Source organism: Oncorhynchus keta, chromosome 25, assembly GCF_023373465.1.
Source record: "Oncorhynchus keta strain PuntledgeMale-10-30-2019 chromosome 25, Oket_V2, whole genome shotgun sequence".
In the NCBI taxonomy this organism is placed as follows: domain Eukaryota; kingdom Metazoa; phylum Chordata; class Actinopteri; order Salmoniformes; family Salmonidae; genus Oncorhynchus; species Oncorhynchus keta.
In genome coordinates this window covers 5,555,657-5,616,604 of record NC_068445.1, presented here as the reverse complement: position 1 = coordinate 5,616,604, position 60,948 = coordinate 5,555,657, and the positions used below count along the sequence as shown (strand labels likewise).

General features: G+C 43.0%; 1 protein-coding gene across 2 annotated transcripts; it reads left to right on the top strand.

Annotated features, from left to right (window-relative positions):
• The first annotated feature begins 3,500 nt into the window (after positions 1-3,500).
• Positions 3,501-44,898, top strand: LOC118358032 (transmembrane protein 161B). Of its 2 annotated transcripts, XM_035735404.2 has the most exons (12): positions 3,501-3,724; positions 31,834-31,937; positions 32,983-33,066; positions 35,021-35,118; positions 35,308-35,464; positions 37,386-37,537; positions 37,939-37,999; positions 38,142-38,282; positions 39,907-40,020; positions 40,412-40,586; positions 40,709-40,805; positions 40,918-44,898. In XM_035735404.2, exons 1-12 carry the CDS (start codon positions 3,722-3,724, stop codon positions 41,199-41,201), a joined length of 1,470 nt encoding a protein of 489 aa, XP_035591297.1. In that variant the 5' UTR covers positions 3,501-3,721; the 3' UTR covers positions 41,202-44,898. The 2 variants fall into 2 exon arrangements, with proteins under 2 accessions (XP_035591297.1, XP_052334500.1); XM_052478540.1 differs by lacking the exons at positions 3,501-3,724; positions 31,834-31,937; positions 32,983-33,066; positions 35,021-35,118 and having other exon boundaries at positions 35,334-35,474.
• Positions 44,899-60,948: the final 16,050 nt, after the last annotated feature.

The window sequence follows — 60,948 nt, the reverse complement described above, 5'->3', positions numbered from 1 at the left end:
GGGGTTGGACTTTCTTAGGAGCACAGGCTGCCAGTTAGACCTAATGGGGGCACACTGAGCTTCCAGGGATGGCCGGAATTCACCCTAATGTCACATTCACTCAACCCAAGCAACACTTTACCACAACAGTTAAAGACTCATGGCCTTCATGGCCCCCGTGCTCGCCCCCTCTGACCTCACCTTGCCTTTTAACCTGGACACAGACACAAACAATGTGGGCATGGGTGGGGTGCTGGCCCAGGTGGGGCCAGAGGGGGAGAGAGTGAAGGCGTAGTTCAACAAAACATTTGACAAACATAAGCGAGGCTACTGTGTCACCCGGCGGGAGCTCTTGGCTGTTGTGGCTTCCGTCAAACACTTCAGGTACTACCTGGGTGGCCTGCCCTTTACTGTAAGGACTGAACACTCTGCTCTCCAGTGGCCCATGTCTTTCAGAGAGGTAGAGGGGCAGGTGTCACGCTGGTTGGAGGAGCTTCAGCGGTATGACTTCATAGTGGTGCACAGGGCAGGGGCACGCAACTCCAACTCCGACGCCATGTCCCATCGGCCCAGTTCTGCAGATGGCTGCCTCCACTGTGAGCGGAGAGAGGGACGGGAGAGAGAGCTGTATGCAGAGGAGGGGTCTGTGCCACCGTGTGTCGGGCGAACAGGCCTGTCTGTTGTGAGCTGCAGACTGTCGATGTGACTGAATGGGGGCAGCAGCAGAGACGGGACACAGACCTACAGCCAGTGCTACAGTGGGTAGAAGCGCAGGTGAGGCCACCATGGGAAGAGGTGATAGCGCTCTCACTCACGACCAAAGGGTTGTGGTTAAAGTTTGAGAGACTGCGGCTGGCTGATGGCAGAGGAGAGGTGGCAGGTGGTGGTCCCAAAAGCATTGCGGGAGGCTGCGTTCCAGAGTACTCATTGGGGTGGTGGGGACTGGACACTGCGCTGCCTCCGTCAGGGCTTTTACTGGGGGCAGCACAAGAGGGATATGGAGGAATTTTGCCACCGCTGTGACAACTGCACAGCGAGAACGGGACCCCCAGGCCGTTTTCATGCTCAGCTCCAACAGTTCCCAGTTGGGGCTCCCATGGAGAGGGTGGGAGTGGATGTAGTTGGGCCGTTCCCCACCACAGACAGTGGAAACCGCTGGGTGCTCACGGCCATGGACTATTTCACAAAATGGCCCGAGGCCTATGCTCTGCCTGGCAGCGGGGATGTTCAGCAGGTTTGGAGCTGCAGAGTCCATCCACAGCGACCAAGGCAGAAAATTTGAGTCCTGTGTGTTCGCCACCATGTGTGAGAGGCTGGGTATGCACAAGACCCAGGCTGGGTATGCACAAGATACTCCTCTCCATCCTCAAAGTGATGGCCATGTGTAGCGCTTCAACAAAATGCTTGGACAGCAGCTGGCCATCGTCTCTTCCAAACACCAGCGTGACTGGGACAAGCACCTGTCTATGGTCCTCATGGCATGCCGCTTCGCTGTCCAAGACTCCACTTCCTGCACGCCTGCCCTCCTCATGCTGGGGAGAGAGATCCGCACCCATGTGGAGATGCCGTTTGGTCGGCCCCTGGATAGCCCTCATGTTCCCCCGTGGCCGGAGTATGCCCGGAGACTCCAGTACCGCCTGGAGACAGCCCACACCTTCACCAGAGAGCAGCTGGTGAATGCAGGTGTGAGGCAGAATAGGAACTATGACGTGCACACCCGGGGAAGGCACTTTGTGTCTGGGGAGCTGGTCTGGGTCTACAGCCCCCTAAGGAAAAAAGGCAGATGCCCCAATTTGGACAGTCACTGGGTGGGACCCTGCAGCGTCCTGGAGAGGGTTGTTTATCGGGTGCAGCTTCCTCCCAGGGGGAGAAAGGTGGCACTGCACCGGACAGGTTAGCCCCATACAGAGGGGCCTCTGCTCCCCAAACCCCAGGGCCCCCCAAAATTCCCCACTCTGGCAATGATATTCTCCAGGCACCCACCCCCAGGTGCCGCTGACAAGGTTCCAGACAGCCCACTCCCCCTGTCTCCCTCCCTGTGTCACCACGTGGTTCCCCGGAGCCACGGACTGTATTCCCCGTTCCCACTTCCTTGTCACCCATATCCCTTCCTTCATCCCCTGGGTCCCAGAGGGGAAGCCCCCTGCCACGGATGGAGCCCCCTGTTTCACATCTGGACACTCCGTGACCATCATGGCCACACAGGCAAAGGAGACCTCCGGGTCGCTTCAGAGACTTTGTTTGTTCCCCCGGGGATGAGGGACTTTGTGGTCGGGGGGGCTGTGTAGCGACCTGCACAGAGAGTGGTGTTATGTGTTCGGCTATTAGTGGGTTGAGTTGTGCTTACCAGTGTTCGCAGGGTTCGACATGCCAAACAACCTGCTATCTGCCAATCACGGGAATGCCTGGAATGTTCTGATGCAGGGCATCCTGGTGGTTGGCGGAGTGGCGTGGAGGGGGGTTGGGCAGGGGAATGGAGGATTGGAAGTTAAGACCAGGTTTAGCCATTGTTCTTTCTCTTACGTCTGGCCTTCACAAACGACGGTCACGGTTGTCTTGTGGGGTATCTTTCATTTATTTGGCATGGGCTATTGCCAAACAGTAGCCTGTGTAAAGTTGGGTTAATAAACCTTCAATTCGTAAACTCAATCCTCTGAACAATTGTTCCTTTATGATCTAGTCAGGTCATTGCATTGGTGTCAGAAGTGATCGTAACTTTCATCCACGATAGTGCGTGTGCTTGGCCAGTGAGCGCGTTCATGTAAGACGTAGAGTTGCAAGCTAGCGCGAGGATGCACTCTTTGAAAGGAGGGAGTAGTGTAGCGACCCCGGGTTTACCTTGGGCTAGAAGGTCGAGGATTCGAGACCTGCTCCATGCCTGTTTTAATTACAATAACATGCAAAACATGCAAAAAAAAACCACAACATTATTTATGTTTAGCTAAACAGGTGTATTTTCAATTTTATTTTTGCATGTTGTTATTTTGGCGTCACATAACAGAATGACGGGTCGCCACTGCACTTACTACAGAATCATTTATGTTTTATTTTCTTCCTTTTTTATTGAAATGGTGCATCACGTCAAATTAGGCCATAGGCTTCACTAAAGTAGTACAACCCACTGTAGCGCATGAGGCTATTTCAAATTCGCAATAGGCAAATACTAGAAAATATTCACCTGCCAAATAAAACATTTCTAAAACACTGCACATTCTTCTTTAGTTTTAACATTCAGATCTTGCTGGGTTTCTCATCCATTGACAGACTGGTGAAAATAAAAGTCACGTGTACCTTCAGCCGTTCTAGGGGTCCTTAGGTACATTTATTGTGTTCTAAACTGCCTAAATAAAATCCACATATTACAATAGAAAGTATGCCATATTTCATTGTCCGTAAATATGGGTTTACATTAAAGATATCCGTATCAAATGCAATACGCCAGGCTTTTGTTTAAAAGAAAGTAACGCCCCCATAAGTCACACTGTAAACAGGCATATTCAGAGACGCCTATATACCCAGAGTCTTAGCGTGACCTCTACTGCAGTTGAAAACATTTGGGAACCGAGCTTGAATGAATTGGTCATTGAAATATAATTGCAGCAGTTTGATTTATAAATTAATTAATCTTAAATATCACCAACTTCAGAAAGGCTTATGTGCTCCGCGCCGCTCGATTTCCGACTCGGGGAGCTTAGTGTGACAGTTGTCGGCGTTAAGTCCATTTCAGCACAACTGCATCAACATGGTGAGTATTCTATGCCACGGCAAGCTTACCATTAACACCAGTTAGCCGTTAGCTTGATATCAGAGAGCAACCAGCTAACTAGCTGGATAATATTACACATCTGCTGCAGCACTAGCTCTCAATGCAGAACTGTCTAATACATACTAAAGTTTCACAACCAGATGTAATATTGCATGTTTAGTTCCAAGTCATGCATTCGGTTCCTGCGCTAGCGACCTGACGATATCTAGATAGCTGACGTTAGGTTAGCAAGCTAGCTAGCTAACGGCAGGTAGCTATCGAACCTCAGACACCTGTGCAGTGAACTCCAATTAGTTACTATTACTCGATAGCAAATGTTTTTATCTTATTCTGACAACTACTTAGATTGCTGGAGAACTTGGCGCTCGTGATGCTCAACAAACAGCTAGACCCTTACTAGCTTGCCATGTTCACTTTGATTATGTCAATCATTGAGAATGTGCAGGTAGGGAAAGGTGTTTCTCACCTCTATATAGAACACTCGTTTTGACCTCAGAATGCCCTCCGCGAGGCGGTATGCTTGTGGGTTATTTTCTACCGTGCCATGTTGTGATATTGCATTTTATCAGCCATACACTGTATTTCCCTCGTACTTTTGTCTCTTATGATATTATGGCACTGGTAATGCTTGCTAAATCCTCAGGGCAACCTGTAAAGAATAACGTTAAGCTTCTCAAGTTTGATTTGATTTATACGTTGTATGGCACCGAATGTACAAACGATGTAACATAAAAGTAATATCAGATTCCGTAGAATCCCTTGGCATGTTCGGAAATGTAAATGTACTACCAAAAACCAAACACTACAATTTAAAATATTCTGAATGGGGAAGATTGGCCTACCATCTCTGATCTAAATGTAGATTTACAATTGATGTCCATTTATGTTTAGGTGAATTGTGTGTTATCTATATTTAGGTCTCCTAAACTATAGGAGAAGGATAATTCTTAATTTAGTAGTTTGGTATAACCTACGCGCCTTATCTTTTTCAGATAGTGCTGGAATTCATTGCAATTTAGAAAAGGGACTTGAAAGCACTCATGGTTCATTTGTGAATAATGGAAGCACAGGTGTGAGATTTAGGATACTTCGTTGTTTTAAGGATGCACTCACCCACTGAGGGTGGTCTTTGATATGCCAATTATAAGCAGTTTATAACACATTTATAACATCATGGAGATACCTTTTTTTTAATGGCATTTATGCCTTATGATGCCTGGGCTATTCAGATTGGACATGTTAGATAAACTATTAAGCTACATTGTCATGTGTGATGGTCAGTGCAACACACAGTCAGAAAGTCACTGATTTGCCTTACCTGTACTTGCAGCTCTCATGCAATTGGCCCACGATTCACAGGTAAGGTGGCTGTAGTAAGCTTTTTTTAACGGGGTGCACTATGGCTGCTCAATAGTAGATATGGATAATAGCTGAACAATAATCAATCAGTGCGTGTGTAGCACACCATTATTGTCTATTATTCACAAGTGATATTGGTCTACACAGAATTATTTGACTGACTTTGATATTCTCGTATGTTTTCTCTGTGAATCCATATTGCTAGTAGTGAGTACCATTTCCAGGCAGGGAAACCTTGAAGCTTTTCACCAACTGTCAGCTTAACCAGGGGGCAGTGGAGATGGGCTCCCCTCTCTGGTCTCCAGTTGGTTTCAGGGGCAAGATGGCAGGCCGCCTGTTGGGGGCGATTGAGCTCTGAGGTGTTTGTTATCTCCCCTGTGCCCCCCCCGGCCTTCAATTGGCCCCTGTGTGCATGGGGTCGTGGGGACTGGGGAAGATAAGAGAGCCCATGCTGATGTTCAATTTCCCCAGGCTTGGGAGTCCTAGAGGACCCTATGGAGAATGTTCAAGACCGACCCAACTGTGTGTTAGTGTGTGTTTGACCTATATACCCTGTACATCCAAGAGTCTGAGAAATTCCATCCTGCCTGTTACTGTCAGATACCAGAGGTCACATTTCTAAAGATGTCAGATGAAGAGTAAATTGCAACATTATGGGTCCTACTCCCCCCCTCTGTGACTCTAGTGGAGGTATTGACTTTGGCTTTAAGAGTGCATGCTGCACTGTGTGATGCCTGCCTAGGGTCTCCCAAATTCCAGTCAACCCCCTCACACACATCTATTCCCTCCATCTTCTCTTCCGCATTCTCTACCCACATCTCCCTTCCCTCTCTCAAATCCAGTAATAGTCAGTAGTCAGGTCAGAATCAGGAAACCAGTGAACTTGAAACACTTAATTTATCTTATTTTCTGCTCACAGAGACTCACCAAGGTGCTACATCAGCATATTCTGCAGTAGAGTACTCTTAGAGGGGAAAGTGAGGTAAAATTAGCCATAAAAATGCACAGTAGAAACACTGAAATTCACCCTTTCACTCACATTTCTTCCCCCACATGAAGACCTCATTTTCTCTCATGGTAGCAGTCTCCCAGCTGATGGAAAAGGCAGTCTCAGTTGTCCAAGGATTCTCGATGTATTCTGAGCCCGTGTTAATTTTGCCAACAGAAATAGTGACTAAAATATTTGTTAACACCAATCTTTCCATGGTAATTGACCAGACTATCGCTGACCAAATGGACCCAGGAAAAAATAAAACCAACATTTATTTTTCTAACATGAGACTAGACACAATTCTTTAACTAAAATCTGACTACTAAATGGACTGGAAAATAGTTTTTGATAGAGATTGAGAGCTTTTCAGTGATAAGTACAATCAATATTAGCTGCATAGATGCGCAAGCGTTGAGTGTGGGCAGACAGTCTCCGCTCCGGCTCTGATTATATACATATCGCAGGCGACTCTTGCTTCCCAGTAGCTGTTCAGTCACCACCAGCCTTCTAGTTAGCTACCCTTTGCTTGGTTAAGAAGCACCAGTTGCTTTACGAAATTAAAAACGAGCAGCATTGAGCTTCATAGTAAAACAACAGTTTAGCTATGTTTTCTCTCCCTTCAGTAGAGAAAAGTAGGCTGTCTGTTTCCCCACTGCATTTCAAAGCCAGGTTCTGTAGCCCATGCAGCCAAGTCTCCTTATTTTCATCAGAGAAAACATCTTGGTTCTAGCCCTTGCCGTTCAAACGATATGATCCATAATAACGGCCCAACGTCTTTTTCCACTACGTTTCTTTTTCAAATGAATTGGCGGCGGGGCTGTTCTAAAACTAGGGGACTTGCGGACCGTTAACCATTTGCTTAGGCTACACCTTGTTCAGTCATGATACCTCATTGGCTAGCTATAGATGACAACCTAGGGCGTTTTCAGTAGGACGCAACATTTTGGAACGTTCAGATCGAAACATGCTATGTAGAACAAACGTGTATCTGACATTTTTGAATAAGGAATAACATCACCTCTATTCATGGAATGTCTATCTGCCAAGTTCAAGATAATTTTACAACGGAACGTGGCCCTGGTAACATCATCGTTAGCCTTTATGCAACCATTTGGTGCCACATAAGAAGGGAAAGGGATCGCAACAGTGTCTAAATGGAAAAGGGACTTAACTTAATAAAATGAATGTAGACCTAGTGACTTAGACTTGAGCACTTGGACCAGGACTCGAGCACTAGAACTCGGACTTCAGCCAAAGGGACTTGTGACACGACTCGTGACTTGACCATTGTTGACTCGGACTTGGACTCGAGCACAGGGGACTTGGGACTCGATTCGGACGAAAGGTTTAGTGACTTGACCACATCACTGGAAGTCATTAGCTCTTCAAAGTAATGAGCCCCTGTTCTACTTTGGGCACCAATGTGGCTGCGGGGTCTGTAGAATGTTGATAACAATGGCAATGATGCCACCGAGTGATGGAGGTGAAACCCATAGTACTTTTATTTACAGTAGCAGTCAAAAGTTTGGAGACACCTACTCATTCAAGTTATTATTTTAAGAAACAAATTATTTTCTACATTGTAGAATAATAGTGAAGATATAAACTTTTAAATAAAACTTTATGGAATCATGCAGTAACCAAAAAACTGTTAAACAAATACAAATGTAGGAAATATTTGAGATTCTTCAAAGTAGCCACCCTTCGTGTTGATGACAGCTTTGCACGCTCTTGGCGTTCTCTCAACCAACTGGAATGCTTTTCCAACAGTCTTGGAGTTCCCACATATGCTGAGCACTTGTTGGCTACTTTCTCTTCACTCTGTGGTCCAACTCATCCCAAACCATCTCAATTGGGTTGAGGGCAGATGATTGTGGAGGCCAGGTCAGCTGATTCAGTACTCCATCACTCTCCTGCTTGGTCAAATAGCCCTTACATAGCCTGGAGGTTTGTTGGGTCATTGTTCTGTTGAAAAACAAATGATTGTCCCACTAAGATCAATACAGATGGAATGGCTAATCGCTGCAGAATGCTGTGTTTGCCATGCTGGTTAAGTGTGCCTTGAATTCTAAATAAATAACTGAGTCTGTCACCAGCAAAGCACCATCACACCTCCTCTTCCATGTTTTACCATGGGAACCACAGATGCGGATATCATCCATCCACCTACTCTGCGTCTAAAAAAGATACGGTGGTTGGAACCAAACATCTCAAATGTGGACTCATCAGACCAAAGGACAAATTTCCACCGGTCTTATGTCCATTGCTCATGTTTCTTGGCCCCAGCAAGTCTCTTCTTACTGGTGTCCTTTAGTGGTGGTTTCTTTACAGCAATTTGACCATGAAAGCCTGATTCACGCAGTCTCCCCTGAACAGTTGATGTTGAGATGTGTCTGTTACTTGAACTCGGAAGCATTTATTTGGACTGCAATCTGAGGTGCAGTTAACGCTAACGAAGCAGAGGTAACTCTGGGTCTTCCTCCTCATCATAGCGCTCAATGGTTTTTGCGACTGCACTTGTAGACATTTTTTTACGGATTGACTGACCTTCCTGTCTTAAGGTAATGATGGACTGTCAATTCTCTTTGCTTATTTGAGCTGTTCTTGCCACATTATGGCCATGGTCTTTTTCCAAATAGGGCTATCTTCTATATACCACCCCTACCGTGTCAAAACACAACTGATTCGCTCAAATGCATTACGGAAAGAAATTCCACAAATTCAATTTTAACAAGGCACACCTGTTAATTGAAATACCTTCCATGTGACTACCTCACCACGCACACCTCCAACTCAATGAAGTTTGCATAAGACACAACAGTAGTATGCCTGATTGCCAACAATGATGCGACAGCCTATAGGGAGGAGGTGAGGGCCCTAGGAGTGTGGTGCCAGGAAAATTACCTCTCACTCAATGTCAACAAAACAAAAGAAATGATCGTGGACTTAAGGAAACAGCAGAGGGAGCACCTCCCTATCCACATCACCTGAACCGCAGTGGAGAAGGTGGAAAGTTCCTCAGTGTACACATCACTGACAAACTGAAATGGTCCACCCACACAGACCGCGTCGTGAAGAAGGCGCAACAGTGCTTATTCAACCTCCAGGAGGCTGAAGAAATTTGGCTTGGCACCTAAAACCCTCAAACGTTTTAAAGATGCACAATTGAGCGCATCCTGTCGGGCTGTATCACTGCCTGGTACGGAAACTGCACTGCCTACAACTGCAGGGCTTTCCAGAGGGTGGAGCGGTCTGCCCAACATCTCAACTGGGCAAACTACCTGCCCTCCAGGATGCCTAAAGCACCCAATGTCACAGGAAGGCCAAAAAGATCATCAAGGACAACAACCAACCGAGCCACTGCCTGTTTACCCCGCTATCATCCAGAAGGCGAGGTCAGTACAGGTGCATCAATGCTGGGACAGAGACTGAGAAACAGCTTCTATCTCAAGGCCATCAGACTGCTAAACAGCCATCACTAGCACCTTAGAGGCTGTTGCCCTATATGCATAGACTTGAAATCACTGGCCACGTTAATGTTTACATACTTTGCATTGCTCATCTCATATGTACAGTGAGGGGAGAAAAGTATTTGATCCCCTGCTGATTTTGTATGTTTGCCCACTGACAAAGAAATTATCAGTCTATAATTTTAATGTTAGGTTTATTTGAACAGTGAGAGACAGAATAACAACAAAAATTCCAGAAAAACGCATGTCAAAAATGTTATTGATTTGATGATTTGATGAGTATTTTAATGAGTGAAATAAGTATTTGACCCCTCTGCAAAACATGACATAGTACTCGGTGGCAAAACCCTTGTTGGCAATCAGAGGTCAGATTGTTCTTGTAGTTGGCCACCAGGTTTGCACACATCTCAGGAGGGATTTTGTCCCACTCCTCTTTGCAGATCTTCTCCAAGCCGTTAACGTTTCGAGGCTGACGTTTGGCAACTCGAACCTTCAGCTCCCTACACAGATGTTCTATGGGATTAAGGTCTGGAGACTGGTTAGGCCGCTCCATGACCTTAATGTGCTTCTTCTTGAGTCACTTCTTTGTTGCCTTGGCTATGTGTTTTGGGTCATTGTCATGCTGGAATACCCATCCATGACCCAGTTTCAATGCCCTGGCTGAGGGATGGAGGTTCTCACCCAAGATTTGATGGTACATGGCCCCGTCCATCGTCCCTTTGATGCGGTGAAGTTGTCCTGTTGTCTTAGCAGAAAAACACCCACAAAGCATAATGTTTCCACCTCCATGTTTGACGGTGTGGATGGTGTTCTTGGGGTCATAGGCAGCATTCCTCCTCCTCCAAACACGGCGAGTTGATGCCAAAGAGCTCCATTTTGGTCTCATCTGACCACAACACTTTCACCCAGTTGTCCTTTGAATCATTCAGATGTTCATTGGCAAACTCCAGACGGGCATGTATATGTGCTTTCTTGAGCAGGGGGACCTTGCGGGTGCTGCAGGATTTCAGTCCTTCACGGCGTAGTGTGTTACCAATTATTTTCTTAGTGACTATGGTCCCAGCTGCCTTGGGATCATTGGCAAGGTCCTCCCGTGTAGTTCTGGGCTGATTCCTCACCGTTCTCATGATCATTGCAACTCCGCGAGGTGAGATCGTGCATGGAGCCCCAGGCCGAGGGAGATTGGCAGTTCTTTTGTGTTTCTTACATTTGTGAATAATCGCACCAACTGTTGTCACCTTCTCACCAAGCTGCTTGGCGATGGTCTTGTAGCCCATTCCAGCCTTGTGTAGGTCTACAATCTTCTCCCTGACATCCTTGGAGAGCTCTTTGGTCTTGGCAATGGTGGAGAGTTTGGAATCTGATTGATTGCCTCTGTGAACAGTTGTCTTTTTTATATAGGTAACAAACTGAGATTAGGAGCACTCCCTTTAAGAGCGTGCTCCTAATCTCAGCTCGTTGCCTTTATAAAAGACACCTGGGAGCCAGAAATATTTCTGATTTGAGAGGGGGTCAAGTACTTATTTCCCCCATTTAAAATACAAATCAATTTACAACATTTTTGACGTGTGTTTTTGTTTTTGTTATTCTGTCTCTCACTGTTCAAATAAACCTACCATTACAATTTATAGACTGATCATTTCTTTGTCAGTGGGCAAATGTACAAAATCAGCAAGGGATCAAATACTTTTCCCCCCTCACTGTATGTACTGTATTCTATTCTACTGTATTTGTCTTTGCAACTCCGACATTGCTTGTCCAAATATTTACATATTCTTAATTCCATTCATTACTTTAGATTTGTGTGTTGTTGTTGTAACATTATTGATATTACTTGTTCGATAATACTGCACTGTTGGAGTTAGAAACACAAGCATCTCGTTACACCCGTAATAACATCTGCTAAACATGTGTATGTGACTGATTTTAATTTGGATTTGAGAGAATACCAAGAGTATGCGACGCTGTCATCAAGGCAAATTGTGACTACTTTGAAGAATCTCAAATATAAAATATATTTTGATTTGTTTAACACTTTTATTTGGTTACTACATGATTCCATATGTTATTTCATGGTTTTGATGTCTTCACTATTATTATACAATGAAGAAAATAGTAAAAACAAACTAAGAAAAACCCCTGAATGACTAGGTATGTCAACATTTGACTGGTACTGTATGTTTGTCATATTTCTGCTGTTGGGAAGACAATAGGATGTTATGCAGAAGAATATGTTGGTAGAACAAGGCTATGTATGTTTGCACATAGAAGTCAGTGATTTTTATGTTTACTATAGGTTAATGAGGCATACAAATGTGGCGTGTGACTAAAATGTGGCACATGAAAGGGCATTTTGTTGACCACAATGGCCCACCGTTTTTGTCAGTTTGACAATAACTCGACTCAATCATTATTCAAATGACAAAAATGTGTCTACGATTTTGTGCTATTCAAAGGCCTACATTCGTGTGTGCGGGCGCGCATCCACATGATGTGCTGATATGGCTTGCAAAGGCACTTGCAAAAACAGCCATCGGTGTGTAAAAGTTGGACTACCCTACACTGAGCGTGTAAAGTAAGAGCACGATATGAATGATTCTACCCAGCCTGTTTAAGAGAGTATTGATCCGTAAGGGTTGAAATGAAATCCCCTGTGCTAAAGCCTAAACTGGCTATCACAGGACCAGCTTCCCACTGTTGAGTGCTGCTTGTTCTCAGATGAGCATAATAGGTGCTGAGAGTCACAAAAAAAGATTATTGCACTGATGGCTGTTTTTGCAAGTGCCTCAAATGTGCCAATAAAAACATTTAATGGTGTTGTGGAATTATCAGAATTAGTTGGGTAACATAGATGTGTTATTTTCATGATATGCTTATGAGTTATTTCTCATAAGAATGTATTTTGTTGTACTATAGTGGTGGCCATTGGCAGTTATCTGTTCTAAGTTGCATGGACCACAGAGAGGGGAGAGGTCAAGGGGTCATCATGTGTAAACATATCTTTTCGGTGTGGGAGTGACTCCCTACTTTTCTCATCGGGGAAAGAAGGGTGACAGTATCTGGAATCATTCTATGCTCCCTCTTTGTTGACCTATAGGGTCACTCTCCTCTCCGTGAGTTTGTCCTCAGATTGGTTGTTTTTAGAATTGGTTCTATCTAAATGACAATTTGATATATATCATAGGGTGGGGGTAATGTCTTGGTACCATTTTGTACCAAGGACGAGATAAGAGCTTTGTTTAGGAGACCAAACTGAAGAAGTGCACCTTGCTGCGGTGTAGCCTACTCTATTGTTGGAAATTACAGTGGACGAATTATTGGACTTTCATTGGGAGTGTGTGTGATCGATTCTGCATTGCACAGTATTAACAGTCCTAAATGGCTATCTTAGAGACCCATTTTTTTATCGGGTGTACTTTAGTTGACGGTGAGTTAATGTGTACTCTCGTAAGTTGCTTACTAATAAGCCTTATCTAATTGTTTCCTACTATTATTTCTCTAATAATCCCTCATGTAATTGAGTTTGTCTCCTGCACGAAGTTGGTTCAAACTCATGTCTGAAAACACATGCTACACTACAACTCTATGAGTGGCTCAGGAAATTGTTTCAATAATGATTTGTTCAGTTTCTTCCCTAACAGCCCGTCGTAACCTGTTATCTTCCAAGGACTAAAATCAACTCCAATTGTATTTGTCAAATGTGCTGAATGCAACAGACCTTACAGTGAAATGCTTACTTACAAGCCCTTAACCAACAATGCAGTTTTAAGAAAATCTCTAAAAAAGTAAGGCATAAGAATAACAAATAATTAAAGAGCAGTAGTAAATAACACTAGCGGGCGTAATACAGGGGGTACAGGTTACAATGTGCCGGGGGCACTTGTGTCAGGGGTAATTACGTACATGTAGGTAGAGTTATTAAAGTGACTACGTATAGATAATAACAGAAAGTAGTGGCGGGGGGGGGGGGGCAGGCAATGCAAATAGACTGGGTAGGCATCTGATTAGCTGTTCAGGAATCTAATGGCTTGGAGTAGAATCAGTTTAGAAGCCTCTTGGACCTAGACTTGGTGCTCCGGTACCTCGTGATAGCAGAGGGAACAGTCTATGACTAGGGTGGCTGGAGTCTTTGTCAATTTTTAGGGCCTTCCTCTGACACCGCCTGGAATTTAGGTCCTGGATAGCAGGAAGCTTGGCCCCGGTGATGTACTGGGCCGTACACACTCAAATCAAATGTATTTATATAGCCCTTCGTACATCAGCTGATATCTCAAAGTGCTGTACAGAAACCCATCCTAAAACCCCAAACAGCAAGCAATGCAGGTGTAGAAGCACGGTGGCTAGGAAAAACTCCCTAGAAAGGCCAAAACCTAGGAAGAAACCTAGAGAGGAACCAGGCTATGTGGGGTGGCCAGTCCTCTTCTGGCTGTGCCGGGTGGAGATTATAACAGTATATGGCCAAGATGTTCAAATGTTCATAAATGACCAGCATGGTCCAATAATAATAAGGCAGAACAGTTGAAACTGGAGCAGCAGCACGGCCAGGTGGACTGGGGACAGCAAGGAGTCATGTCAGGTAGTCCTGAGGCATGGTCCTAGGGCTTAGGTCTTCTGAGAGAGAGAAAGAGAGAATTAGAGAGAGCACACTTGGTTCTAGTCAGGATTCTAGCAGCCGTATTTAGCACTAACTGAAGTTTATTTAGTGCTTTATCCGGGTAGCTGGAAAGTAGAGCATTGCAGTAGTCTAACCTAGAAGTGACAAAAGCATGGATTAATTTTTCTGCATCATTTTTGGACAGAAAGTTTCTGATTTTTGCAATGTTACGTAGGTGGAAAAATGCTGTCATTGAAATGGTCTTGATATGTTCTTCAAAAGAGAGATCAGGGTCCAGAGTAATGCCGAGGTCCTTCACAGTTTTATTTGAGACGACTGTACAACCATTAAGATTAATTGTCAGATTCAACAGAAGATCTCTTTGTTTCTTGGGACCCAGAACAAGCATCTCTGTTTTGTCTGAGTTTAAAAGTAGAAAGTTTGCAGCCATCCACGTCCTTGTGTCTGAAACACATCCTTCTAGCGAGGACAATTTTGGGGCTTCACCATGTTTCATTGAAATGTACATGTACATGTGTGTCATCTGCATAGCAGTGAAAGTTAACCTTATATTTTCAAATGACATCCCCACGAGGTAAAATATATAGTGAAAACAATAGTGGTCCTAAAACGGAACCTTGAGGAACACTGAAATTTACAGTTGATTTGTCAGAGGATAAACCATTCAGAGACAAACTGATATCTTTCCGACAGATAAGATCTAAACCAGGCCAGAACTCGTCCGTGTAGACCAATTTGGGTTTCCAATCTCTCCAAAAGAATGTGGTGATCGATGGAATCAAAAGCAGCACTAAGGTCTAGGAGCACAAGGACAGATGCAGAGCCTCGGTCTGATGCCATTAAAAGGCCATTTTACCACCTTCACAAGTGCAGTCTCAGTGCTATGATGGGGTCTAAAACCAGACTGAAGCATTTCGTATACATTGTTTGTCTTCAGGAAGGCAGTTAGTTGCTGCGCAACAGCCTTTTCTAAAAATTTGGAGAGGAATGGAAGATTCGATATAGGCCTATAGTTTTTTATATTTTCTGGGTCAAGGTTTGGCTTTTTCAAGAGGCTTTATTACTGCCACTTTTAGTGAGTTTGGTACACATCCGGTGGATAGAGAGTCATTTATTATGTTCAACATAGGAGGGCCAAGCACAGGAAGCGGCTCTTTCAGTAGTTTAGTTGGAATAGGGTCCAGTATGCCATGATTATTTTCATCATTGTGTCAAGAGATATAGTACTAAAACACTTGAGCGTCTCTCTTGATCCTAGGTCCTGGCAGAGTTGTGCAGACTCAGGACAACTGAGCTTTGAAGGAATACACAGATTTAAAGAGGAGTCCGTATTTTGCTTTCTAATAATCATGATCTTTTCCTCAAAGAAGTTCATGAATTTATCACTGCTAAAGTGAAAGCCATCCTCTCTTGGGGAATGCTGCTTTTTAGTTAGCTTTGCGACAGTATCAAAAAGGAATTTTGGATTGTTCTTATTTTCCTCAGTGAAGTTAGAAAATAGGATGATCGAGCAGCAGTAAGGGCTCTTCGGTACTGACTTTCCAAACTAGTTGGAAGACTTCCAGTTTGGTGTGGCGCCATTTCCGTTCCAATTTTCTGGAAGCTTGCTTCAGAGCTCGGGTTTTATCTGTGTACCAGGGAGCTAGTTTCTTATGAGAAATGTTTTTCGTTTTTAGAGGAGCCACTGCATCTAGGGTATTGCGCAAAGTTAAATTGAGTTCCTCAGTTAGGTGGTTAACTGATTTTTGTCCTCTGGCGTCCTTGGGTAGACAGAGGGAATCTGGAAGGACATCAACAAATCTTTGTGTTGTCTGTGAATTTATAGCACGACTTTTGATGTTCCTTGGTTGGGATCTGAGCAGATTATTTGTTGCAATTGCAAACGTATAAAAATGGTGGTCCGATAGTCCAGGATTATGAGGAAAAACATTAAGATCCACAACATTTATTCCATGGGACAAAACTAGGTCCAGAGTATGACTGTGACAGTGAGTGGGTCCAGAGACATGTTGGACAAAACCCACTGAGTCGATGATGGCTCCGAAAGCCTTTTTGGAGTGGGTCTGTGGACTTTTCCATGTGAATATTAAAGTCACCAAAGACTAGAATATTATCTGCTATGACTACAAGGTCCGATAGGAATTTGGGGAACTCAATGAGGAACGCTGTATATGGCCCAGGAGGCCTGTAAACAGTTGCTATAAAAAGTGATTGAGTAGGCTGCATAGATTTCATGACAAGAAGCTCAAAAGATGAAAACGTCTTTTTTTTTTTTTTTTTTTTTTGTAAATTGAAATTTGCTATCGTAAATGTTAGCAACACCTCCGCCTTTGTGGGATGCACGGGGGATATGGTCACTAGTGTAGCCAGGAGGTGAGGCCTCATTTTACACAGTAAATTCATCAGGCTTAAACCATGTTTCAGTCAGGCCAATCACATCAAGATTATGATCAGTGATTAGTTCATTGACTATAATTGCCTTTGAAGTAAGGGATCTAACATTAAGTAGCCCTATTTTGAGATGTGAGGTATCATGATCTCTTTCAATAATGACAGGAATGGAGTAGGTCTTTATCCTAGTGAGATTGCTAAGGCGAACACCACCATGTTTAGTTTTGCCCAACCTTGGTCGAGGCACAGATACGGTTTCAATGGGGAAAGCTGAGCTGACTACACTGACTGTGCTAGTGGCAGACTCCACTATGCTGGCAGTCTGGCTAACAGCCTGCTGACTGGCGTGCACCCTATTTCATTGTGGAGCTAGAGGAGTCAGAGCCCTGTCTATGTTGGTAGATAAGATGAGAGCACCCCTCCAGCTAGGATGGAGTCCGTCACTCCTCAGCAGGTCAGGATTGGTCCTGTTTGTGGTTGAGTCCCAGAAAGAGGGCCAATTATCTACAAATTCTATCTTTTGGGAGGGGCAGAAAACCATTTTCAACCAGCGATTGAGTTGTGAGACTCTGCTGTAGAGCTCATCACTCCCCCTAACTGGGAGGGGGCCAGAGACAATTACTCGATGCTGACACATCTTTCTAGCTGATTTACACGCAGAAGCGATGTTGCGCTTGGTGTTCTCTGACTGTTTCATCCTAACATCGTTGGTGCCGACGTGGATAACAATATCTCTATACTCTCTACACTCGCCAGTTTTAGCTTTAGCTAGCACCATCTTCAGATTAGCCTTAATGTCGGTAGCCCTGCCCCCTGGTAAACAGTGTATGATCACTGGATGATTCGTTTTAAGTCTAATACTGTTACTGAGTTGCCAATGACTAGAGTTTTCAATTTGTCAGAGCTAATGGTGGGAAGCTTCGGCGTCTCAGACCCCGTAACGGGAGGAGTAGAGACAAGAGAAGGCTCGGCCTCTGACTCCGACTCGCTGCTTAATGGGGAAAACCGGTTGAAAGTTTCTGTCGGCTGAATGAGCGACACTGGTTGAGCATTCCTACAGCATTTCCTTCCAGAAACCGTGAGAAAGTTGTCCGGCTGCGGGGACTGTGCCGGGGGATTTATACTACTATCTGTATTTACTGGTGGCACAGATGCTGTTTCATCCTTTCCTACACTGAAATTACCCTTGGCTAACGATTGCGAATAAAAAGCTGGGCTTGTAGCACAGCTATCCTTGCTGTAAGGCGATCGTTCTCCTGTATATTATGAGTACAGCGACTGCAACTAGAAGGCATCATGTTAATGTTACTACTTAGCTTTGGCTGTTGGAGGTCCTGACGAACCATGTCCAGATAAAGCGTCCGGAGTGAAAAAGTTGAGGGAAAAAACAAAAATATAGCATTTTGAGATGTTCATTGACTCCCTTTTCATATATCTGTAAAAGCGGTTACTACCAATGTTCACTCTAAGCTGGGCACAGGTTAAATATCAGCCCCTGCAGAGAAGCACAAGGTTGAACTTCAACCAAGTTTTCCCCTTTAGTTAACACTATCAAAGCTACACTTTACTGTGGGAACTGTGCTTGAATCAACACAATATTAGCCACTATCAATTAACTTTTTATTTTACCTTTATTTAACTAGGCACAGTGGGTAAATTGCCTGTTCAGGGGCAGAACGACAGATTTGTACCATGTGCCATTTACTTTTAACTTCAGGCAGTTAACCCACTGTTCCTAGGCCATCATTGAAAATAAGAATTTGTTCTTAACTGACTTGCCTAGTTAAATAAAGGTTTTTAAAAAAAAGTCAGGTAAAGAGCTTTGTTTGTCTTAAAGGGGAAGTGTTGTATTGAGACTGTCTTGAATAAGCTAAGAAGCCAATAGCCAGAGGCTTGCATAATTTTGGATTCTCTGTAATAATGGTATGGGAATAATAATTAATTTTATTTTGTAAAGTAGTTTCTTGCATCAAACAACACATTTTCAGTCACCTTGTCTGAAGGACAAGTGGATGAACAGGTTAATGTGTAGCCCTTGTTTTTTTCAAAAGTCTCATGGTCATTTTGGAACATATTTGCTGCTACTGTAGGCTGAATGATAGAACAGCTTTTTCCATGTTAAAATGTTATGGGTTGCATTTTTCACCATAATTTTTTTATGGTAGGCCTACATTATGGTCAAGTAGCCACAGTAGCCTACTTGGCCTCTGTTAAAACTGTAACTTAAAGTGTGTACAGCCTCAGTGTTCTGAGTAAATGTGTGCTGGAAGTTGCACACAATTTTCACAATGTTCAAGTTTTGCTCTCAGCAGACCTGAAATTTGCTCAGTGCCGGATTTCTATTTTCTTTTTTTACATTGGTTATGACCTACAATACCCGAGGGTCTTTAGGAAAAAAAGCTTATCTTTACTCTCGTGTTTTGGTCGGAAGGACAAGAAGGTGAAATGACATCGAGGGACAACTAAACCAGCTTTCCACTCTTAACTGTCCCTATCTCAACTCAGTTGAAGGTCACTGTAGAAGTTCCCAAATTGATGTAATCTAATCAAACGTAAACAAGACTTCTATTCTTTACTTTGCAGTGATTTTTCAGTGCTTTGCACTGTTTTAATGAGACATATTGCACACATAGTAGGCTATTTTTCTTTAAATTAACAGCTACACTGTAGTCTAGGCCCAGTACTGTACATTTTAGTAATTTAGCAGACACTCCTATCCAGAGTGACTTACAGTAGTGAGAGTGCATACATGTATTTTCCCCCTACACTGGTCCCACATGGGAATCCAACCCACAACCCTGACATTGCAAGCGCATTGAGCAACTGGGCAGCACAGTCCCGCACCTCACTATACGATATTATCACTTTACTTAGGTGGCGATATGGCTATTCTCATGATTCTATATGTATTGAGATTCAGTACTACGATTTGATTTTCCAAACATATGTCTGCTGTAGAGAAACAAGTTTTGGTCCGTCAGGGAAATCAAAGTGCTGAAAACATGTTGGCTCACTATTTAAAAAGAAGAGTTCTAGCTATAGTTTTGGCGCAGGTACAGCCAACTAACAGAGGGGGGTGGGTTAAATGCGGAAGACATTTAAGTTGAATAGTTGTACAACCCTTTCTCTTTCCTAACAATGTTTTCTGTCAGTAGGCGTACATGGAGTAGCCAGCCAACTAGAAAAAGTAGCCAGCCAGCAAGTTATTAAAGAAGAAGCTGTATTTTGCTTACCTCTCTTCCACCCGAAATACACAACTAAATCATTAAATACTTTAACAACTTTACCTCCCAGCGTTGTAAGATTTGTTGTGTATTGTGTAGAGAGACAACTTTAAAATGACTTAACATGTATGAATTCAGTGTGTTGCGTTGTTTTGGACATCGCCTATATGATCGGGGGTATTTTCTAAGTAAGTTGACCTTTTTAAACAGATTTTATTTTGAGATTAAAGCCATAGTTACTGTTTTGCTGCAAGATATAAATTGCCATACTGATATTTGTTCTTCAAATGATGTATTTTATTGGCTCTGCTGCTCTGGACACTTAAGGTAAGGAAACTAATTTTGTTTTGTCATTTGGGGGAATAATCCTTTTAACTGTTTGGCCTGTCAATCATTCACTGTGGGTGTGATTGTCAGGGGAGGGGGCAGGATGTTTATGAGTCACAGAATTGGTAGGGTTTCAGACCTGTCAATCACTGTGGGTGGGACTTTGAGGGAGTGCGGTAGATTACTAATCTAGTCTGAAAAACGACTTTCAATTGAATGTATTGTTGCAAAAACCTAAGAATAAAGGTTGTGTTCTGTCAAGAGCATGGATTCTGTCATAAACATTGATTCCCTGTTGAGAAACAATATAGAATTGCAGGAAAATTCAACCACAAAGACCAATTTTTTTCTTCTTCAAATGCCTTGCAAAAAAGGGCACCTATTGGTGGATGAGTAAAACTAAAAAAAAGCAGACATTCAGTATCCCTTTGAGTATGGTGAAGGTATTAAATACACTTTGGATGGTGTGTCAATACACTCAGTCACGACAAAGATTCAGGCGTCCTTCTGAACTTCATTGCCGGAGAGGAAGGAAACCGCTCAAGGATTTTACCATGTGGGTAATGGTGACTTTTTAAACAATTTACAGAGTTTAATGGCTGTGATAAGAGAACTGAGGATGGATCAATAAAATGTTAGTTACTGCTAGGATTGCACATTTTGGGGAATATTCAGTAGGTGGAAACTTTCCTTGGACTTAATGGAACTATATGCAAATTAATACCATTTACATATATTCAATGCAAACATCTATATGTATCATATCATATGGTGACAAACATAAACCTTTTACCTTATCATAAGTAGACAATTGCAAATTATTAAAATAGAAATACATGGAAATGTAAAATGAGTCATAAAATTTACTTATGAATTGAACTTCAATTAAATGAGTTGACTTTTCACATGAGATGATTTCACAGAAAAGGAATATTGAATGATCCCCAATGATCCATTGCATCTCCCAAAAAGCTTTGGTTGCCTTCCCCAAAGATCCCCAAAGTTCCTTCCGCCAGGTGGCTGAGGAAATATGTTTGCACGACTGCTGCCATATTGCACCTCCAACCCAAAGCCCTTGCTTGGAAGTGTACTTTGCCAGACTGCCAAGAACCTTGCCCTCATCCAGGCCAAGGTGGCGAGACACATTAGTGATGACACCATAGGCCTTGTTAATCTGCACCAGACAGGATGCCCTTGCCAGCATACTTGGTGTCCAACATGTACGAGCTTCAGGTAGAAGTCTTCACGCTTTTTGATGTGTTTCAGAACTGCAGTTTCCTCTGCTTGGAGTAACAGTGAAGTGGAAAGGGCAGTACAGATTTATTCTCTTACATCTGCAAGCAGAGTCTGAACATCAGACAGGATGGCATTGTCTCCTTCAATCCGTGCAATGGCTACTGCTATAGGTTTCAGGCTGCTTTCCACTCTCTCCCAAAATACATCATCCGGATCATCTTGATGTGGCTGTCCATATCGGCAGAATGTGATATGGCCATTTCTTGGAGAGACTCCTTCCCCACCAGGAGACTGTCAAACATGATGACACCACCCCAACGAGTGTTGCTGGGCAGCTTCAATGTGGTGCTCTTATTCTTCTCACTTTGCTTAGTGAGGTAGATTGCTATAACTTGATGACCCTTCAAATACCTAACCATTTCCTTGGCTCTCTTGTAAGAGTGTTTTCAGTGCCATGATGTCCTTGAGGAGCAGATTCAATGCATGAGCAGCACAGCCAATGGGTAGGACTCCTCCACGTTAGACCAAGCATCCTTCATGTTCTCAGCATTGCCTGTCACCAGTGCAAATACCTTCTGTGGTCCAACATATGATTTGGCAGTGTTTACAAATGTACACTGCTTTTCCTTCTACATTGGCTGCAGTGAAATGTCTTCACACATCAGATAGTGCCCATGGCATTTTCCTATAAAGATTAGAAATATATTAGTAAAAAAAATATATATATATATATATATTACACACAATTCCATGTACAGATAATAGTTAACAAGTTAGATAAAACATTTATCTTACAAAGGAGTTGTTTAAAAATGAAACGTGTATGAAACGGGTGAATTAACACTCAGTTAGCAGACGCAAGCTAAAATCCACATGGTAGCAAAAACTAACTAGCAGAAATTGTTAACAAGTTAGAAATTATTTAAACACACTTTGCTGTAGGCTACTATTTACTAGTAAACAACAAATCATCCATGTCATAAAAATATTCACCCCACCAAGTATTGTGATCAAAACTTACCATAAAGCATGTAAGTCCTTGGCTCAGACACTGTAGTAGTTTGGGCTCAATAGCATCTCATTAGTGTACAAGATCTTGAGAATAAGTTGCACATGTGATGGAAGAATGCGCTGTTCATGCAGAGGGTTGCAATTTCATTGAATTTGGGATAGGTTAACCAAAATATGCCACAAGACCTAGAATTGCCTTGTGTATCTCACAAAAAAAGGTTCACTGCACAGAGATGCGTGTCCGGTTTGGTCAGCATGTTAGAGACTTATCTAGAAAGACAAACCGCTGTAATCACTGCCAAATTTGATTCTAACAACTCATGGTTGTGAATACTTATGTAAATTTGTCTTTCTGTATTTCCTGTCAAAATGTGCACACATTTCTAACATGTTTTCACTGTCTTTATGGGGTATTATATACAGATGGCTGATTTTTGAATTCAGGCTGTAACACAACAAAATGTGGAATAAGTCAAGGGGTGTGTACATTCTGAAGGCATTGTAAGTATCATGACATTGGCTTTTATAATGCTCAATCTGTTTTCTTTTATATTCAACATCTTCATCAAATGTTTTCGTAATTTATCTGCAGATAATTGCAACAAAGCAGTAGTAGCCTAGTATGCAAATTAGGGAGCCAAATAAATGTCTCTCTCACCGATTTGATTCCGTTCACCTAAAAGAAGCTTTGTAAAACAGCCGTTCGGTCGTGAACAACCCATTACTTTTGCTACACTGACGAGTCACTTTAGGGGTCACTGGCAAGTCTCGACATGGGCTTAGAATATTGGGAAAATACACACAATCTTTGGTTTACTTGTCACTATGGACATACAACGTATTTATATGATTTATGAATAGCAAAGGGATATTGGAGATTGACTTTATTCAGTCAGTTTTTTTTTATTTTTTAAATGTACCATTTTCTTCGCAAGCCATAGCAGCAACTCCCGTACGGACTCGGGAGAGGCGAAGGTCGAGAGCCATGCGTCATCCGAAACACGACACTGTCAAGCCACACTCCTTCTTGGGACACTGCTCGCTTAACCCAGAAGCCAGCCACACCAATGTGTCTGAGGAAACGCTGTACAACTGGTGACCGAAGTCGATGTGCATGCTCCCGGCCCGCCACAGGAGTTGCTCGAGCGTGATGGGACAAGGACATTCCGGCCGGCCCCGGAAACCATTACATTACATTTAAGGCAGACGACACTACAAATTGGTGCATTCAATGACATCCAGTGGAACACCCTTTACAATAGTGCATCTAAATCTTTTAAGGGGGGTTAATTTATCTATCCTAGGTATTCCTTAAAGAGGTGGGGTTTCACTCCGCTCTGCCTGCCGTGAGGGAGTTTGTTCCACCATTGGGGAGCCAGAGCAGCGGTTTTGAGGCCCCTTTCATTCAGGGCCAGTTTGGCACCTTTTATAAACCTGGAGTCAACACAAGTGGTCTTGGTCGTCAATCCAGTGGAGGAACAGTAAAACTAGCCACCAGACGGGCTGCGGCGTGTGAGTTGTAGGGGTTTAATGGCACAGGCACCCAGCCAACAGCGAGTCAGTGGCTGGTTACAGACCTATGATGTTGTAGAGCATGAACCTACAGGAACGGGCCACCGCCTTGATGTTAGTTAATTATTACCCCTCGTGGTCTGTAGTGGATTAGAACTCATCGTTAACACTTACATGGGATGTGTAAATTCACTCACAGGAGACTATGAAGAAGCATCATGCTCTCCATTCGTGAAAATAAATGTGAATGCAGCCAACGACATCGCAAAAAAAACAACACAGAGGCTGGACAAACCGCAGACTGACAAACTAACAGTTTCCTGTCATCGCTCGCTTTGTGACAAAGGCACATGTTCCGTCAATAGATCACTAGAAGATGCATATTGTTTATTCTAGCGGGAGAAGGCTTTACAGACTTTTCTGACAAGCGAATTTAAACTTTTAAATGAAAAGTCTAGTTAATTTATAAGGTGGAAAATACTGGACCAGTGCTTCCGGAAAGCACTGGACTTGTAGTCAAATATTATTTTCTTTATATTCCAAATATTCCAATTTTCTTTTCTATTTTACCTTACAGCCTTATTCTAAAATTTATGAAGTAAACATGTAATGTAATCGATCTACACACAATACCTCATAATGACAAAGCGAAAACAGGTTTTTAGAAAGGTTTACAAATAATAATAATAATAAAACTAAAACAGAAATACCTAATTTACTAGTGTTCAGACCCTTTGCTATGAGATTGGAAATTGAGCTCAGGTGCACCCTGTTTCCATTGATCATCCTTGATGTTTCTACAAATTGATTGGAGTCCACCTGTGGTAAATTCAACTGGTTGGACATGATTTCGAAAGTCAGATACCTGCCTATATAAGGTCCCACAATTGACAGTGCATTACAGAGCAAAAACCAGGTCATGAGGCATAAGGAATTGTCCGTAGCACTCAGGCAGGATTGTGTCAAGGCACAGATCTGGGGAAGTGTACCAAAACATTTCTGCAGCATTGAAGGTCCCTAAGAACACAGTGGCCTCCATCATTCTTGGAAGGAGTTTTGAACCACCAAGACTCTTCCTAGAGCTGGCTGCCTTGCCAAACTGAACAATTGGGGGAGAATTGCCTTGGTCAGGTAGGTGACCAAGAACCCGATGGTCACTCTGGCAGAGTTCCTTTGTGGAGATGGGAGAACCTTCCAGAAGGACAGCCATTTCTGCAGCACTCCACTAATCAGGCCTTTATGGTAAAGTGGTCAGACGGAAGCAACTCATTAAATGGCACATGACTGCCCGCTTGGAATTTGCCAAAAAGCACCTGAAGGAGTCTGACCATGAGAATCGAGGCCCGGTCTGATGAAACCAAGATTGAACTCTTTAGCCTGAATGCCAAGTGTCACGTCTGGAGGAAACCTGGCACGATCCCTACGGTGGAGCATGGTGGCGGCAGCATCATGCTGTGGAGATGTTTTTCAGCGACAGGGACTGGGTAACTGGTCAGGATTGAGGGAAAGATGAACAAAGTACAGAGATTCTTGATGGAAACCTGCTCAAGAGTGTGCAGGGCCTCAGACAGGGGCGAAGGTTCACCTTCCAACAGGACAACGACCCTAAGCACACATCCAAGACAACGCAGGAGTGGCTTCGGAACAAGTCTCAATGTCCTTGAGTGGCACAGCCAGAGCTCAGAATTCTCTGGAAAGGCTTAAATAGCTGTGCAGCGACGCTCCCTATCCAACATGACAGAGCTCGAAGGATCTGCAGTGAAGAAAGGGAGAAACTGCCCAAATACATATGTTGCAGCATCATACCCAATAAGATACAAGGCTGTAATCGCTGCCAAAGTTGGTTCAACAAAGTACTGAGTAAACGGTCTGAATACTTAGTGGGGCAAACAAGTATTTAGTCAGCCACCAATTGTGCAAGTTCTCCTACTTGAAAAGACGAGGCCTGTGATTTTCATCATAGGTACACTTCAACTATGACAGACAAAATGAGAAAATAATTTGCTAATAAATTCATAAAAAATCCTACAATGTGATTTTTTTCTGGATTTTTTTTCTCATTTTGTCTGTCATAGTTGAAGTGTACATTCAATAATTTGTTTGTAAACCATTCTCAAGCTAGTTAGCTACCACATGTTCTTGTCAAACGGTCAACAGAGTAGCTAACTAGCAAGCAACAAGATATGCAAAAAAAACAGACTAAAAACCACTTGAGAGCAAATAAATCCAATTTGACAGTCTAGTGTGCATGTACAGTGGTTGCTCAACTGATAAAGTTGAGATTATGCTGTTTGATTTAGGTAATTTGTGGTTTAGTACGGTACCCAGCGTCACTGCTTCGTTGCTCCAGACCAACGCACGGGGGAGAGAGCACTGATTATGCTTTTGGGTCCTACTGTGTCTCTAACTGACAGTGAATGGGCGACATAAACCTAAATAGAAACTAATTGTGCACGACTTCACTATTGCTTAGTAAAACTGTTACACTAAGGTTTTTATTTTATTTTGTTAGGATTAGTTTGCTCTTACTGTAGTACTGTAGTCCACTCCCGACTGTTCACGTTGTACAGTGGTGCAACGGTCTAAGACGCTGCATAACAGTGCAAGCTGCATTGCTACAGATGCTGGTTCAATACCCGTGCCGTGCCGCCCTTGACTGGGAGACCCATGAGATGATTGTAGGTTTCTCTCCCTCTAAAAACAGATATAAATCATTCTAAATGACAAACTGGCTTAATTTACAAATTAGTAGCAAAAACCCCATGTTCAAGAATCACCTTTTTCTCACCAATTTTACATTATTTGAAAAGAAAATCATCTCAAATATTATTATTTTTAAACCGTGATTATTATTCATTAGGAATTATATAAAAGCCTGCTGGATATTCTCAGATATATTATTAACCCTGTTATTAGCAGGACAATATATTGGTCATGGCTCCCGAGTGGCGCACAGTGGGATTGCCTTGCAGTTCTCCAGCTGCATCCATTGAACGCGCGCAAGGTCGAAGGTTCAATGCAAGAGGGCAGTGGCACGGGATGGGCCGCAGAGCCGAGCACAGACCTGACCCATGGGTGGGGGGGGGTGTAATTGGTTGGACTAGAATTAGAAAATTAGGGTGTAGAAATGTTATGCTCTTAGTGTAACCTTTTAATTAACCGAGTAGGCTTGTTGAGAACAAGTTCTCATTTGCAACTGCGACCTGGCCAAGATAAAGCAAAGCAGTTCGACATGTAGAACAACATAGTTACATGGAATAAACAAACATACAGTAGAAAAAAGTCTATATACAGCATGTGCAAATGAGGTAGGGTAAGGCAATAAATAGGCCATGGTGGCAAAGTAATTACAATATAGCAATTAAACACTGGAATGGTAGAATGTGCAAGTAGAGATACTGGGGTGCAGAAGAGCAAGATACATAAAAAATACAGTATGGGGATGAGGTAGTTGGATGGGCTATGTACAGGTGCAGTGATCTGTGAGCGGCTCTGACAGCTGGTGCTTAAAGCTAGTGAGGGAGATATGAGTCTCTAGCTTTAGCGATTTTTGCAGTTTGTTCTAGTCATTGGCAGCAGAGAACTGGAAGGAAAGGCAGCCAAAGGAAGAATTGGCTTTGGGGGTGACCAGTGAGATATACCTGCTGGAGCGCGTGCTACGGGTGGGTGCTGCTATGGTGACCAGTGAGCTGAGATGAGGCGGGGACCTAGCAGAGACTTGTAGATGACCTGGAGCCAGTGGGTTTGGCAACAAGTATGAAGCAAGGGCCAGCCAACGAGAGCGTACAGGTTGCAGTGGTGGGTAGTATATGGGTCTTTGGTGACAAAACGGATGGCACTGTGATAGACTGCATCCAATTTCTTGAGTAGAGTGTTGGAGGCTATTTTGTAAATGACATCGCTGATGTCGAGGATCGGTAACATGGTCAGTTTTATGAGGGTATGTTTGGCAGCATGAGTGAAAAATGCTTTGTTGCGAAAAAGGAAGCCAATTCTAAATTTAATTTTGGATTGGAGATGTGAGTCTGGAAGGAGAGTTTAGTCTAACCAGACACCTAGAATATGTGAATAACTACAAATACCTAAGTCAGAACCGTCCAGAGTAGTGATGCTGGACGGGCGGGCAGGTGCGGGCAGCGATCGGTTGAAGAGTATGCATTTAGTTTTACTTGCATTTAAGAGCAGTTGGAGGCCACGGAAGTAGAGTTGTATGGCATTGAAGCTCGTCTGGAGGTTAGTTAACAGTGTCCAAAGAAGGGCCAAAGGTAAACAGAATGGTGTCGTCTGTATAGAGGTGGATCCAAAGAATCACCAGCAGCAAGAGCAACATCATTGATGTATACAGAGAAGGCTCAACCCGATAATTGAACCCTGTGGCACCCCCATAGAGACTGCCAGAGGTCCGGACAGCAGACCCTCCAATTTGACACACTGAGCTCTATCAGAGAAGTAATTGGTAAACCAGGCGAGTCAATCATTTGAGAAACCAAGGCTTTTGAGTCTGCCAATAAGAATGTTGTGATTGACAGAGTCGAAAGCCTTAGCCAGGTCAATGAATACGGCTGCTCAGTAATGTCTCTTATCGATGGCGATTATGATATCGTTTAGGACCTTGAGCGTGGCTGAGGTGCATCCATGACCAGCTCTGAAACCAGATTGCATAGCGGAGAAGGTATGGTGGGATTCGAAATGGTTGGTAATCTGTTTGTTAACTTGGCTTTTGAAGACCTTGGAAAGGCAGGTTAGGATAGATATAGGTCTGTAGCAGGTTGGGTCTAGAGTAGAGGTCAACCAATCACGATTTTCAACGCCGATACCGATTATTGGAGGACCAAAATAAGCTGATACCGATTAATCAGTTGATTTTTATGTATATATTTGTAATAATGACAATTACAACAATACTGAATGACCAATAAACTTATTTTAACTTAATATAATACATCAATAAAACCAATTTAGTCTCAAATAAATAATGAACCATGTTCAATTTGGTTTAAATAATGCAAAAACAAAGTGTTGGAGAAGAAAGTAAAAGTGCAGTATGTACCATGTAAAAAAAAAAAAGCTAACGTTTAAGCTCCTTGCTCAAAACATATGAAAGCTGGTGGTTCCTTTTAACATGAGTCTTCAATATTCCCAGGTAAGAAGTTTTAGGTTGTAGTTATTATAGGACTATTTATTTCTATACCATTTGTATTTTATATACCTTTGACTATTGGATGTTCTAATAGGTACTTTAGTATTGCCAGCCTGATCTCGTGAGTTGATAGGCTTGAAGTTATAAACAGCTCAATGCTTGAAGCACAGCGAAGAGTTGCTGGTAAATGCAGGAAAGTGCTGTTTGACTGAATGCTTACGAGCCTGCTGCTGCCTAACACCGCTCAGTCAGACTGCTCTATCAAATCATTGACTTAATTATAATATAATAACATACAGAAATACGAGCCATAGATCATTAATATGGTCAAATCCAGAAACGATCATTTAGAAAACCAGATGTTTGTTTTGTCTGAGAAATAAAATACGGAATGGTACTGTATCTAACAGGTGGCATCCATAAGTCCAAATATTGCTGTTACATTGCACAACCTTCAGTCTTATGTCATAATTACGTACAATTCTGGCAAATTAGTTTGCAACGAGCCAAGCGGTCCAAACTGCTGCATATACCCTGACTCCGCGTGCAATGAACGCAAGAGAAGTGACACAATTTCCCTATTTTTAATATTGCCTACTAACATGAATTTCTTCTAACTAAATATACAGGTTTAAAGAAATATACTTCTTTGTATTGATTTTAAGAAAGGCATTGATGTTTATGGTTGGGTGCATTCGTGCAATGATTGCTTTTTTCACAAATGCGCTTTTGTTAAATCATCTCCCTTTTGGCGAAGTTGGCAGTCTTTGTTAGGAAAAAATTGTCTTCACACAGTTCACAACAAGCCAGGCGGCACAAACTCCTGCATATACCCTGACTCTGTTGCACAGAACAATTTCCCTAGTTAAAAGAAAGAAATGTTAGCAGGCAATATTAACTAAATATGCAGGTTTAAAAATGTATACTTGTGTATTGATTTTAAGAAAGGCGTTGATGTTTATGGTTAGGTACACATTGGTGCAACGACAGTGCTTTTTTTGCGAATGCCCTTGTTGAATCACCTGTTTGGCGAAGTAGGCTGTGATTCAATGGTAAATTAACAGGCGCCGCATCGATTATATGCAACGCAGGACAAGCTAGATAACGACACATGGTTTGTGATATTACTAGTTTAACTAGTGATTATGTTTTGATTGTTTTTTAAAAGTTATGTTTAATGCTAGCTAGCACCTTATCTAGGTTCCATGCTGCACTCGCATAACATGTAGTCAGCATGCCACGCAGTCTACTCATGGAGTGCAATGTAATCGGCCATGATCGGTGTCCAAAAATGCCGATTACCGATTGTTATGAAAACTTGAAATCATCCCTAATTAATCGACCATTCCGATTGATCGGTCGACCTCTAGTCTAGAGTGTCTCCCCCTTTGAAGAGGGGGATGACCGCGGCAGCTTTCCAATCTATGGGAATCTCAGACGATACGAAAGAGGTTGAACAGGCTCGTAATAGGGGTTGCAACAATTTCGGCAGATAATTTTAGAAAGATGTTCCAGATTGTCTGGCCTGGCTGATTTGTAGGGGTCCAGATTTTGCAGCTTTTTCAGAACATCAGCTATCTGGATTTGGTTGAAGGAGAAATGGGCGAGGCTTGGGCGAGTTGCTGTGAGGGGTGGAGGGCTGTTGCTCGGGGTAGGGGTAGCCAGGTGGAAAGCATGGCCAGCCGTAGAAAAATGCTTATTGGAATGATCGACTATAATGGATAAAACTCGTTTTTCAACCAATCCACAAAGTTCTTGTTAACAAACTATTGTTTTGGTGTCATGCCTAGATGTCCTAAGCGAATTACAAGTAATTTTTGCAACAATTGTTTACCGATGTATTATTTCACTTATAGGCCGCTCAGCAAGGAAGAAGCCACTGCTCCAAAACCGCCATAAAAAAGCCAGACTACGGTTTGCAACTGCACATGGGGACAAGATCGTACTTTTTGGAGCAATGTCCTCTGGTCTGATGAAACAAAAATAGAACTGTTAATGACCATCGTTATGTTCGGAGGAAAAAGGGAGAGGCTTGCAAGCCAAAGAACACCATCCCATCCGTGAAGCACAGGGGTGGCAGCATCATGTTGTGGGGGTGCTTTGCTGCAGGAGGGAATGGTGCACTTCACAAAATAGACAGCATCATGAGAAAGAAAAATTGTGGATATATTGAAGCAACATCTCAAGACATCAGTCAGGAAGTTAAGCTTGGTCGCAAATGGGTCTTCCAAATGGACCATACAAGCATACTTCATACAATTGTGGCAAAATGGCTTAAGGACAACAAAGTCAGGGTATTGGATTGGCCATCACAAAGCCCCGACCTCAATCCCATAAAAATGTGTGGGCAGAACTGAAAAGGCGTGTGCGAGGAAGGAGGCCGACAAACCTGACTCAGTTACACCAGCTCTGTCAGTGGTAATGGGCCAAAATTCACAAACCTTCTTGTGGGAAGTTTGTGGAAGGCTACCCAAAACATTTAACCCAAGTTTAACAATTTAAAGGCAATGCTACCAAATACTAATTGAGTGTATGTAAACTTCTGACCCACTGGGAATGTAATGAAAGAAAGAGATCTGAAATAAATCATTCTCTCTGTTATTCTGACATTTCACATTCTTAAAATAAAGTGGTGATCCTAACTGACCTAAGACGGGGAATTTTTACAAGGATTACATTTCAGGAATTGTGAAAAACTGAGTTTAAATGTATTTGGCTAAGGTGTATGTAAACCTCCTACTTCAACTGTATGTATTTCATATCTGTCCAATTCCTATTAAATTATAACTTGATTTGTTTTTCCCTCCCTCAGGGGGTGATCGGTGTGCAGCTGGTGGTTACTATGGTAATGGCCAGTGTAATTCAGAAGATCATTCCTCATTATTCCTTTGCAAGATGGCTACTCTGCAGTGGCAGGTAATGTAGAACTCTTTACCTGACATGAATGTTTTTGGTGGTGTATTTAAGAGCCATGATTTAATCTCCTCAGTGGTTTTCCCATCAGAACAATTCATTTCAAGTCTTAACAAAGCGGGAAATAGTATTTGCTCAATTTGTACACGGTCTCTTTATTCATTGTCTGCTGAAAGGGAATTAAAAATAAAATAATAATTTAAGTTGCGTCGCATAGACCAAAGGGCATCATCAAATATTGGGAGAACCCGAGAGGACGGGCAATACAAATAAAGCACCCGTCTCGTTTCCTCTAATTAGTGCGATATGTGTTTTTGAGTAAACAGCTCCCCAGAAAACGCTTAATAATTCACCAGTGTTTTTTTTTCTTTCTAGGGGGCTGTTGATGCATTTAAAAAAAAAACTTTAGCTCAAACAGGAGGCTCAGTGTTGCTTCAGAGAGATCTGCAATTAAGTTTCCCCTAACAAATAAATAAAGATGAATGAATGAAAACAAGCCCTCCATTCCTCCCTCATGCCTATGCCTCTCAGGGCTTGTGACAAAGTTAGAGCTTGCGTGAAATGTTAGTCTTCAAAAGGCTGCTCTTAAATTAGCTCTTGTTTTAAGTACAGTCCTCAAAGGACACGATAACTACCCTCTGTAAACTTCTGGCAAGTATTTGTCAAGGGTGTATTAGTTGTCTTGAATACATTGAATATGCTTTGAGGGATGTCTTGTGTGTATTTTCTAAGGTAAATTATCGCAAAACCCAGATTGTCCGCTAATTGATGGTCCTAATCATTTTCAATCATGAAGGCCTGGAACCACAAACAATAGAAGGGCTCCCTTTTTGGGGTATGTGAGGTATACCGTCACCAGTACTGGTCCTAGTGGGCCATAGCCTGTGTAAATATATTGTTCTTGCACAATACAAAAAAAAACTGATGTATTGGTTAGTTAATTGATTGATGTGTAAAAGCCTATCCAACCTTCATCCCTCAAGGACATGGGACCACTGGTGTAGTTCTAAAGCTACCTTGATTACTCACTTGTCTCCTCCTTTCCCAGTCTGCGGTGGTACCAGCACCCTACGGAAGATGAGTTGAGGAGCCTTGCCGGAAAGCAACAAAAAACTAAGAGCAAGAAAGACCGGTAAGGGGAGCAGAGGGGAGCGAGTGGCACCTCTCATCAGGCAGGAAGGAAAGGTAGACGTGTGAGATGGATGGTGAACACGAGCACGGCATTTGAGAGATTAAGCTGATGTGTTTAGGAGGCTTGTTTAAGGCCCGTTTGAAGTGAGAGGACTGACATATTTTTTTGTTTGTTTGCCTTGCCTTCGAGAATGGTCTCTGGCCGTCTTACGGTAGTGAGTTAAGGTGGGAGAACCTTGAATGGTTGGTCAGTTCTGGCCATGCAGGTGACATCTTTCAGTGGTGAATAAACCGTAGTTTAAGACTCCCAACAAAACAAGCTTTAGGGCCAACCCCATGTAATGGTTTCAGGTAGAAGTCATGACGATACTATGGCGAGTTCTGAAATAAGACTTACGTTATGTTATTTATTCCTCATCTCCATTTTGTGTTTATGCCTTTTAGCCTAATAGAAAGCAAGGTTTGGCAATGTGAAATGTCCTCAAACATTTGAAAATGAAATCTTATGAAGTTTATCTTCTAGGTTCTTGCTTGGAGCCTTTACGTAGATCTAGTCCAATTCCTAGGCCTCCATGAGGCAGATTGGAGCACAGCGCCACGTTTACTAACACGGAACCCAAACCGGCTGCGCGCGTGCGCAATCGTGAATACATGTATTGTGTCCCCCTACACCAAACGCGATCACAACTCAGGTTAAAATATCAAAACAACCAATGACATTAATTTGGGGACAGGTCGAAAAGCATTAAACATGTATGGCAATTTAACTAGTTAGCTTGCACTTGGTAGCTAATTTGTCCTTGTTTAGCTAGCTTGCTGTTGCTAGCTAATTTGTTCTGGGATATAAACATAAAAGCCAGCCGGTTTGGGTTCCGTGTTACGCTTCAAAAACGGCCCACTGTCCCTTTGCCTGCTTGTGCCACACATCTCCATTCCTTTTGTTGTGAAGCCAAGAGCACTTTTTCCTGTCAGGTCCCCCAAAGATGCCTTGGACACATTTCAAGTTTGGCCCCAGTGTCTTGCCATAGTATTGTCCTCTGAATCCAGCACACACACATGGCTGAGCAAACACTGCCCTGTGTCCCGGAGGCCCTATAGAAAGGTTGGCTTGTCCAAGGAACAGCTGGCCCAGCCAGTGCCGTGCATGTTGCACCCTGTAGCCCTATGACAAAATATTGGACTTATGAATTACATGGGCCCTACTCCTCACTACAAAAGAGCTAGCGTCAGTGCTCAGTATGCCTTGGTTGAGTTGACAATAGACTGGTTGGTTGTTAGGCAACAAAACCGACGCGTGTGCAGCTATGGGCCAAAACATACTGGGTTGGCTTGGATTGTTGACAACATGTAAACTATATTCAGTCTCCAAATGTTTATTGAAAACATACATTTGCACAATGAGCACTTGGTGTCTCTCAAATACATGGTTACAGTTGTTTGTTAGCTTGCTAATTTTAGCCATATTAGGGTAGACCTGACATGAATCAACTAGACATTGTATCAATTAAAAGCTACAACGAGCTGAAATGAGCCACCTACGATTCCTCCCATGGCAGCTTCTTGTCATTGTTGCTAACTATCTGACTGCTCAGAAACACTATCTGACTGCTCAGAAACACAACACGGCCTTCTGCCTCATCAATGTGCGCACATAATATTTTGTCACGTTTTTCGTGACCTCCATGACGCTAGCCATCTCGCAGATGCCCAAATGACCTTGTACACAGATTAAGTTTGATTTAGTCCGGGATATGATGTGTTTTTCTTTAGGACAGCCAGTAAATTCACACGATAGCAGTCGATTTTTATTTAGCACTCTGCTGTGCCCGTGTTTTAGAGGTGGACTAATGACCAGAAAAATGACAGAGTACACCTGCCTGCAACATAGGACATGTCTGTCTCTCTCTTCCCCCCATGTCTGTCTGGTATTGATTTGGCGCTGTCTTTTGTCCCAGGAGGAACAATGGCCACATAGAGAACAAGCCTCTGACCATTCCCAAGGACATAGACCTGCAGCTGGAGACCAAGTGCATCACAGAAGTGGACACGTTAGGTATGAGGCCATATCTACTGGCACCATTCAGTTATCCTCTTTATAACCAGTTTTGTTTTCTCCTCTTAAACCTCAACAAATCTTCATCGTTCAGTATTTGAGCACATCATCACAGTCCAGAATTACTGTCATAAATCAACCAAGTAACAGAACATTAAATCAGTCATCCTCCTCTTCGTCCTCCTGCAGCGTTGCACTACTTCCCTGAGTTCCAGTGGCTGGTGGACTTCACGGTGGCTGCCACAGTGGTGTATCTGATCACAGAGCTGTACTACACAGTGGCCCAGCCCTCTGGGGAGATGAACATCAGCGTGGTGTGGTGCCTGCTCGTCCTCGCCTTCGTCATGCATCCTTCAGTCAGTACATCGTCCAATCCCCTTTTCTCTCTTTCGATCATTCCTTCTATATAACATCCATCTGTCACAATGTCCTGCTGAACAGCGATCCAGGTCTAGAGGTTGTCGGGGTTTCAGTGGAACCCCAGTCTCAACGAATGGCAACGTTTGACAAACCAAGTCATTAATGGCGAAACATCTATTACATAACAAAAAGACGTTACTGCGAACAGTGAATACTGTTTTCTTTTCTCCCCTTGTGACAATATCACATGCACGATGGTACATATTCTGCTGTTCTATTTATTTATTTGCACACTGCTCAACGTACCTCGCCCCTATTTCGTCCACAAATCAAAATCGATAACATAGGTGCTGTAAAAGGCCTAGTAAAAGACTTTGATTTCATTTAGAGTTCTTGCATTTAATCAATCCGTGCACATACTGAGAATCCTACCTTTTGTTCCCTACCTGTTGCCGGTTAACATCTCTTTGTCTATGAGACTGTAAAAAACATGTGAGGGAGCCTTGATTGTTCCCATGTTCCATTTCAGCAGGCAGACGGCAGTAAGTAGCCATAAACTGACACACAGCTCCAGCCACTGCCTGCCACCACATGCCTCCCTGCTACTCTCTTCTGCCGACGCGTCACCAAATCATACGCATTATCCTCCGCCGCAGTCCGTGGGGATCAATCTTTCCCACGCTCCCTGGCTGAGTGCGGTCAGAAGGCATGCCATTTCCTGCGTGCCTGCTGAGGAAGATTGGAGGCCCAATTTTCACAGCCCACCAGACTGATTTGCTTGGGAAAAGAGGCGACTGGGAGTGGGTGGTACGTGGAGGAGGGGTTGCACGGCTAGGTGGATGATGAAGATGGTGTGTGTGTGTGTGTGTTAATGGCACACTTGATTTCATATTCCCGTCTCGGGCGACCCTCTTGGAGAAGTAAAGAGCCAGAGGCTGCAGCCGGGAAACTGTTGTGTTAACCTCGACTTAACATACCTCAGCCATGGAATGGAATCTTAAAACTGCCAAATTGGAATGACTTAGCAGATTGCATTTTTTGTGAAGTTACAGTATGAGGTATTGGAACATTGGATTCTTCCCAAGCTTTGTGATTTCCACCTAACAGAAAGGGATTTCAATAAGCGTTGATTAAGTTGAATGCACAACAGGTAGAAATCCCATTGAGTGGCCTGTTGGTTAGCCTAGATTTATCCTGACAATCAGTGATGGTATAACGAAGTGGGCTAAAGCTACTCTCGCTGAAATGCTGCATCGAAATTTGCCACTTGCGTTCTGTGGCTGCTTCCCAAGGTGTATTTAGGGCTACATTAGAAGCTGCCTCACTGAGCTCTGATAATGGGGCTTCATTGCTCCTTTGAGAGAAACTAGCTCTTAAGTTGTCAGCTACCTTTTTTTTTTATGCAGCCTTTTAGTATCCTGGTTGTGACCCCCAGGAAAAGGCTAATCCATTGGCTTGCCTACATTACCATGATTCCCCATTCAGAATGGCCTGAGAGATTGCTATGTGGAATAAAGGCTGAACTCCATCACCTTGGAGATGCGAGGCAGCTCTAGAAGCACGCTATGTCCTTACTTAGCACCCTAGAAACACTGCAGCAAGGCACCGCAGAAAACACCATTCTAGTTCTGAGGAAGCCCGGCCCATTGAGCCTCATGGTAATGTGCGACAGCCGCTGCTTAAGAGAGTGAGAGAAGCTAGACTGTGTGTGCGCATACTTGTTGCAGGGTCACTGTCGAGTACTGTTGCGTGCTTCTGATCCTTCCAGTCCATTATGTTAATGAGCCACCACCATTACTGCAGAAACATCTCTACACGGCCATGGCTCACAGCAATATGATTAGTAGGCTATATTTCATGAGTGGTGTGTTTCTGCTGGCATTTTCCTTAACTCCCCTGCCCCACAGTAAGACCCTGTTCTCCCTGACGGCCTTCTACTTCAAGCTGGAGGAAGGTGGCGAGCGCTCGCTCTGCATCACCTTCGCTTTCTTCTTTTTTGTCAAAGCCATGGCCATCCTCATCGTCACTGAGAACTACCTGGAGTTTGGCCTGGAGACAGGTGAGTGGGCGATGAGCCATCTGTCAGTATGGCTAGCCCACAGTGCTCTTCCGTCCTGCACATGGGTCCTAGTACAAAACATAGCACAACATTTTGCAATGGAAAAAGAAAACTAGCGTTTTCGTCCCGTTTGCTTCCTAGTGATTACAACCCTTGGGACCCACAGGCTGTTGTTCCAGACCAGTACTAACACATCAAGTTCTATCTAACTAGCTGTGTTCGTGATGAGAGTGAACAAAAGCCTGCAAACTCTGTGCTTCCCTAGGACCAGGGTGGAAGAACACTACATTAGAGGAATAGATTAAATCTGTTACTAGATTCCATTTGTTTTGTCTAATGTACTGTAATTGTTATTTTTCTGGGCATTTTTAAAATGTAATCATGTTTTCATTTCAATCTAGGTTTTGCAAATTTCTCTGAAAGTGCCACACAGTTTTTGGAAAACCAGGGGTTAGAGTCCCAGTAAGTATGAGCTTTTTTTTATCAGTATGCATGGGTCTTGAATCTAATTGACTCGTGGACTGTGTGTGTGTTCGTTTTCACAAGTTGTATGACTGTGGCGTACACTTTAGCCCAGTACAACTGGGTCTGTTCTTTTCTCCAGGGGTCCCATATCTAAACTCACCTTTAAGCTGATCCTGGCCTTGCTCTGCTCTCTGATTGGTGCATTCCTCACCTTTCCCGGCCTACGATTGGCTCAAATGCACCTGGACGCCCTCAACCTGACCACAGCCAAAGTCACACAGTGAGTCCCTCTCTTCTCTCCTGTCTTCCTCACCCTCTCCGCAGTTACACTGTTGTCCCATTCATAAATGGGCTGGTTGAAGAATGTGTGAGTTTTTAAATTATTGTTTTTTGTGGACCCCATGAAGAATAGCTGCTGCATCGGCAAAAGCTAATGGGGATCTGAATAAACCAATAAGTAATTCTGGTCTACTGGCTGGTCCTCAATGAGTGTAGATTAGAGGTCGACCAATTAATCGAAATGGCCGATTAATTAGGCCGATTTTAATTAGGGCCGATTTCAAGTTTTCATAACAATCGGAAATCGGTATTTTTGGGCGCCGATTTGTATTTATTTTATTTAAAAAAAAAATAATAATAATTTTACACATTTAATCTTTAACTAGGCAAGTCAGTTAAGAATACATTCTTAGTTTCAATGACGCACTAGGAATGGTGGGTTAACTGCCTTGTTCAGGGGCAGAAAGACAGATTTTCACATTGTCAGCTCGGGGGATCCAGTCTTGCAACCGTACAGTTAACTAGTCCAACGCAATAACGACCTGCCTCTCTCTCGTTGCACTCCACAAGGAGACTGCCTATTACGCAAATGGTGTAAGCCAAGGTAAGTTGCTAGCTAGCATTAAACTTCATAATCACTAGTTAACTACACATGGTTGATGATATTACTAGATATTATCTAGCGTGTCCTGTGTTGCATATAATCTGACTGAGCATACAAGTATCTAAGGATCTGACTGAGCGGTGGTAGGCAGAAGCAGGCACGTAAACATTCATTCAAACAGCACTTTTTTGCGTTTTGCCAGCAGCTCTTCGTTGTGCATTGCGCTCTTTATGACTTCAAACCTATCAACTGCTGAGATGAGGCTGGTGTGACCAAAGTGAAATGGCTGGCTAGTTAGCGTGCGCTAATAGCGTTTCAAACTTCACTCGCTCTGGGCCTTGGGGTGGTTGTTTCCCTTGCTCTGCATGGGTAACGCTGCTTCGATGTGGTGGCTGTTGTTGTGTTGCTGGTTCAAGCCCAGGGAGGAGCGAGGAGAGGGACGGAAGCTATACTGTTACACTGGCAATACTAAAGTGCCTATAAGAACATCCAATAGTCAAAGGTTAATGAAATACAAATGGTATAGAGGGGAAAAGTCCTATAATAATAACTACAACCTAAATCTTCTTACCTGGGAATATTGAAGACTCATGTTAAAAGGAACCACCAGCTCATGTTCTGAGCAAGGAACCTAAACGTTAGCTTTCTTACATAGCAAGTATTGCACTTTTACGTCCTTCTCCAACACTTTGTTTTTGCATTATTTAAACCAAATTGAACATGTTTCATTATCTACTTGAGGATAAATAGATTTTATTGATGTATTATATTAAGTTAAAATAAGTGTTAATTCACTATTGTTGTAATTGTCATTATTACAAATACATTTTTACATTTTTTTAATCGGCCGGTTAATCTGTATTGGATTTTTTGGTCCTCCAATAATCGGTCGACCTCTAGTGTAGATGATAGTATGCCATAAACATATAGTGCTCATACAGTATTCACATTGTACTCCTGGATAAGCAAAGCGTTTAACTGACAAGAATATGTGACCATTTATTTTGTTCTTCTCTTCCAGGACTTTGCTTCATATCAACTTCCTTTCCCCTCTTATTATGGTACTGCTGTGGGTGAAGCCTATAACCAAGGACTACCTCCTGAATCCTGCCCTGGGGAAGGAGAGTATGCCTTTGTAAGTTCACCTTGTTTTGTTTGTCAGTACATTTTTCAACCACATGCATGGTCAAAGGATGAAGCCTTCCCAAAGTTTCACATCTCTGTAACATCTCTTTCCACCTATCCCTGTCACTCCTGGCTTTCATACCCTCACATTCTCTCACACACACACACTATCTCATCTTCTCACATTATCGACGTGGGTTGGCTTATTTTTCCTTGACCGCTCACTCACTCACTCACTCACTCACTCACTCACTCACTCACTCACTCACTCACTCACTCACTCACTGTGTATGACTCCTCACACACACACACACACACACACACACACACACACACACACACACACACACTTGCTGTGTCTGACTCCACACACACACTTGCTGTGTCTGACTCCTCACCAGGATGACTGAAGAGACCTATGACACGTTGCGGTTGTGGGCCATCCTGCTTTTGTGTGTACTGCGCCTGGCCATGATGAGGCACCACCTCCAGGCCTACCTCAACCTGGCCCAGAAGGGTGTGGAGCAGATGAAGAAGGAGGCGGGACGCATCAGCACCATTGACCTGCAGAAGATGGTGAGTGGCGCCTCAAATCAGCCAATCATTTGGCCTTGACAGATGGGCAGAGTATGATAAAAACAAATGGGGTTATAAGAGTTCCCCTTGACAGGGAGTACTCTTTTTCTTTGGTTTCCAAGGTGGCCCGTGTTTTCTACTACCTATGTGTAATCGCACTGCAGTATATGGCACCCTTGGTGATGTTGCTGCATACAACCTTCCTGCTAAAAACCTTAGGTGAGTTTGGCACATCATCAGAAATTATTGCTCGTATATTAAATTGAACCATTTAGCAGCCGTCATTCGTCCACCACACTGCTAATGTAGCACCCTACTCTTTGTGTTATAGGTGGACACTCCTGGGGGGTGTACTCTGAGGAAGACCTCCCCTGCCCAATGGAGATTAACTCTGACCCTGCTGTGGTTGCAGCAGCAACTGCAGCTCCAGGGCTGGCTGTGGTGGCCCAGGCATCGGTGGTACAGCTGTCGGTGGCCCTCGGGGGCCTGCGAACAGTGTTCACCCCCCTGCTTTTCCGTGGCCTCCTCTCCTTCCTCACCTGGTGGATCGCCGCCTGCCTCTTTTCCACCTCCATCTTCGGCCTCTTCTACCACCAGTATCTCATGGCGGCATAGCAGCATTCCCCCAGGGTCAGGGTGGTGTCCCACTGGGCTCTGTTCCAGCCCCGTTCAGAAACGACACTGTGGGGCAGGGCTCTAAGGACAACCCTTCTCCTCTCCCACAGCCATGTCACTCATGACCATATCTGCAGAGAACCCCTGGTTCACCCCCCAGTGCTTCCTTCATGGATGACTCTTAACTTGACTTTTACTACCTTTTTATTTCGAGAGCAGGATTCACAAATCCTTAACAAAAAGACACTAATATAAATGAGAGTAATGGTAATATTTATGTGCGTACAGTCTTAAACAGAGCAGCAGAGAACCTTGTGGTGGTGGTGGGGGGGGGGCTGTGGATGTTGTAAAGGGATGTGTGAACTAAAGCAGCCAATAAGAGGTCACCACTGCGATGCTTGTCCTACTGGAGAAGGAGGGGACACCTCACTGGGAGAGTCCCTGCTGTTAAATTTAAATATGTCTAACTGGCTACCAAGGACGAACATGGGTTTTTAAATGTACTTTCCTTATGATTTCTGAAATATTTTATCCCCCCTTTACTGTCCCTGGTACAAACTGAGCCATACTGGAAGAGCTGAGAGAAACGTGTGCCCCTTCTGACCAGTTGTGACGACAGTCAGGGAGGGCAGCAACACACAGGCCTTGGTCAAGGGAATGGTACATGTGAATGTGAGTAAGATCCCTGCTGTTAGGTTGGTGTACAACTAAAAGGGCATTTTGATCAATAGGAGAAGTGTCAAGTCAAATGCCAATTGTAAGCTACAGCCTCTTTCCTCCACCCTCCCCTGTCTCCGTCCACCCCTTGTAGAGCCAGTAGGGAAACTACCATTTTTAGGTCTTCTGTTTTTGTTTCATGGATCAAATTGTGAATTTAGAAATGTGTTTTTATTTGAATGAGCTGCCAAGTAAGTGTGACCCATCCAGTGGGCTGTAAGATTTGATGACTGCTAGTTTTACAGCAACAATGCGGCCTTCTGTCTTCAGAGTCCCCATGAGGAACCAATAGAGCACAAGTGTGTACTCAGAACAAGATATGCACAAGTGTATATGTACAGACTTTCATAGGCTTACTCACACACACACACACACACACACACACACACACACACACACACACACACACACACACACACACACACACACAAAGTAAAGAACAGTTGTCTGGACAGAGTGGTATACTACAAAGCACGGTCAATGAGTTAGCCAGATAACTTTGTCAAACAGTTTATTTGATGGTTCATTAAGAAAGCTAAACATAGATACAGTACCAGTCAAAAGTTGGACACACCTACTCATTCAAGGGTTTTTCTTTATTCTTACAATTTTCTACATTGTAGAATAATAGTGATGACATCAAAACTATGAGATAACACATGGAATTATGTAATAACAAAATAAGTGTTAAACAAATCAAAATATATTTCAGATTCTTCAAGGTTGCTTTGATGACAGCTTTGCACACTCTTGGCATTCTCAACCACCTTTACCTGGAATGCTTTTCCAACCATCTAGAGTGAGTTTCCACATATGCTGAGCACTTGTTGGCTGCTTTTCCATCACTCTGTGGTCCAACTCATCCCAAACCATCTCAATTGGGTTGAGGTTGGGTGATTGTGGAGGCCAGGTCATCTGATGCAGCACTCCATCACTCTCCTTCTTGGTCAAATAGCCCATACACAGCCTGGAAGTGTGTTGGGTCATTGTCCTGTTCAAAAACAAATGATAGTCCTACCATGCTTCACGGTGGGAGCCACACATGTGGAGATCATCCGTTCTACTCTGCGTCTCACAAAGACAAAAAAATCGCAAATTTGGACTCAAGGACATATTTCTACCGTTCTAATATCCGTTGCCCATGTTTCTTGGACCAAGCAAGTCTTTTCTTATTATTGGTGTCCTTTTAGTAGTGGTTTGTTTGCAGCAATTCGACCATGAAGGCCTGATTCACGCAGTCTCCTCTGAACAGTTGATGTTGAGATGTCTGTTACTTGAACTCTGTGAAGCATTTGTTTTGGCTGCAATCCGAGGTGCAGTTGACTCTAATGAAGTTATCCTCTGCAGCAGAGGTAACTCTGGGTCTTCAATTCCTGTGGCGATCCTCATGCGAGCCAGTTTTATCATAGCGCTTGATAGATTTTGCGATGGAACCTTTTATATATTTAAAAAACACTTTTACCCCTTTTTCTCCCCAATTTTGTGGTATTCAATTGGTAGTTAGTCTTGTCTCATCGCCGCAACTCCTGTAAGGACTCTGATAGGCTTATGTCGCGAGTCATGCGTCCTCCTTAACACCCCAACCAAGCTGCACTGCCCTCTTAACCCGGAAGCCAGCCACACCAATGTGTCGGAGGAAACACTGTACACCTGGAAACCTTGTCAGCCTGCATGCGCCTGGCCCGCCACAGGAGTTGCTAGAGCACGATGGGACAAGGACATCCCTGCCGGCCAAACCCTCCCTTAACCAGGACAATGCTGGGCCAATTGTTTGCTGCCCCATGGGTCTCACAGTCGTGGCCGGCTGACTCAAACCAGTATCTCTAGTGGCACAGCTAGCAACTGTGATGCAGTACTTTAGGCCACAGCGGCACCCGCTGCCACTACTGAACTTGAAGAAACTTTCAATGTTCTTGAAATGTTTCCGGATTGACTGACATTTATGTCTTAAAGTAATGATGGATTGTCGTTTCTCCTTGCTTATTTGAGCTGTACACTGCAAAGGGTGGCTACTTTGAAGTATCTCAAATATAAAATATATTTTGATTTGTGTTTCCCTTTTTTGGTTACTACATGATTCCATGTGTTATTTCATAGTTTTGATGTCTTTGCCATTCTACAATGTAGAAAATAGCAAAACTTCAGAAAAACCATTCCACGAGTAGGCGTGTCCAAACTTTTGACTCGTACGGTATGTTTTTGGATGTCGAGTACGTTAGACCGTGCCCATTTCAAGCTTTTAAAGAGCGGTCAAAAGTCTTCACTTGTTCTTATTTATTTGAAAGGTGGAGAGTATGCACACTATGAATGTATCAATCCTGCCTAATTTCAGATGTTTCTTTGTGATAAATTATTGGTATGTGATTTTAATTTGTACCCTCAACGGTTAATGACTGCACTTGGCTCCTATTCCTAGCCCTATGCCTCGTGATTAGGTCAACAGAAGAGTTTTTTTTTTTTAAACCTCTGAACACCATGTTTTCTTTTGTGACCAACTTATTTAGTTTTGTCATTTTTCTTTTTCAGAGGGGGGTTACAAGCACTAAAACAATCAAATAAAAGAATATGAAGCTAACCCTGACCCATCCCCCTCCACCCACCCACATCCTCCCTACCCACTCGGAAACTGGGTTTTAAGTTCAATATATTTTGGGGCCTGTAAAAAAATATATATAATCTTAACACCAAACATTGTATTATTGGACTATGATGTTTTCAATCAGTTCAGAAACGTGTACAAATCGCATCTTTTTTTAGATATATATTTCCCCTGATATGGCAAAAGTAGCTGGGATACTTTTACAATCCATTGGCCAAAAAGGTGTTGTTTGCCTTGTCTCTCACCACTTTAGTGTTTTATTTAGTTAAAAAGTATTACTATTCCTCCATGTATTTATTTTTTTCTGGTTTAGTTTGTCTTTAATAAATTCCAATCATTACCATGTGTTTTGGAATTTGGTTTTGATCTCAATACTTTTTATTTACTGACTTACTGGTTGATAATTGGCCAGGATGAAATACTGCACAAGGAAAAGCTATTTTATTGGCCCAGAGGCCCAATAGGTTGCGTGACTGTTACAAATAGTTACTCAGCTTGAGGGTTACATTCAAGTCTTTTATCTAAAGTTTTTTAACATTTTGAACAGGTTTGTTCTGAAATATTAGTGAGGACCTTTTTAGACTGCTGTTCACTTGAGCTTTCCGCATCAGAGTTGTGGACATTGCAGGAAGGACCAACTTTACCCACCATAGGCATGGCATATGGCACCTGTTCTCGACAGCTAATGCAGAAATTTGCCAATGGACAAGTGTTAAAATGAGGCCATGTGAGAATATAGTGTCTAGACTCCTAATAATCCATATGTTACCAACATTAGCTACAGTTTTAATTTTCTCCTAGTCTTTCAGTATTGTTAGGTAGTGTTCAGTACAACACAAATGTTGGACAACTTCAGAAACGGTGCCTTCCAAAAGACTGTGTAATGTGTCCTTGTCTTGTCCCTCCCTCTGTCAACCCCTCTGTCGAGGCATTGCGATGACAGTCAGTCAATGGTTGTGTTCCCCTGCTCAGACGTTGCAGCCCTCAACCAATGGTTGTGTGCCATGTCATCGATTTGACAGATTTCTATAACGTATGATGTAGTTAGCTGATACTTAGGCATTTTATCTATTCATTAGCAATGCCTGGGCAGTGGAAAGGCTCACCCTGTTATTGTCAATCCAAAAAGGCTGCCGTGCATCACCCAGGTAGACCTAAACATTGGCCATGGATGGGATGAGTTACATCAATACAATTTTGAGTGTTTTTAAAATCATAATGAAAAGTGCCAAATGAATATATTCTGAACAAAAATATAAACACAACATGTAACAATGTATAAGATTTTACTCAGTTACAGTTCATAAAAGGGAAATCGGTCAATTGAAATAAAGTCATTAGGTCCTAATCTATGGATTTCACATGACTGGGAATACAGATATGCATCTGTTGGTCACAGATACCTTAAAGGTAAGGGAGTGGATCAGAAAACCAGTCAGTATCTGGTGTGACCACATTTTGCCTCATGCAGCATGACACATGTCTTTCGCATAGAGTTGATCAGGCAGTTAGTTGATAGTGGAATGTTGTTCCACTACTCAGAGGCTGTGCGAAGTTGCTGAATATTGGCGGGAACTGGAAAAACGCTGGCGATCCAGAACATCCCACAACTTGCTCAAAGAGTGACATGTCTGCTGAGTATGCAGGCCGTGGAAGAATTGGGACATTTTCAGCTTCAAGGAATTGTGTACAGATCCTTGTGACATAGGGCCGTGTATTATCATGCTGAAACGAGTTGATTGCGGCGGAAGAATGGCGCGACAATGGGCCTCAGGATCTTGCCACGGTATCTCTGCATTCAAATTAGCGTCAATAAAATGCAATTGTGTTCGTTGTCCATACCAAATTCCCACCGCTACCATGGGGCACTTTCTTGCAGTCAGCATGCCAATTGCACGCTCCCTCAAAACTTGACATCTGTGGCATTGTGTAATGTTACAAAACTGCCCATTTTAATGGCCTTTTATTGTATCCAGCACAAGGTGCACCTGTGCAATGATCATGCTGTTTAATCATCTTTTAGATATGCCACACCTGTCAGGTGGATGGATTATCTTGACAACTGAGAAATAGTGACGTAAGCAAGTGAGCTCAAATAAGCTTTTTTTGGTGTATGGAAAATCTCTGGGATCTTTTATTTCAGCTCATGAAACATGGGACCAACACTACATGTTATATTTTTTTCAGTGTAATACATTATAATTACTGTTAGTTTGCATTATGACACTACGCCCCTGCTTTTATTTAGCTCAGGGGTTGTCCAGATGGCGGGGCAGACTTTAACCAACTGTGAGACAACTCTGCAATTGTTACTGTTACAGTAGCATGTGTAACCTGGCCACAGTTAATAGCAACAACATTGTACTTTTGCATAGTTAAACAGAAGTAAATAAAATGTACTTTAGTAAGTGGCCTTGTTATTCAAGATGTTTTGGTCCCTTCTGGCTCAGTCCAGGTTTGGTCCTCACAAGGTCAGCGCCAGCCTGTCAAGTACATTGATAAATTCATTGGTCTGATAAGCCTCTCACTCTAGATTACTTCGTGTTCAAAGGCCTCAAACTAGTCACGTTTGAGAAACACATGTTCTACTTCATTGTAAACCAGATGCTCAAGATATGGTGTTAAATATAGTTTTTTCATCCTATATTTTGATTTAGCCCATAATGTCACGTTAGACTAATTGGAAGTCCTTGTATTACCTGAAATTGGCTAAATCAATCTATTGATTTGCTTTGCCTGTCCTCCGTTGGTGGGGTGGGGTGGTGTGTTGTAGGAACGGGGGGTCATTCTCATCCAACTCGAGCATTATGAGGCATTCATTGGTAAGTGCAGAGGAGCTATAATAAAGCCTGTGAGTGCCATTGTCCATATTCCATATGAACAGGAGAAACTGGGCCAATACATTAATTTCAGAGGCAGGATCTCAAAACAAACCTCTGGAGAGGTTCCTTTCTTTCCCTTGAGAGGGGCCTATTCAGACCGGTCTGTTTCTCTACAGAGGGCCACAGAGCACCCCTTTGGGGGGTTTGGTGTACCCCTCCAGACCCCCACCACCCTATTCCACAGCAAGAATGACAGAACCTTCTGGAGTGGTGTCTCTTTAATCGCTAGCTCTCCGTCTGAGGGAGAATAGAAATTCCACCATTGTGTTATTGGGATTGTGAGAACTAGTAGCAATGAAGAGGAGCTACTCCATCAATGACCTGACCTTGTGGATTGAATGGCCCAAAAGAGGACATAACATTTCCCTGGAAGCCTCTGATCTGTTTTTATAGAATATTAGCAATTCTACTTCAGATTTGGGACAAGGAAAAAACGTGGCCTGCCGAAAGGGCCGCCAATGAAATCAAGGGCAGATCACAACACACCATTTTTATAGCTTGAGCCCAGCAACAGCTTTTGTTTTCTCAAACTTGTAGTCGATTTGCAAAATGATTATCATTTGAAGCAGGGTATAGACTGAATTTGTTTGATTTGGTGTACCTTACCATCTCATCTTACCTAAGTTATGTACACAAATAAGACCCACATACTCCCTTGTATCACATTTGACTAAAGATAGACAAAATATCTTGGCCAGAATGTTTGCAATGCTTCAAAAAAAGATTCCTAAAACATATTGTGCTACTGAGAGTGAACATCAAAAGGAATTACTACAGTCTGTGAACAATCTGTGAATGGTATGGTAATGTCAGTAACGCCAGTAGCCACAAGCTTATATACACCAAACATGACCTTAAAGAGGCAGTGCAGTTAAAAACATGCTTTTCCAGGTTTTAAAAATCAAATATCCACATTATGAGGTTGAAATAACACTCTGAAATTGTGAAAATTATGATAATGCCATTTTTGTGTAAAAGCTATTTGAAAAAATGCCTTGAATTTCAGTCTGGTTAGCCCAGATCAAAACGTCACAATCTGATCTGATTATTCTGACCAATGACCAGTCATCTTTAATTGGTATCCTCCTACTATGAAGGCTAAGTGGGGGGAAATACAGTCTAGACCAGGGCTGCCCAACCCTCTTCCAGGAGATCTACTTTCCTGTAGGTTTTCAGTCCAACCCTAATTTAGCAGTTCTGATTCAGCTATTTAAGGTTTTATTGAGCAGCTAATTAGTAGAATCAGGTGTGTTAAATTAGGGTTGGACAGAAAACCTACAGGATGGTAGAGCTCCAGGAAGAGGGTTGGGCAGCCCTGGTCTAGACGATCCTATCCACCAATCAGGGTGGTGTATGTAAATGTATTTAAATTCATATTGACACGCCCACACAATCAGACTGAGAATTTCAATGTCAAAAGGAGGCTCAGGGAAACAGTTGTTTTCATGAAATTAACAAACAGTGATTCATTAGACATACAAAAATACTGCATGGTGGCTTTAAACAGTGCTCCATAGCAGAGAGGAAGAGGCGAAGAGAGAGGGTTTACTGTCAACATCTATCCACAAAAGTAAGATCACGAAGTGAGGAAATTTTGTATGAATGTCATTGAGAAAGTTTCAAATATGGTCAACAACAAAAAATCATTGCTAATTTGCCACAAAGCTTATTTGATCGGATAGAAGTTTCGTGAAGGTGAGGTTGTTACGAATGCTCTGATATAGGTGGACACACGTGACATTTCGGGAACTCACAGGCGTATCTGCCCTTTTTGGCTAGAATGGTCCCACCTGAACTCGCCTCCTCCTGCATGCCTTCCATCTTTGAGGACATATACTTCCATTGTTAGAGCCGTCACTTGACTATCTTGTCAATATAATAGAACATCTTTGTCCATAGTAAATGTAGTAGGCAAGTGGGGGAGGGAGGGGGTCTGTTGGTCTGCAGAACATGCACACAGAACATGTCATTGTTGAGCTCTGTGTGTGTATGTGTGTGTGTGTGTGTTTGTGTGTGTGTCATGTGTACATGATCGCTACGGGCCCCCCTAACATCAACAAAATAAAATAAACTCAGTCGGGGTCTCAACCAACTTTTGAGAGTTAAAATAGTAGAATACAGAAGGTGGAATTTCGACATTTGGTTGTGGAACAGCAGTTTTTCTCTTGCTATGTCAGTTTGTAGATTGGTCAGTTAGTCTAGCCAGCAATCTAAACTTGTTGTTATCATAGCTGAATACCAACTGATTATGCATGGCAGGTGCCCAGGGGCCCTGAACTCCAGGTGGCCCCCATTGATTTTGGTTGGGGCCCCCAAAAGGCTATTGCTGGCCCTGCGTGGGTATGTGTTTGTGTGAGGGGGGGCACATAACATCAGTGAGAGGATACTGTGTGATCAGTCAGAAACAAGCAAAGATGGGAAAATAACGATTTTTCTCCCTTCACGGGCAAAATAAATCTACATCTAGTCATGAGTGAATTTTGGGTTGTGCTGGCTCCTCATAGCGATATGAAATGGCTGGCTGCTCTCCTCGTAATCAACAGTGCTCTTACATCAATTCACATTGAGATGAATATTGCTCCTCTGCGGTCTCCATGGTGCATTCTAGCACAGCATTTAATTAGCAGTTTCCTTTCTGAGCACTGTGTGTGTGTGTGTGTGTGTGTGTGTGTGTGTGTGTGTGTGTGTGTGTGTGTGTGTGTGTGTGTGTGTGTGTGTTTTGTTTTACTATCCTTGTGTGGACCAGAAGACCTCACAAGGATAATAAAGCAAGGACAATTCGGACAAGTGGGGACATTTTGCCAGTCCCCACAGGAAAACAGAGTCACCATTGAGATAAAGGTCTCTTTTGCAAGGGAGACCTGCATATACAAGATAAAATCAGATATTGTGCAAAAACAAACTAAAATACAGCAAACACAAACAAACAAAAAACTGCCACATTCCTCAGAAAGTAGTTCCGCAATTAATATTTTTAAATGCCCGAGCAGCACCAGAGCATCCAATTGCAGTGTATTTTGCAGTTGGTTCCAGGAATGAGATGCATTAAAACTAAAAGAAGATTTACCTAGTTTGGTGGAGACCCGAGGAACCTCAAGAGTTAACCAACCCTGTGAGCAGGTTTGGTATCTCATGTTTATACACTTTTTTGTTTTTACACTTTAAGAACCAATTTAGGTAAGTACCCCACCCCTTTTAAAATAAAGTTAGCTAAGTTGGAAGCTTGTAGTAGGGCTTTGCTAACAAAAAGTGAGCAATGAATCAATCTAGGGGACTTTAATGATGACCAGCCAAACTTTTGATACAGGATATAGTGGTGAGTATTTAAACTGTCACCAGTGATACAATGGTAGACGGTATCCAAAGGTTTAAGAGGAGGGGCTGCTGCAATCTGATAAATGGTGTCACCATATAGTCAAGAACTGTCAGGAAAGTTGACTGTACAATCTGGCTCCTTGATATTTAGGGAGAGACAAGATCAATTTGTCATGACAATTCATGACAAAGGCGTTCGATGGGGTTGAGGTCAAGGCTCTGTGCAGGCCAGTCAAGTTCTTCTACACCTATATCAACAAACCATTTCTGTATGGACGTCACTTTCTGCATGGGGGCATTGTCATGCTAAAACAGGAAAGCGCCACAAAGTTGGAAGCACAGAATTGTCTAGAATGAAATTGTATGCTGTAGCATTAAGATTTCTCTTTACTGGAACTAAGGGGCCTAGCCTAAACCAGGAAAACACCCCAGACCATTACTTCTCCTCCAACAAACTTTACAGTTGGTACTATGCAATGGGGCAGGTAGCAATCTCCTGGCTTCCACTAAATCCAGATTTATCTGTCGGACTGCCAGATGGTGAAGCATGATTCATCACTCCATAGAATGTGTTTCCACTGCTCCAGTGTCCAATGGCGGCAAGCTTTACACCACTTCAGCCGACACTTGGCATTGCGCATGGTAATCTTAGGCTTGTGTGTGGCTGCTCGGCCATGGAAACCCACTTCATGAAGCTCCCAACAAACAGTTATTGTGCTGACGTTGCTTCCAGAGGCAGTTTGGAACTTGGTAGTGAGTGTTGCAACCGAGTCTGTTAGTGCATCATTCTCTACAATCTGCTCTGAGGTGACTACAGGACTCCCTCTAGTGGGATGAGATGACTTTTCAGAGTTTATCCTTTCAAACAGGTGGCCAGCTAAAGCGAATGGTTATTAAAAGCATCACAAATATAAATGTTTTCTAGTATGTGACCGGAGGCTGTCAAAACTGCTGGGGCAATGAATGGGTGGAGTTTTGTTTCAAATATCCCTTTCCAGAAATCGGCTGGATTTACAACCACTCTCTGACACACATTTCAAGAAATATGATGATTTTAACCAGGGATAGACATCTATTTCTCAAATGTCTGAAAGAAGGCCAATCAGATGTAGAATCAGTCAGTCTTAGTCCAAGCTATACTGAACAAAATATCAACGCAAATTGTAAAGTGTTGGTCCAATGTTTCATGAGCTGAAATAAAAGCATTCAACTGGCATGCTGACAGCAGGAATGTCCACCAGAGCTGTTGTCACGATACCATCCCCCATTTCTATCCCCCATGGACTTGAAATTCCCCGCAAATTAAACAACAAACATGTTTAGCTTTCGCGCTATCGTTACTCTAGGCAGCTGCTTCTATTTGGGGTGATAATCTGTGAGGTGACTGTAAATGACTTGTCAAGTCATGTGCTCTGGTTTTTGTATACACTGTAACAAGTACATTGAAGATTATTGATATGCTGAAAAGCGGCCAAATTAAGTTAATATTTTTGGGGCAATGGGCGCAGCCATCTTTGACTCTGACTATTTGCATTTTATAGTGAATGGCATTCTGGGATTATTCACTTGTCAAACAAAAACAACTGTGGCTGTCATCATAAAGAATGTAGCTACTATTGGCTTAGCTGACACGCATCTCTTTTCTAAACAATATAAATGTCTCCCTTGTGCTCACCAGAGAAGTGGTACATTGAAAAAAAGTCTAGCTGTTAGGTCGCTACTGTCATGACTGTCCTGTGAGAATCAGAATGGGTCAGATCAGCTTGGTGGTGGATGACAGTAACCACGCCTTCTCTCACCCACAGAAGAGGAGAAGAGGGAGCTGCTGCCGGTTTGACAGCTCACACCCTGTCGTACATTACAGGAGAAGAGGACTCTCTATCCCCCTTCAGTTTTAACCAAAGGAATGTCTTTGTTAGCAGACTGTCATCCCACCAAAACTCTAACAGTTTCTAAAGGGAATACTGGAACAATATTTCTAACATAAGAATGTGGGGAATGGTCAGAGATGATATATAGAAAAGTAGTGTCATATTGGTTTTTATTTTGTGATATCATTAAAAAGGTTATGAAGGAAATACTGTAACATGGAAAGTATATCCGTCAACTGTCAAGTTCCATCCTTAACGTAGTATATGAAATAAGAACAATTCTGAACTTATTTTTCTTAACTTCTTATGGCTGGGGGCAGTATTGAGTAGCTTGGATGAATAAGGTGCCCAGAGTAAACTGCCTGCTCCTCAGTCACAGTTGCTAATATATGTATATTATTTGGATATTTGGATAGAAAACACTCTGAGGTTTCTGAAACTGTTTGAATGATGTCTGTGAGTACAAAATAACTCATATGGCAGGCAAAAACCTGATAAGAAAATCCAACCAGGAAGTGAGAAATCTGAGGTTGGTCGATTTTCAACTCATTCCCTATTGAAGATACAGTAGGATATTGGTCATGTTGCACTTCCCAATGCTTCCTCTAGATGTCAACAGTCTTTAGAAACTTGTTTGAGGCTTTTACTGTAAAGGAGGGGCTCATAAGGGCTCTTTGAGTCAGTGGTCTGGCAGAGTGAGAGGTAGCTCCCTGTCCATTGCTTTTCTACAGACAAAGGAATTCTGCGGTTGGAACATTATTGAAGATTTATGTGAAAAACATCCTAAAGATTGATTCTATACATTGTTTGACATGTTTCTATGGACTGTAACGGAATTTTTTGACATTTTGTCTGCTCCTAGTGAACGCGCTTTGTGACTTTGGATTTGTTTACAAAACGCGCTAACAAAAGTTGCTATTTGGACATAAATGATGGACATTATCGAACAAATCAAACATTTATTGTGGAACTGGGATTCCTGGGAGTGCATTCTGATCATCAAAGGTAAGTGAATATTTATAATGTTATTTCTGACTTCTATTGACTGCACAATATGGCGGATATCTTTTTGGCTTGTTGGGTCTCTGAGCGCTGTACTCAGATTATTGCAAGGTTTGCTTTTTCCATAAAGCTTTTTGGAAATCTGACAGCGGTTGCATTAATAAGGAGAAGTTTATCTATATTTCCATGAATAACACTTGTATTTTCATCAACATTTATAATGAGTATTTCTTTAAATTGATGTGGCTCTCTGCAAAATCCCCAGATGTTTTTGGAACGACTGAACATAACCCGCCAATGTATACTGAGATTTTGTGATATAAATATGAACAAAACATACATGTTTTGTGTAACATGAAGTCCTATGAGTGTCAACAGATGAAGATCATCAAACCGTGGATTGATAGCAGCATTCGAGCGAAACTGAAAGCGCGAACCACTGCTTTTAACCAGGGCAAGGTGACCGGAAACACGACTGAATACAAACAGTGTAGCTATTCCCTCCGCAATGCAATTAAACAAGCTAAGCGTCAGTACAGAGACAAAGTAGAGTCGCAATTCAACGACTCAGACACATGAGGTATGTGGCAGGGTCTACAGTCAATCACGGATTACAAAAAAAAAAACAGCCCCATTGCTCGCTTTGAGGACAATACAGTGCCACTGACACGGCCCGCTACCAATACCTGCGGACTCTCCGTCACTGCAGCCGACTTGAGTAAAATATTTAAACGTTTTAACCCTCGCAAGGCTGCAGGCCAAGACGGCATCCCCAGCCATGTCCTCAGAGCATGCGCAGACAAGCTGGCTGGTGTGTTTACGGACATATTCAATCAATCCTTATCCCAGTCTGCTGTTCCCACATGCTTCAAGAGGGCCACCATTGTTCCTGTTCCCAAGAAAGCTAAGGTAAACTGAGCTAAACGACTACCGCCCCGTAGCACTCACTTCCGTCATCATGAAGTGCTTTGAGAGACTAGTCAAGGACCATATCACCTCCACCCTAACTGACACCCTAGACCCACTCCAATTTGCTTACCGCCCCAATAGGTCCACAGACGATGCAATCGCAACCCCACTGCACACTGCCCTAACCCATCTGGACAAGAGGAATACCTATGTGAGAATGCTGTTCATCAACTACAGCTCAGTATTTAACACCGTAGTACCCTCCAAACTCGTCATCGACCACGCCCTGTGCAACTGGTTACTGGACTTCCTGACGGGCCGCCCCCAGGTGGTGAGGGTAGGTAACAACATCTCCACCCCACTGATCATCAACACTGGGGCCCCATAAGGGTGCATTCTGAGCCCTCTCCTGTACTCCCTGTTCACCCACGACTGCGTGGCCACGCCTACAACTCAATCATCAAGTTTGCGCACGACACGACAGTGGTAGGCTTGATTACCAACAATGACGAGACGGCCTACATGGTGGAGGTGAGGGCCCTCGGAGTGTGGTGTCAGGAAAATAACCTCACACTAACATTGAGTGGCTGCTGCCAACATACTGACTCAACTCCAGCCACTTTAATAATGGAAATTGATGGAAATAGATGTAAAAAAATGTATCACTAGCCACTTTAAACAATGCTCTTAATATAATGTTTACATACCCTACATTACTCATCTCATATTTATATGTATATATATGTATATACTGTACTCGATACCATCTACTGCATCTTGCCTATGCCATTCTGTACCATCACTCATTCATATATCTTTATGTACATATTCTTTATCCCTTTACACTTGTGTGTATAAGGTACAGTGCCTTGCAAAAGTATTCGGCCCCCTTGAACTTTGCGACCTTTTGCCACATTTAAGGCTTCAAACATAAAGATATAAAACTTTAAATCTGCGTATTCCTCTGCCAGGACCTAGGATCAAGAGACACTCAAGTGTTTTAGTACTATATGTCTTGACACAATAATGAAAATAATCCTGGCCTCTAAACCTTCAAGCTGCATACTGGACCCTATTCCAACTAAACTAATGAAAGAGCTGCTTCCTGTGCTTGGTCCTCCTCTGTTGAACATAATAAACGGCTCTCTATCCACCGGATGTGTACCAAACTAAAAGTGGCAGTAATAAAGCTTCTCTTGAAAAAGCCCAACCTTGACCCAGAAAATATAAAAAACTATCGGCCTAAATCAAATCTTCCATTCCCCTCAAAGAATTTAGAAAAGGCTGTCTTCCTGAAGACAAACAATGTATACGAAATGCTTCAGTCTGGTTTTAGACCCCATCATAGCACTGAGACTGCACTTGTGAAGGTGGTAAATTACTTTTTAATGGCATCGGACCGAGGCTCTGCATCTGTCTTCGTGCTCCTAGACCTTAGTGCTGCCTTTGATACCGTCGATCACCACATTCTTTTGGAGAGATTGGAAACCCTAATTGGTCTACACGGACGAGTTCTGGCCTGGTTTAGATCTTATCTGTCGGAAAGATATCAGTTTGTCTCTGTGAATGGTTTGTCCTCTGACAAATCAACTGTAAATTTCTGTGTTCCTCAAGGTTCCGTTTTAGGACCACCATTGTTTTCACTATATATTTTACCTCGTGGGGATGTCATTCGAAAATATAATGTTAACTTTCACTGCTATGCGGATGACACACAGCTGTACATTTCAATGAAACATGGTGAAGCCCCAAAAATTGCCCTCGCTAGAAGCCTGTGTTTCAGACATAAGGAACATCGTCAAACATTCAGACATCGTCTCAAATAAAACTGAAGGACCTCGGCGTTACTCTGGACCATGATCTCTCTTTTGACGAAAATATCAAGACTGTTTCAAGGACAGCTTTTTTACATCTACGTAACATTGCAAAAATCAGAAACTTTCTGTCCAAAAATGAGGGAGAAAAATTAATCCATGCCTTTGTTACTTCTAGGTTAGACTACTGCAATGCTCTACTTTCCGGCTACCCGGATAAAGCACTAAATAAACTTCAGTTAGTGCTAAATACGGCTGCTAGAATCCTGACTAGAACCAAACATTTTTATCATATTACTCCAGTGCTAGGCTCCCTACACTGGCTTCATGTCAAGGCAAGGGCTGATTTCAAGGTTTTACTGCTAACCTACAAAGCATTACATGGACTTGCTCCAAATCTCTGATTTGGTCCTGCCGTACATACCTACACGTACGCTACGGTCACAAGACACAGGCCTCCTAATTGTCCCTAGAATTTTTAAGCAAACAGCTGGAGGCAGGGCTTTCTCCTATAGAGCTCCATTTTTATGGAATGGTCTGCCTATCCATGTGAGAGACGCAGACTCAGTCTCAACCTTTAAGTCTTTACTAAAGACTCATCTCTTCAGTGGATCATATGATTGAGTGTAGTCTGGCCCAGGAGTGTGAAGGTGAACGGAAAGGCTCTGGAGTAACGAACCGCCCTTGCTGTCTCTGCCTGTCCAGTTCCCCTCTTACCACTGGGAGACTCTGCCTCTAACGCTATTACAGGGGCTGAGTCACTGGCTTACTGGTGCTCTTTCATGCCGTCCCTAGGAGCGGTGCGTCACTTAAGTGGGTTGAGTCACTGATGTGATCTTCCTGTCTGGGTTGGCGCCCCCCCCTTGGGTTGTGCCGTGGCGGAGATCTTTGTGGGCTATACTCGGCCTTGTCTGAGGATGGTAAGTTGGTGGTTAAAGATATCCCTCTAGTGGTGTGGGGACTGTGCTTTGGCAAAGTGGGTGGGGTTATATCCTTCCTGTTTGGCCCGGTCCGGGGGTATCATCGGATGGGGCCACAGTGTCTCCTGACCCCTCCTGTCTCAGCCTCCAGTATTTCTGCTGCAGTAGTTTATGTGTCGGGGGGCTAGGGTCAGTTTGTTATATCTGGAGTACTTCTCCTGTCATATCCAGTGGCCTGTGTGAATTTAAGTATGCTCTCTCTCATTCTCTTTCTCTCTTTATTTCTCTCTCGGAGGACCTGAGCCCTAGGACCATGCCTCAGGACGACCTGGCATGATGACTCCTTGCTGTCCCCAGTCCACCTGGCCATGCTGCTGCTCCAGTTTCAACTGTTCTGCCCGCGGCTATGGAATCCTGACCTGTTCAGCGGACGTGCAACCTGTCCCAGACCTGCTGTTTTCAACTCTCTAGAGACAGCAGGAGCGGTAGAGACACTCTGAATGATCGGCTATGAAAAGTCAACTGACATTTACTCCTGAGGTGCTGACTTGCTGCACCCTCGACAACTACTTTGATTATTATTATTTGACCATGCTAGTCATTTATGAACATTTGAACATCTTGGCCATGTTCTGTTATAATCTCCACCCGGCACAGCCAGAAGAGGACTGGCCACTCCTCATAGCCTGGTTCCTCTCTAGGTTTCTTCCTAGGTTTTGGCCTTTCTAGGGAGTTTTTCCTAGCCACCATGCTTCTACACCTGCATTGCTTGCTGTTTGGGGTTTTAGGCTGGGTTTCTGTACAGCACTTTGAGATATCAGCTGATGTACGAAGAGCTATATAAATACATTTGATTGATTGGTGGAGTGCTGCAGAGATGGTTGTCCTTCTGGAAGGTTCTCCCATCTCCACAGAGGAACTCTGGAGCTCTTTCAGTGTGACCATCGGGTTCTTGGTCACTTCCCTTTCAAGTCTCATAGCAAACGGTCTGAATAATTATGTAAATATGGTATTTCATGTTTTGACTTTGTCATTATGGGGTATTGTGTGTAGATTGATGAGGGGAATTTTTTTTCTTTTCCATTTTAGAATAAGGCTGTAATGTAACAAATTTTAGAAAAAGTCAATGGGTCTGAATACTTTCCGAATGCACTGTATGTTTAGTTTTTTTTTGCAACGCAACCTGTTATTTAGACAGGTTTATGGAATGAGTTTGGCTGTGGTTGTGTTCCGTGTGCTGTTTGGAAGATGAAGTTAAGTTTGCATTTATGTTTTACAATAAAAGGTGAAATTGAGGAATAAAGCCTTTATTTAACATCAGTACAAAACATTGTTTAGATGCTTTTCAGATACGTCTGTTGCATCATACGTTCTTTTGCTACTGTTCCAATCACATATTTGCGATAGTACGCTGCATGGAATACTCAACAATGATCACAAACATGTGATCATATATGTAAAAGGGTTCAAATTCCTAAAATGTATTTTTGTAATAATTAGCGAGATTTGGGCATTTTAACACCTCTTATAAAGGCAACGGGACAACGGTCACTGAACTCATTGGCAAATATTCCATTGGCTGTAAACTTATGAGGGGCATTTGCTAGAATAATATCGACAAGATTAGATTTTTCAGGGTGTTGAAAGTTGGGGTGAGTTCGTTTAGTTCTCAGCTAAATTAGATTTAGCTCAGTACAAATATCTTTCAGCCCATCAGATGCTGTCATCAACCAATCGAGACTCAGAGCACATATGGAGTCCGAGGGAGGGTGATAAATTCCCGGTAGCATCAGGTGGTCCCACATTTAGGACTAGACATTCAAATTGCTTAGGGACAGAGGTTTCTGTATCCATTACCACATTTAAGTTGCTCTATATGTATAAGGTGACACCCACTCCTCTGCAAACTGTATCAGATATAAAAACATTATAACCAGTCAGATACACGTCAGAGTCTGGCACAGACCAATATTCAGTTACAACCAAAATGTCCTTATTGGTTTACAATAAAATACATTTTCGAAATCAAACTTCTGGCTTTTACACGAATCAGTTCAAGGCCGCAGCTGTGGGATTTCAGATCAGACGGATTTTCTAATACAAACATGCCATGTTCAGCAGGTAATCCCCAACTAGTTAATACCATGGAGGTTGGCGTGAATTGGAATAGATACTTAGAGATTGCCCAGAACGGAACCTTTAAGCCTATACCTCGAACAAGAGTCAATTCGGGTTACCTGTTGAGGGTAAGGACTGATATCCCATAATAAATGTTTTCTTCAATATTAGCACTCAGCATCCTAGCTCCTATCCTATTCGGGTGCATGCTGTCCTTTTTTAAGAACTGAGGACGTTCTCAGAATAAGTCGAAATTGACAATAAATTCGCTCTTTCAACTCAACGATCGTGTGTAGGGATAGTGCCAGAAAAGATAAATCAGCTTGTCGGTAGCCAATAGCCTTTCCCTCAGGTTTTAGAAATCCTGTCTCAACTCCCCTCATTGCCGCAGCCTGATGTTGTTATTACTGGCTTGCATGACCACCGTGTGCAGCTCCGGATTTCAGTCTAGGATGGCCGTAAGCTCCCGGTAATGTCACACACCCTGGCTTCAGGGAAGCAGAAAGTCTTTGCCCCAACAACCACCACATCCCGGACAATGGAACTCCCGACGATGACTACCTTGGGAGGAGGGGTCGTGGATTCCCAGAGCCAGAGATCCTGGATGGCTGATGTATGAAGGGGGTGTGGTTGGCTCAGCAATCCAGGATCAGAGGTTGAGTGGGAAGGGCATGGGGAGGGCGGAGTAGGTCATTTGACAGAGGGCCCCAGTGAAGTCAGGGGGCTCAGAGCCAAAAAACGGTTAGAGAGCCGTAGGTCTGAACGAGTGGGAGAGGGAAAATTCATTGGAATCGCCCTCATCTCTTCCTTCTAACTCGATTCCACTTTACTTCTGATGGTGTAGAAGAAAATGCAGTAGATCTCCAGTTCTTGTCGGTGGGATGTGAAAGTATCCACAGTAGCTACTGCAGAGGAGCCCAATCTCGTAGAGCACCCAGAATTTCCCCTCTGTCATTTAGAATTGTTGCATCAAAAATAGCATGCAGTCTTGAAGTCTCCTTAGCCAGAGCGTGATGTTCTCTTAGGACCCTGTTCTCCTCTAGTAGCTCAATGATCCTGGCCCTTTGAGGCACGGAGCTTTTTGCATTTATCACAAGTATATAGGTAAGTATCCTCTTCCTGTTTGACTGCAATGAACATGTCACAGGTCTCACATTTTATGGCTTTTACTATCCATTTCCACATCCGACTCCAAAATAGAGGAGTTTGACATGCTTATACTCAGGTCAGAGACAGGAAATATCAAACGTATAGCTAAGTGTTTATAAAAAAAGTAAGAATCTCTGTATTACCACACCGAATGTCATTTTATTCTTACCGCCACACCAAACTTTATTTTTTCTTAAGTTTAGAGTTAGAGGTGTGGTGTTAAGGTTAGGGTTAGGTTTAGGTGTTAGAGAAAATTACGATTTTGAATGGGAATCAGTTGTTCGATCCCCACAAGGATCGATTTAGGGTTAGTCGGGTTGGGTTTAGATTTAGGTTAAATTTGTTAGGTTTTGGCAAGTGGGTACATTTCTACGGTCCCCAAGGCTATTTTAGGCTTAGAGGTTTGGTTTAGGGTTAGGATTAGAATTAAAGTTAGGTTAAGGGTTAGGGT

What these genes read in the sequence shown, in the direction of transcription:
- LOC118358032 (XM_035735404.2), top strand. An exon ending in ACCACAGCCAAAGTCACACA is followed by an intron (nt 38,283 to 39,906) that starts GTGAGTCCCTCT and finishes CTTCTCTTCCAG; the next exon opens with GACTTTGCTTCATATCAACT. An exon ending in GGGAAGGAGAGTATGCCTTT is followed by an intron (nt 40,021 to 40,411) that starts GTAAGTTCACCT and finishes ACTCCTCACCAG; the next exon opens with GATGACTGAAGAGACCTATG.